This window comes from Pseudorca crassidens, chromosome 3, assembly GCF_039906515.1.
Source record: "Pseudorca crassidens isolate mPseCra1 chromosome 3, mPseCra1.hap1, whole genome shotgun sequence".
NCBI lineage: Eukaryota > Metazoa > Chordata > Mammalia > Artiodactyla > Delphinidae > Pseudorca > Pseudorca crassidens.
In genome coordinates, this window is record NC_090298.1 from 42,331,800 (window position 1) to 42,403,888 (window position 72,089).

The 72,089-nt window shown below is 43.3% G+C and overlaps 1 protein-coding gene and 1 long non-coding RNA gene across 2 annotated transcripts; both read right to left on the reverse strand.

Moving 5' to 3' along the window:
• Window positions 1-4,190: 4,190 nt before the first annotated feature.
• Window positions 4,191-33,274, reverse strand: LOC137220679 (uncharacterized). The gene is made up of 3 exons (XR_010941741.1): window positions 33,036-33,274; window positions 6,948-9,285; window positions 4,191-5,237 (listed from the first exon to the last, which is right to left on the reverse strand). It is a non-coding gene; the product is annotated as an uncharacterized lncRNA (long non-coding RNA).
• A 19,307-nt stretch (window positions 33,275-52,581) lies between these two features.
• LOC137221288 (chondroitin sulfate proteoglycan 4-like) lies at window positions 52,582-70,834 on the reverse strand. The gene is made up of 3 exons (XM_067730676.1): window positions 70,412-70,834; window positions 58,872-59,035; window positions 52,582-58,303 (listed from the first exon to the last, which is right to left on the reverse strand). Exon 3 carries the CDS (start codon window positions 56,565-56,567, stop codon window positions 54,690-54,692), a length of 1,878 nt encoding a protein of 625 aa, XP_067586777.1. The 5' UTR covers window positions 56,568-58,303; window positions 58,872-59,035; window positions 70,412-70,834; the 3' UTR covers window positions 52,582-54,689.
• Window positions 70,835-72,089: the final 1,255 nt, after the last annotated feature.

Consider the following 72,089-nt stretch of genomic DNA (forward strand, 5'->3'; position numbering starts at 1 on the left):
GTGAGAATGTAAAATGTGGCAGCCACTTTGGAAAACAGTCTGGCAGTTTCCCAGAAGGTTAAACATAGAATTACCATATTACCCAGCAATTCCACTTCTAGGTATATATCCAAGAGAAATGAAAACATATAGCCACACAAAAACGGGTTCATGAATATTCATAGTATCATTTTTCACAATAGCCAAAAAACATGGAAATGACCTAAATGTCCATTAGCTGATGCATGGATAAATAAATGTGGTATATCCATACAGTGAAACATTATACAGCCACAAAAAGGAACTGATACTTGCTACAACATGATGACCCTTGCAAATATTATGCTAAGTGAAAGAAGCCAGTCTCAAAAGACCAAGTATTATATGATTCTATCTATATGAACTGTCCAGAATAGGCAAATCTATAGAAACAGAAAGTATATTAGTAGTTGCGTAGGACTGAGAGACTTGGGGTTAAATGAAGAGTGACTGCCAGTGGGTACAGGGCTTTTCTTTTTTTTTAGTTTTTATTTATTTATTTATTTTTGGCTGCTTTGGGTCTTCGTTGCTGCACACGGGCTTCCTCTAGTTGCAGCGAGTGGGGGCTGTTCTTTGTTGCGGTACGCGGGCTTCTCATTGCAGTGGCTTCTCTTGTTGCAGAGCACGGGCTCTAGGTGCGTGGGCTCCAGTAGTTGTGGCACACAGGCTCAGTAGTTGTGGCTCACGGGCTCTACAGCGCAGGCTCAGCAGTTGTGGCGCACAGGCTTAATTGCTCCGCGGCACGTGGGATCTTCCTGAACCAGGGCTCTAACCCATGTCCCCTGCATTGGCAGGCAGATTCTTAACCACTGCACCACCAGGGAAGCCCCCAGGGCTTCTTTTTGAGGTGATGAAAATATTCTAAAATTGAGCATAGTGATGGCTGTACAGCTCTGTGAATATACTATTGAACTATATGCTTTGAATGAATTGTATGGTATGTAAATAATATCTCAATAAAGCTGTAATTTTTTTTAAAGTGCTGATGTAGTCTTTGCTATGCAAAAATACAAGCAATGCTGAGATGAAATGCAGAGGAGTCTTTTTAAAATATTACAAAACGCATTAAATCTTGGACTTGCTAAAAGTTGTGGTGAACAAGTTATTGTTTCTGGGACCTAACATGACCGGCAGACTAACTGTAATTAAGAGTAAAGGGATTTTCAACTAGAAGGTGGTTTGGGAAAAGCCTAGTTTCTCAACATGATGCCAAAATGGCCAAGGCTCCCACCAGCACAAGGCCTCCTGGCTCCCACCTGCAGACCTGAGCTGCTGCCGATAAAGGGTCCTGCAAGGAGTGGTCCCTAGAGGCAAGTAATCCAGAGGGTAACTGTGTGCCTAAGGCTCATGCAAAAACCAGGAGCCCCAGGGTCCCTAGTCCTGGAGCACACAATACTAGGAGAATGTGAACTATAATTTTAGCCTAGGTTTCCTCCAAAGCAAAGGCTCCTCTGTGAGATAGACAGGGATAATAAATAGGACTGGAAGTGTCCATACCAATGTTTTTATGCTCAATCTTCTGGACACTCTGAGAAGCCTCACAGAATGCATTTTACAACTGTTTACCCATGGGATGAAAGGGGGAAGTATTTATTTGTCAGCTCCACTTTGCCACTGGCCAAGGGCTGTTTTGTGGGGAGTTAACTCTCCCTGCTTCCGGGGTGTGCAACCAAAAGTTCCCACAGGCATGCTGTGAAGACAGAGGGACCCAGGGTAGAAGGCACAAGGCACAACATACACTCATTTATAGCTGTGAACACACCTGGAACTGGTAGCCTCGGCCATAGTTAGAGGAGGAAGCCAATTTCGGAGAATTTGAAACAATGCTTAAGAGGTGTCTGATGCAACTATCAACTAAGTTCTGTGAGGTCTCAGAATCAGGTACAGAATTTTCAGGGTCCAATGAAACATGAAAATGTGGGGTGTTTGTTCCAAAATTATGAGAATTTCCAGGTGGTGACAGCAGAGCATACGCCAAGCCCAGGGTCCTTCTGAGAGTGGACCCTGTGTGACTGCACTGGCTGTACATGGCCATGAAGCTGGCCTCGTGTGGACTCTGAAGTAGCAAATTACCCTCACCCTCACTCCTACACACACACACACACACACACACACACACACACACACACACACACCACGTACTCCTGACTACATCTCCATAAGACACATTGACATTGAGGGGCTGAGTTCCCTCTTCTTTGCCTCTCCTTCAGCTCTGACCACACATCCATAGGCAAGGCAGGGGGGGTTCCTGACCCTGCTGGTGTGTGCTAAGGTTTTTCCAGGCCAAGGTCAAGTCTGGAAAAAGGAGAGAATTTTTCATAAAGCTGCTTATTTTTTCCATAAGTTTCTTTATTATAAGATTCCTTCCTTACCTTAGAAATCATGGTGATCATAAGCAGTACTTTTTTTTTTTCTGCCAAGGAAGGATATTAATTTTTTTTTCAGTGTCGGTCCTTTGCCAATTTTGGACTTGAAAATTACTGGCTCATGAATGTCTGAAGATACTGGGTTGGGAGGAAGAAGAGGAGGTAGGTGTTCAAAATCAAGAGGCTGGTTGATGTAGGGATCGGAGGCCACTTGGATAGGCAGAGAACAGTGCAGGGTATTTTATCAGCAGCTCAGCACCCCCTACAAGATAGAGAACCATCGATACCTCCAAGCTCAAGTCTGCCCCTTGTGAGTGTTCCTGGCGTGCTCTTTCCTTCATCCATTTTCTTGCCAAGGTTCTGTGTAAGGGTGAAGGGGAAAGCCCTGCCTGTAGGTAGAGTATGAGCATGTGGGAAGCTCCTCTTCTTAAAAATATGAGCCTCTGGTTTACTCAAGTGACTTAATGTGTTAATTCTTTTAAAATGCATTAAAACCCTAGGTAAGAAAATTCCTCTGTAGCACTTTGTATAGTGCCTGATGCATTGAAAATACTGTACACATATGATGATGATGATATTAACATCAAGTGATTATATCACTAAATCCTAACAAAACCCAAAGAGACAGGTGCTAATATTATCCCCATTTTTTGGCTGAGGAAACTAAAGTTCAGAGAGACTGAATAAGTTACTCAAAGTTACACTGCTTGGGAGCAGAGGGCCAGGATCCAAAACAGACCCAGAGTCTATTGTTTAACCACACTGCCATGTCACTAGGTCTGTGAGAATATACAAGGTCGGGCTGAGAAGTGTGGAGGTCGATGGGCCAGTGAGCTTCCTGGTTCTTGCTGCACCACTGGGTAGGCAGCATTTACCTAAGAGTGCTTCAAGTAAAAACACAAAGCCCTTTCCTAACCTCTGTCTCCCTTTGTCCTCTTTCTGTACCCTCTTTTCTCCTGGCATTCCTTGTGTGATTCTGGAGGAGCCAATAGAGGAAACAGACCAAAGAGCTCCTTTCAGGACAAAATCTTGCATCTTCAATATCTAGAAGCAGTATCAACTATCTAGCATCTCACATACAGTAGGTGAATAATAAATGTTTGCAGATCACTACGAGAAGGCAGCCTCTTCCAGGTCCCCATGAAACAGCTAGTGGTGTTCCTGAGCAGGCTAGCAAAGTCTCCAGCGTTCAGCATGCCACACAGTGGGCTCCATGCCCACTTTTATTCCCACATCTCTCCCTACGCAGGTCCAAACCAAACCTCATTATTAATTACAACACCTCTGAAAGATGCAGGAGGTGTATAGTGTAGCCCCATCCCCCAATGCAGGGAATGTCATCTGATATATTCCATTACGTCCCATTACCTACCACCCACTCTCCAGATGTGTCCACTTCAGCCTCAGAAATCTGAAGAACAGCTTCTGTGTCATCTCGATTTTACCTAATTAATGCACGACTCTAAGGAAGCACCCCCAAGTGTCTGAGTAGGATCTCTGAAAGGTTAGAATCTGCCAAAGCCTCCAGATATGGAAAAACATTAGACCCTCCACTCCGAGCCCACCCCAAAGTATACCTTCTCTTAGGCAAAATCAGCTACTCTTCTGATAGTACCCCTTAGTATCCACTTATTAAATCACCGGTCATTTGTTAAGAAGCACTGAATTCATTATGAATTCAGAATTGAGACTATGCAGTTACAGCTCTACATATGGGAGAAACCATTTCGGACTGATTTTCAATTTCCAACACTAAACAAGCCTTTGCCAAAATGTTTTATTTCATGTTTTATTTGAGCCAGCACCAAATGATAGGCATTGTTGCTTTTTAAATTGAACGCATATGCGAACCGGTAGACTATCCCAGATCCTCTGGAAGAAATCTGCCCAAGCTGCATATGAATTACATGATTAATGAGTGATTCTTGGCATCTGGGTCTCACACTGATGTTCTTGCTGTAGCAGGCACACTCATAAACAATGTGAATTATCATTTTAAAGCACTTGTGTGTGTCTCATTCCAATATGGACACCAAATTTATTGGCCTGGAGTTGCAGATTTAACAGGAAAAAGAGGAAGGAAATCAGACTTTTTTGTTTGGCCAGGCTGGTAGTCCTAGCTCCAGAGATTTTATGGCTGAAGCAAGGAAGAAGCCAACATGGTCACAGAGACAAGTATGTCTGGCTCTTCTGCAAAGAACAGGTATTCTCCTTGCCCAGTCAAGGGAGAGCAAAGGCCCACTTACCAGATGCAAAGATGCTCCTCAGCCTTCTCTCTCTGTGTATAAGCTCAAGCACCGCCATTCTGCTTCTTCTGAGTGCCCAACTGCTTAGCACAGGCCTAAGAACAATTCTGAGTTGCACAGTGATCAAGCCAACATTGGGTTAAGACTCTCATTCCTCCTCCTTTCCAAAGGGATCAAATACAAAAAAAACACTTGAGGGGGGTACATAAAATTGAGGAATCCAGAAATGCAGGAGGGAATCACTTTTGGAACAGGAGTAGAGAAGTCTTCTTCAGCAACAGTTGTCCATGGCCAGGGATGGTGGCAACAGTTGTCTGTGGCATTACATCCGAGGATCTAAGACAAGGGTAGTTGTCTCTAGGCCCACATAGGCTATGCTTCCATTTATTCTGTAGACTGTGAAATCTGTTTCCACAAAGAACAGTTAAAATTGGGTTGGGAGAGAAAAGCAACCTAGAAGAGCAGAAAGGGAGAAGGTGAAAAAAAACCCTTTTCCATGTGGAACACATCAGGGGCATCAGAATTTTGGGGACACTTTGACCTCATCTTTACCTTTGTAAATATCTTACTCCCCTTTTTTTCTTTTTCTCCTGATGTGCTCCACCTGTTAACACAAGGCAAATATTTTTCCTTAGGCAAGGAATATAAAGAAATGAGTCTGTTCAAGCTTTGTTTGATTTTTAATACATTCTCTAAAAAATGTTCATGTTTACCATTAGCCAATAACAATTTCAAACATACTACGGAATGTTCACCCTTCCATTCTGTTTTTCGAATACAATTTTTTGCCTAGACGTGGTAATGGGTTTATTAATCCTTCACTGGGTATACAAGAAAACTCTACATCATGGCTTTAACGAGAGTTTCTCAACCTTAGCATTATTGACATTTTGGGCCAGGTAATTCTTTGCCATGGGGGCTGTCTTGTACAGATATTTAGCAGCATCCTTGACCTGTCCTCATTAGATGCCAGCAGCACCAGCTGTGAAATCCAAAAATGTCTCCTGACGTTGCCAAATGCCCCTTAGGGGGAAGTTCTTCCCCCCACGCTAGAAACACTGGCTTTAAGAAAATCATTAAAATATGAAAAGGAGATATTAAAGTAGATGCCAATTTGAAAGATTAAATAATTTCCCAAGTATTTCAATATTTGAAGAGTAGATCCTACACGTTGCCTATGTAATTGCCATTTCCCAGCCTTCCCTAATTACATGGTGGGCTGATTCATTGATCTCTGACCTGGCAGAATCCTCTCCCAGCCCCAGAAGAGATGTCAGTCACGTGAATCCCATTTCCCTTTGCCAATGGTTGGTCAAAGGATGGGAATCATGTTGCTCAGTTCTAGACAATGAGATGAAAAAGTGGGGGAAATATTTGGGAAGGCCTCAAGACTTTAAAAAATATTAATAAATAATAATAAATAAGATCCTGTCTAAGAAAAAGCCTCTCCTTTTCCCCCACTAGGATTTCTGCCTTTGAGTGGGACTGTATTTCTTGGAGCTTCTGCAGTCATCTCACAATCACAAGGAGCTAAACAAAAGGATGAAATGCCAATAGCTTGAGGGAGGTAGGGCAGAAAGAACAAAACGGCTTCAGTTCTCAACAACATCTTTGAACTGTTGAACCAGCCTTGGAATGTCCACCTCAGGCTGCTTGTTTGTAGAAATAATTGAACACTTTTATTACTTAGCTAAACCGATGATTGGCAAACTATAGTCTGTGGGTCACATTCAGGAAATAAGAATTGTTTTTACATTTTTAAAAGGTTGTTAAAAAATTTTTAAAAAGTAACCATATGTGTCCCACAAAACCTAAAATATTTTTACTATATGGTCCTGCACAGAGCAAGTTTGCCAATCTGCAACCTAAACCCCACTCGTGGCAGATGTCTTGTGATTTGCTACCCAAAGCATGCCTAACTAATAGAAGTACTGATGTCACCATTTTACAATTACAGAAACTGAAGCTGAGTCGGCCAATGGTAGGCTCAACTAGACAAGTCAAATACAAATTTGCCATTATTTCAGTTCATTGTAAAGTGAAGCCAAATTGAGGTATCACAATAGCATTAAACCTATTCTTTAGGGCTTCAAATAATATTTGTACTATAGGCTTGACGTTACAAATCAGAATAGACACAGCCTCTTGATGAAACTCAATGTATTCAATGAATACTTGCAAAGGGGGCCAGACTATCGTACTATCTGGAGCACCAAGGCATTTCTTGCATTAAGAAATCAAAGCTAGAGACTCCAAGGGGGAAAAGTCGTTACAGAAGAACACCAGAAACAAACTCACTGATATGACACATTACCTCTCCTACTTGCAGAAGCAGCTCTTGTACTTCCTCGTTGAATCACTCCGAGTGAATCCTCAGTGAAAAACAGTCAAAGCCTTCCTCCACTAACTCTAGCTCCCATGTTAATCTGCAGTCGGGCCAGCATGTTCTGTCACACCTTGGTAAAGGGTTTAAATAGTGGCAAAATCTTACGTACACTCAGAGCATCAGGTCCAGAAGAGGGTACACAAAGCTCATTGTGGACAGCCCACAACATGAGTGTTGTATAAAAGTTACAGTAAACACCTGCCAACACCTAACCATGGAGCTACAACAGAACACCAAGGGGTGGCAGGGCTGGGCTTTTCTCAGTTGATCCAACCAGCATTTCTTTGTCTTTGTATCCCAGTATCTGACACACAGCAGGTGGTCAGTAAGGAACAAGCACCCTCAGTCTACACGCAGTACTGGTTGTGCTTCAATGTTGGGTTGGTTTGCGGCAGAACTTGACCATGTCAGGATCCAGATTCACACACGTCTCCCAAGGAGCACATTTTTCCACTGGCTCAATGACTGGAGATTTTTTCCATGTGCTCACATTGTTGGGCCCTGAAAAGACTGACCGGAGGACTGTTGGAGCTTTTTAGAAGAACCATCACTTTGACAGTGGGAACAGCTATGCTCCTTTCCGGCTTAGGACCTGGGGGTGTGGGTTCAAATGGTATGATTATCAGAAGAAGGCTGCCCTCCCTGGGCTGGGTGGGTGCCCAGGGCTGGCTTTGGTGGCATCCAGTGGCCAAATGACTCTGGTGGGAGAGGCCTTGACATCCAGAGTGGGCTCTTCACCGCTGTGTCGTCCCCAGGGATCTGCTTCCTGCCATCTGGTCTGGGTCAGCTTCCCCAGAGTTCCCGTCTGTGCTGTAGGTCCTGAGGACACCACAAGCTTTTCCTGAGAGACACCTGAAGTCACACGTTTATCTGCAGTGACTAGTAAAGAAACATCAGGGGTAAAGGTCTGCAAAAGAAAGGGGTCAGGCGGCACTATGGTGAAGGGGAGACAACCTGTCACTGGCTGTATGTGGGCTGCCCTGAGCAGGAACGTGAAGGAGTCATTCAGCCTATCCGTGCCGGTTAGACTGGTGTGTGGCTCGAGCAACAACAGTCCTTGGTCAACATCCTTCTGAGTGAACAGTCGTGTCTTCCATTGCGGTGCCCCGGGCCACTCTTCGTACAAGTCTGCCATGGACGGGGAGTTCTGTCACTTCAGATTTGGGATCACTGTTAGTCCTGTTAGCAAGATCAGTAGCATCAAGGTCCTTTCTTCTCAGCTGATGGGCCACTCTGTTGGCAATTGTCAGATCTGACATAACCCGCAGTAAAGGCTGCACCCTGCTGCGCAGTGTTTGTCCTGATGTAAACAGCGAGAACCGTAGCTGGTCCTCTGAGGCAGTGAGGTATGTCATGTGGTAAGAGAGCTTTCCTGAATTCAGATCCTCCTGTCCAAAGCTGATGACCACCTGGTTTTCGACGAGCAGATACCCATGTTGGAGGGGCCGTGTTATCTTGTACGTGATTTGGGGGCTCCTCCCATTGGTCACTGCTGACAGGTGAGCACTGGTGATGGGAACGGTTGTCTGGCCTTGTGGGAGAAGTAGGTCAGTGAGGTTCACGAGGGTGATGGAGATGGGGATGACATCCAGGTGGAAGAGCTTGTAGAGTGGGCGGTGTTGGGAATCGGTCACACTGAAGTAAAACTCCGGAGAATGGGCTTCCATCTCGTATGAACCACACCTGAGAGTTATCAGTGTGGGCTTGTGTGAAATGCTGAACAGGTATGTGTGGACGGTGAGCCATTGCCAAAAAGCCATTATTAGGTTTACGGATGATCATATATCTGATCTCCTCTGGAGGACTGTCTGGATCTTCCACTTTTAGGTTTTCAGGTCCTAAAACCAACCTATTGCCCTGCAGAACTTTCAACCAAAGCCCTTTGTCCTTAATTCTTGTGCCTTGTCATTTATAGGAGTGATGGTGATATGAAACATCTCTTCAAGAAAGTCAGCCTCTGGCTTAGTGGTGGACTTGCTCTTTTGGTTGGGCCAAACGGCGAAGGTAAAATTGTCAGCTAGTGATTCAGAGTCATCGTGAAGGTATGTGATTCCAAGTTTATTAATTACATACTGAGAGAAACTGGGTTTGCTTTTGGTAATATTCCTCTCTCCAACCATAATAGTTCCATGGTGAGGAAGAGATGTAACTTGGAACCAAGTTTCATATGAAGAACACTGAGGTTTGGGCAATTTAAGTAAGAGGTTGGAAGCATCTGACTTAGATTGGCCGATGAGAACTTTGTCTCCTTCCTTGACAACAGCTCCTGTTAAAAACAAACGTAAAGACCAAAGTGACATCTCATTAGAATTTTCAAATGACAGCTGTAAGACTTTTTCTCCCTCAGATTTGCCTGTCCTAGTGGATAATTCACAACACCTTGGTATCTGAATTAGCACTGCTACCCAAAGCATACGAAAAAAGTAAATTTTAAATACACACGCCCACACTGTTAAGTCAACATTTCACGTAAGAGAGTTTTAAAACCTTGAGATTCACTTATAACGTGTTCATCTCCTAACTTACCTACTACCGCACTTTCTCTTGCCATGGAAACAGGTGCAGCTTTCAATACCCCTTTCCTTTTAAGAACTTGCCCTATTTGTTATTTTCATTTTCCATCAACAGTTTTCAGTCGTGGGCATGGTGAAGTCCCCATTTGGAGGTACAAATAAGAATTTTGTAAGGCTAATTTGCCATCCTTCCCCACTACAACTATTGAGGCATATGAGAGGAGAGAGCAGAGGCCCAGAGAAAGAGCACACATAAAGAAATAACAAATTTTTATAGCCATATAAGTTTTATTTCAAAGGTGGATACATTGGCATTGACAATTAAAAAGGAAAAGATGTATTTCCAAATTGTCCCTACTTTAATAATTAGAGATAAGGTACTGACTATATCATGGTGGAATTACCTGTATTTGGGAGCAGACGACTCTGCCGACCAGGTTCATTAATTTCATATGAAATAGTTATAGGAAACTCCTCAGGGCCTAGAGCTGCGGGTGGGGAGGACACTGTGAACATGAAAGAGTCTTCTGCAGTCCAGCCTGTATTCTCCCGGTCTACATGCTGGTATAATACCAGCTGCTCACTGACCTGGCCAGATAGTAAGAAAAATCAGCCCCTGGTTTGAGGGATAATACGAGAATTAACGTATATCCTAATTGGAGGAGATACATGCCTTTTCAGGGTTTACTCTACCCCTCCTCAAACTACTGCACATTTCCATGCAAACTCAGGAACATTAAAAGTGTGCTAACTTATTGGTCAAACCTAAGTGATTCTATTACCAAAATGATCTACTTATCAGAGAAAGAAAAGTACATTGGTTCTGAGATGACTAATGCCTAAGGTATATATATTATAAAAAGTTTATAATGAACCTTCACTTCCATGTCAGCATCATAACTACCAGCTCCCAACCAATCTTGCTTCACATGTACTCCTACCCACGTTTCTGCCCGCGAGATTATTTTGAAGCAAATCACAGACATCATGTCATTTCATCTGTAAATGCTCTAGGATTAGTAAAAGATGACTTTCTTCAAATATTCAGTTAGTGTAGTGTTCAAATATCTCTGGTGGTCTAGTACATGTCTTTTTTTTTTTTTTTTTTTTAACATAGTTGCTTTGAGTCAGGATCCTAAATCCACACCTCACATTTGTTTGGTACTTCTCATTGGTTTCTTTTCATCTATAGGTTCCCTTTCTCTAATTTTTTTTCTTGTAATTTATTTGCTGAAGAACTTGGGTTGTTTGTCTTTTGAGTTTCCTACATTCTGGATTTTGCTGATTGCATCCATATGGTGTTGTTTGGCATGTTCCTCTGGTCCCTATATTTCCTATATACTACCGGTTAAATCTAGAGGCTTAATAAGAATCAGGTTCCATTTTTTGGTAAGAATGTTTTACACGTTGTATTGTATGTTTCCTCTTGCATTGCATCGCAAGGCAAAATACTGCTGGGCTGCTGCTTTTTAGGATGTGTTAAGATTGATAAGTGGCTTCAAGTGCTGCCAAATTGATCCAACTATCTTAAAGTTCCCCGTAAGCCTATCAACTAACAGTTTTACATACTCATTGATACAATTGCCTAAACTCATTATTTTTGCAGTGGCAAAACACTGATATTATTTATCTTATCATTCCTTCTTCATTCTTATCTGTAATTCTTCTATTTATAAAGAACTTTCTCTTATCAGCTATTTGGTTGCACAGTACATGCAGGAAAGACAGGATTAAGTGTTTGATTCTTTCCCTTTATATATCATTTTTCAGAAGATGAGTCCCCTGGCTCCAACCTCCAAACATTGTTCTCGTTGCTTAAGAATCATCAACTCATGAATTTTAATATATGATGTATTTCATTCCATTGCAAGTATTATTTTCATTGATTTTCAAACTGCCCCACCTGGCTTAAGATATTTTTCAAGATGTAATCCAAGTCCCTAATGCCTGTGGCCTATCAGTGTCCTTTTTATCTCATCAGATGGAGATGGGTTCTACCCAGTGTTGTGTTGTCCAGATACCATGTGGGCAGCCCTTCCCTCAACAGCAGTGATTGAATGTTCTAAAACTGCAACCACAGAAGGGAAGGCTAGAGAGAAAATATTCGACCCTTAATTCCTATAGGTCACATCTTTTTCTGACCTGCTATCTGTTATAATATCTGAACTTACAGGTAGGTTCTGCCGAAATACTTGAGTGTCCACGTCAAACGTGCCGAGGATAAATTATCACATAATTTAGAGAGAAGTTGAGTTTGTTTCATCAGCCAGTATCGGAAATATGGCCCTTCATATCCACAGGTTCCATATCCACAGAGTCAACCAACCACGGATCAAAAATATTTGGAAAAATTCCATAAAGTTCCAAAAAGCAAAACTGGAATTTGCCACATGCTGGCAAGGACTTACATACCGTTTATATTGTATTAGGTGTTGTAAGTAATCTAGAAATGATTTAAAGTATACAGAAGGATGTGTGTAGGTTATATGCAAATACTATTCCAGTTTACATATGGGACTTCAGCATCCTCGGATATTGGTACCCATGGCGGTGGGGGAGGAGGGGGCGGTTGTCCTGGAGCCAATCCCCTGCAGATATGTAGCGATGACTGTACTGTATTAATTAACAGAGGTTTGGTGATGCATTGCTCTGACTCTCTGCTTGTTACAGTGGATGTACCTAGAACCAGAAAGGCTTTTGACTAGTGAGTTTCACGGAAGAAAAGATCTGAAAAGATCTATGTTCCCAGAGTGGCCAAAACTGTTGTTGAGGAGATTTTTTGTTTCTTATCCTATTCAAGGATAAAGCAAGGAAGTGCTGTCACTTGAGGATTTTAAGTGGAGAGAAGAATATATCATCTCTCAATATTTCCTAATAGAAAAAGCAAGGTTACTCGTGAGAAATTGGAGTTTCTCCAAAGATAGTAATTTCCGGTACTAACTAGTAACTTAATTCCCCAGAAGCTCCTGGGGAATAAGGTCAGTTTTATTTAGTAGATCTACCATTTCTATTCCTAGCTTAAGATTTATGACAAAAGATCAATCATAAATATATTCCTCCTCCTAGAAGCGGGTGACTGTGCCATGGATTTCAGACCAGAGGATGGTTCCTTAAAGGTTCCCATTATGCTTAGGAGTCATAATATATGGTAAAAGAGATCCAGTTTCTTAATATTAAAAGTAACAACATCTATTAACCAGGAGGGAAGGTTTTCTTGGATGCAGGTCATTCGTGCTCATTGCTCCTTTGGTGTTAAGTGAAAATCAGCTTCCCTAAAAAAATATAACAAGTTATTAGAATAATCTAACGTCTTCTGATATCTACTGTAAGGAGAATGATTGTCCCAGGGAAAGAATGGTTCTCATAGATGGGAAGAGTGGTGATGAAGGTCAGAAATCTTCTGAAGGAAGTAACTGGGGAAGAGTCTTAAACATAGTTTTGTATTTCAGGAGCCTAGTGGAGGAGAGGTCTGTTTTAGGTTCTGTTTTTGAAAAGTCATTTTAAGAGTGAGGAATTGTGGAAAACAAAGTGACTTATTTCACATGGGAGAGTGTGAGAGAGAAATGAATTAGATTCACCTTGAGTGTCTGAGATTTAAGACCAGATAGCAGGTAATTGAAAGTGCTGAGCTAGAAGTCAAAGGGAGTAAGGGCGCCTTTGGAATGTCAACTTGCCAGTCATCATGCCCTGAAAGAGGTTTGAGGTGAGTAGAGTCTCTAATGTTTAGAAAACAGATTTAACTTCACCAGCTTTAAGAGTCAGGTTTTATGGTGTGTGTGTGTGTGTGTGTGTGTGTGTGTGTGTGTGTGTGTGTGTGTGTGTGTGTGTGTGTGTGTGTGTGTGTGTGTGTGTGTGTGTCTACTGGGAGAGGGCCAGGAAAGGGAAAATAATAAGACCAAGACTTTATGAGAAAAAAGTATAGGGTCAACCTGAGGAGAGAAGGTTCTCAGAGAAGATTAGGAATTATTTGTTACCTTAAATAGAAAGCAGCCTTAGGAACAACTTCCAACAGCTCTGCGTATTTCCACTGTGTTAAATATAGACAGATAAGCCACTTAGCAGAATACCTGGGCTCTGGGATTAAGGAGAGGGGAGAGGGGTGTTTTTATTTCCTATGGATTTAGATTAGCTCAGATATTTTCTCTTTTACAGAGTCTTTCTGGAATGTCATTAGCAATTCAATGGTGCAGAATTCCAATGTAGAAGGAAAAACAGAAAACTAGAAAAATCACCACTTGGCAACCAAGTAGTAATAAATGCCTCAGGCAAGAATCCTAAAATGGCTGCTAAAACTAGCGAGCTAAATTGTGATGAGAAACAGGACGTTTAGATAGTTCTAAAGTGTCTCCTCACAGATACTTATAGAATTCAAAGGGGAAAATACAACCTTCACGGTGGAGAAACCTAAAGGACAGCACTTGACCAACTGATGAAAGAAATCACCGTCAGTGACAGGGCAAAGAGAGCACCAGTGCCTCCTGACAGGAAGCTCTGGGAAGAACCCAGCCTCTCTCAGGGCTTTCCCGCCCCAAATGCATAACCTGAATTATGAGGAAACATCAGATAAAACCAAACTGAGAGGGCTTCCCTGGTGGCGCAGTGGTTGAGAGTCTGCCTGCCGATGCAGGGGACACGGGTTCGTGCCCCGGTCCGGGAGGATCCCACATGCCACGGAGCGGCTGGGCCTGTGAGCCATGGCCACTGAGCCTGCGCGTCCGGAAAAAAAAAAAAAAAAACAAACTGAGAGACTTCCTACAAATAACTGGCCTGTTCTCTTCAGTAAATGGTAAGGTCAGAAAAGTCAACACGACTGCGGAATGGATCCAGATTAAAGGAGACAAAAGACTCTTGAGAACTAAATGCTCTGTTTTATGCTATGGGTTTTTCCTTTGCTATAGAGGACATTCACTGAAACAACTTGTGAAATTTGACTAAGGTCTATAGATTATAAAATAGCACTGTATCAGTGTTAATTTCATGCTGCTGAAAATTATACTGTGGATATATAGCAGAATGGCCCCTTGTTTTTAGGAACGATACAGAGCTAAATATGAATGTACTAAATATAGAGGTAAATAAATATAAATATATTACTAAATACAGTAGTAAGGGGGCATCATGTTTGCAACTGGCTCTCAAAATTTCAAGTTGTGTGTGTGTGTGTAGGGAGAATGATAAAGCTAAGTTAGATAAAAGGCAGTAAATGCTAAAATTTGGTGAATATGGATGAATAGTATAAGATAATTTTTTGTATTCTTTTGCGACTGTTCTGAGTCTGAAATTATTTCAAAATAAAAAGTTAAAATAATAATTTTAAAAAGTAAATCCCATGGTGCTTTACTATACCAACTTCAAGAATAGACCAATAGTCCCTTTTCTTTGATGACTCAGTACATGCAGAATGGGAGAAGGAAATGCCTTGGGCACTATGAAATCAAGAAGTGGTTATTGCCTATCCCAACATGGTCCACCCTTCACCACCTCCAGCTTGGTCCATTTCTCTAGGGCTTTAATGAGGCTGTATTCCTACCTGACTTATGAATGGGTGGATATGTGGTTCCAAGTCCTAGACCTTCTCTGAGTAGTGCTTTTACTAGAAGGGATAATATGATAACATCCCTTGGATCGTCCCTTGATTCCTATAGAACCACAAAGAAAAACATTTGTCTGAGGCTAAAGAGATGGCCAGGGACCCTATTGACTTTTGTGTGACGGGTCAAAGTTTACAGCTGAGAGGCTACTGAGATGCTCAGAGAAGTTGGGATTCCAGGTAATTCCGATGCTGAAAGCTCAGCCTCTCTGCACTGGTGCCGAAATGAATCTCAGAGACAAGAGTTTTGGGTGAAGCAGAAAAGAATAGCTTTACTGCTTTGCCAGGCAAAGGGGGCCCCAGAGGGCTCCTGCCCTCGAAAACTATGTGTCCTAACCGGGGAGGATTTGATGAAGAGTTTTATAGCAATAGTTCAAGGGTGGGGTTGCTGACAGGATTAGGGTGTGTGCAGGGCCTGTGATGCCTTAATCTTGTCTCCGGTGGTCTCTTCTCCTAATCTGGATGCGCTTCTCTGGTCCCTTTAATCTCGCCTCAGGTGGTTTCTTGGCTGCTTCTCCCCTGATTAGCAACTGTTCAAATCTGTCCTTTGGAACTCAGGGAAGGTCATGGAGGCTGGAGTCTTGCCTACAAGAAACAGGGGACAAAAAAGGCTTCCGTGCCCAGGGGCCCCAAGGGTCCTTCTCGGTTTCAATTCCTCTCCCTCCACTCAATGGCAGGGTTAGTTGGGAGCAGAGATGGGACCAGAACCCAGATCTTCAGGCTTGTAGATAAGAGCTCTTTCTTTAGCGCACATTACTGGGGCCATTTTGGCTCCAACTGCTTGAATTACTACCGTTCTTCCTCCAAGAAGGAAAAGGACATTCATTAATATAAAAATCTAAGTGTAGGAGTGTAGTAGAATTTGAACCTTGGATTGATCAGACGTAACGTCAAATACAAATGCTACCAACTGTCAGCTTTGTGGCTTTTATGCAAGTCATTTAATCTCACTGAGCCTCCATTTATGCACTAAAATATAGAATAATATCTCACTTGTAGATATGCATTTGACCTAATTGGTCTGTTGCCATATCAATGTTCAAAATGGCAGGCCTTGGGCATTTCTAGGTCTTTCAAGAAAGGATCTAAGTCCTCACTAAACAATTCCTTACAGTTGGAAAGCTATACTCATTTTTATAGTGAATCATGGCATGAGAATATTAAGCAATCAGAAAGTTCTAAAATATGCCTAATAAAATAAATATTTTCCCATAAAACAAAGGAATTTGTAGGCTGGAATCCTGGCACATAGTTCAGAAGCTTACTTACAGTTGCTTTGTAAATGATTTAGTTCACCATTCTACATTTGGCATTTCAATAAATATTTGTTTAATGAATAAATAAACTACTTGAAAAGTACTTTACAAAATTTAATTATAAAGTATACATTTACATCCTGAAGCAGTAGAAATAAGGCAATCCAAGACATTTCTTACCCATTTGTTTAACAAAAACACACTGACAATACCTAACTTTAATTGTGCTCTGCTAGGCACATTATGTAACTCGTTTTATTTAATTTTGTTTTAGGCAAGAATTGTTGTGTCCATTGACATATTTTTTAAAAACCTGAGGCTCAGAAAATTTAAATAATTCACTCTAGCCAATAGGTGCAAGAACCCAGTTTTTAGTCTAGTCCTGTGTGACTCCAGAGTTCAGTCTCAGTGAGACTGTGGTCAACCAGAAATTCACAAGACATGCTCTCCAACCCCACGGAGTCTAGTAATGGGGAAAGTCAGTTGGTAGGTATGACTAGGGCAGACAAAAGCTATTGTAGTCTGGCCTGTCTAGGACACAGTCACTATTGGCCAGAGCGTTTAAGGATTCAAAGAAATAGCTCCACATATAGTATCTATTACAAATGGCAAGTAAGGGAAGGTTGTATTCCAGTTCTTCACAACTGCCATTGTAGATCAGGTAGACGTTCTCATAGGACATTGAGGGAAAGAGGGTAGGAATGAGGGGAAAGGAGTTTCCACCTGGCTCCAGGCTAAGGACAATTCCTGTCTAAAAGTACATGTGGTCAGAACTGAGTGTTGGAGAATAAAATTGTCAAGCTTGGCCAAAACGCAGGGCTAGAAAGCTCTGGATTATATCTTCATTCCAGGGGTCTTTCTAAATATAGCCCCCCATAATCCTGATAAGAAAACCAGAACATGAGTCCTTTACACTGATCTATCCCAGAGCAGGGCCTAAAAGTCAATCACAGTTTTGAAATTCCCACTGGAGAAGAGAGTAACCAAATTATCCTAGGGTCAACTGGGTGAAAAGGGAGGGAGAAGGAGGGACACGCAGTCCACTCGCTTGATTCTCCACAACGTGATGGCTTTGCCAAAGGGCCAAGTCTCTAGCAGGACAATAATTGGCCAGAAGGAGCAAGGGAAAGAGAGCTGGCCAAAAAATCTCTATCTTGGGCAGATAATCATGGGGAAAGGAGACTACAGAAAGCCAAACAGTTCAAAAAGATAAAGTCTCTGAGGTTCCGTGTAGGTTAACCGAAAAGTCCTAAAGGCTAAGATTTGGAAAACAACAAGCTCCTGTGCTCCTGAACGATGAGCTCAGAGAAATGACTCCTTTCTATGTGCCCTTTCTTGTTTCCACCAGGACTGGGACCACCATGGTTGCAGAGAGCAGCCGGGCCTGGAGAGTTCAAGGTTCCCAGAAGAGGTTAGAAGTCCGGGGCAGTCCAGCGTGCCACGGGTTAGAGGGTGCCCAGGTATCAGGCTAAACAAAATGGGACTGGGGTAAGTCCCAGGAATAATTCCCCTTAGTGAAAATGGATAGGAGAGGCATTTTAGGAAACTTAAGTTCCTAAATGATGATATCCGGAAATCTCCAGCTAGAAATGGGCAATTGAAAACCAGGTCCAAATAATTATCCATGCCCCTCCATACTGGGTCAGTCTCTGCATAAAAATATTAGAACAAAAAGCTTTTCAAGGAGCCTAGCAATATATCCATCTACAGCCCTACCTGGCAGAGAGGTCCAAATTCACATTTATATGAAAGTAGATATAGATTCTCATAGGCCTTATACCATTACAAGCATGGAGCTCTTTAAAAACTACCAAGTGAGATCATGTAAGAGGTGATTCATTATAAAAGAGTATGGGACACCATGCTTTTGTTATATATAAATGTAGTAGGCTAAAAATGTCCACCAAAGATATCAGGTCTGAATCCCTTGAACCTGTGAATGTTACCTTACATGCCAAAGACTTTGCAGATGTGATTAAGTTAAGATTGGTTCCTAAGATTGGAAGAGTGTCCTGGATTATCCAGGGGGGCCCTGACTGCAATCACATACATCCTTACAAGAGGGAGGCAGAGAGATACACGATACAGACAGAAAAGGAGAAGGCGACGTGACCATGGAGGCAGACATTGGCATGATGGGGCCACACACCAGGAGATGCTGGCAGCTACCAAAAGCTGGAAGAGGGAAGAAGGAGTTCTCCCCTAGAGCCTCCAGAGGGAGCATGGCCCTGCTGACACCTTGATTTCAGCCCAGTGAAATGGAGTTCCAACTTCTGGCCTCCAGAACTATGAGATAGTACATTTCTGCTATTTTAAGCCACCAAGTTTGTGGTCATTTATTACAGCAGCCTTAGGAAATTACTACAAGGAGCAAGGATAAACCACACTCACTGAAATGGGATTTGGTTCTATCTGCTTTTTCAAAGAAAGAGCCAACAGTTTAAGAGAAAGAAACATCGTTGGGTATTCAAAGCCATTGGACTAGGACACATCAGCCAATTTTGTTTGAACAATGAATAGGTGACTAAGTGACAGTGCAATACACTAATTTCTACACATGGAAAAATATGCTAGCACATAATTCAGTGAACCGTAAGGGCCAAAACAAAACTGCCAAAACAAAAACCTAGTGGAAAATGTTCAAAATGACTACTGAGTCTAGTTGCCATTGAGCTTGTCACTGAAGAGACCCCAAGAAAGCAGGGACGTGGGGCAGGAGTGATCACTAACACAAAGAAACTTATCCTTCTCTGTTCAGAAAAGTAAAGGGCCAAAGTTTAATGATCCCATTGCACTCTCCATTAAGTTGTAATAAATCAGCTTCTGTCCTATGGGAAATGTGTTTGCAATTTCTTAAAATGTACGTGTTGTCTTCAGAATCTAGAAGAGGGGGTAATTAGACAAAATTCATAACCCAGAATCGATTATATTATTTTCTAAATGTGACCCTGGAAACCTATATCTGTGTTGCAGCAGCAGGCAGAGACGAAGATGGATGGTCTACCCACAACAGCACAATGGCTAAAATGCAATTACTGGCTTTATGGAAAAGCAAAATGGCCAGGCGTCATAAACCTCAAAACCAGAACACTTTGCTTTTTAATGATTCTATATTATCTAAACAAGTGCTGGAATAAAAATCACTCAATTAGCCTTGTGCTCTACAAGGAAGAGATTAGTGCTTCAGAGAATTCAATGTATGTGCTTTGTTCATACATTCTTTGAAATGAACAATAATTTCTCTACGTTTGTAAGAAGATTTCATTTTAAAATTTGATGATTCACCTTCTCTGTGTATTTGTATGTTTAATTCTTCAGGATGTAAGATTTTCAGCACAAGTTTTTGTGGTTTAGCTTTTTCCCTTTTAGGCAGATGTAATATTATGGTGAAAAACAAGATGTTACATGTTTATCTTGGTAGGTTGATATGGTATGGTTTGAAAATCATGAACTTATTCCAGGATAAGAAAGTATTTTGAGCTGTAACATAACAAATGTTTTCCCCACAATTACTTTGCTAAAGGATGATATTAAGCATAATGGAGAACATCTAGTTTTCTTTCACAAGCTATATCCAGAGCCACTGATTAAAATGGTCATTTTTGACAGAAACAGACTCATAGGCATAGAGAAAAGACTTGTGGTTGCCAAGGGGAAGTGGGGGAGGGAGAAGGATGGACTGGGAGTTTGGGGTTGGTAGATGCAAACTATTACATTTAGAACAGATAAACAACAAGATTCTAATGTATAGCACAGGGAACTATACTGAATATTCTGTGATAAATCATAATGGAAAAGAATATAAAAAAGAATGTATATATGTGTACAACTGAGTCACTTTGCTGTACAGCAGAGATTGGTGCAACACTGTAAATCAACTATACTTCAATAAGAAAAATAATTATGATTAAATATGAAAACAGCTAGAGCGAAAAAAACAAAAAAATGGTCATTTTTGTTTATCCATCAAAACAAAAAAGGGTATAGGTTTTATGCGCAAATGATATGGTGTTCTTGCCTCCCCCAGCTGAGGGTGGTAGAGAGCTGGAAAGAATTTAGTCCTTTAAGGTAAAGGTATGAAAGAGGACTCAACCATCAGGTGCCTAAAGCACTCTCCCCGCTGGACCCTTAGCACGTTATGGGCTGGAACTGACTCTTGAAATTAGAAAAACTGATCTAGAAAGCTAAAAAGCAATTGAAGCCATCTGATTACATGAGCATGGCTGAACAGCTCTGAGCTCCTTTTACAATGAAAATTGTTTCCTCTGTTAATATCTCTTCTCACCAACTAGACTAAAGAGGACTAGTCAAAGCACATAATATGTGTTCAATAAATGTCCTTGTTAAGTAATTTCAGAAAAAATGTCTTCATCATCTTCACTGCCTCCAAAACCTGCCCCACCCTTTCTTTTACTTCCCAAAATGTTCTGGAGCTGCTGGGGAGGAATCTGAGCCATCATAAAATGGCTGAGAGTTTGACCAACGTCCTGTTTGACACAGGCCATAAAACTGCAGATTTTAGGAAAAGATTCACATTCCATTTGCATGTGAAGAAGGAGACAGGACCTGAAAAGAGGAAAGTCAGGGAGATAATAATTTTCTTCTTCTTCCCAAGTCACAAATTAAAATGTGCCTTCTGAACACACAAGCTAAACGGAATTGGAACGCCTTCAGGTGAACATCAATGGTACTGAATTTATTGATGATGCTCTAGTCTTTTTCAATATGAATTTTCTGCTTTACTGTTTTCTAATTTTATTTTTACAATAAATGCGTGATATTTTGGTGCTCAAAAAACCACACACACTAAAAGAGCCAGAGTTAGCATTTGCGTTTATATCCTTGCAGAGTTTCCTCTGCACATTCTCCTCTCCCCACATTACTGATGTTCCTCATGACTACTGAAGTGGAAGGGAAGACAGGGTATTTCAATGAAATTTATTCATAGAAGTTTAGAAATTTAGCCAAACATATCCTGCAAAAGCACCTCAACTTTGTACAGCAGCTCTCAGCTGCTCTGCTGCGGAGTCCTGCCACGGGGTCTTCCTTGCCCTGACCCTCTGGGGTGGGATATTTGGAGCTGCCCCAGTCCCAGGCCTCATTGTGTCTCCAGCCTGTGCTTGGCCCCAGGATGAAGTACTGCTGAATCCAGGCATGAGGCCACCTGACATTTTCCTCAGCCACCTCCTCTTGTCATCACTCAAGGAAATGTATTCCAGAACACCAGGGACTCTCCAACAAAGGGAAACAGTAAGCAGGTTACAGGGTGAAGTAAATGTCATTTTCTTCTAATGACCTCATTTCCATACATTAAATTACTGCAGCACATTAGGGTAAACACAGCAGCCAATTCCAGTGTCCCAGAAAATTGCCAGCCCCGTGAAACTAGTCCTTTGGCTACTATGAGAGGAAAAGAATCTCTAACATTTTCAAGGGCAAAAAGATAATCACAACAGCCTTAGCTACTATTTATTTAACATCTGCTGCATGTGGGGCTGTGTGCTAAACATTTTGTATCCACTTTCTATGTTAATTCATTATGGCCAAGAGGAAAGTAGTCAAGACCCTGAGTTCACATTCTGACTCTGCCACTTCTCAGCTGTGTAGCGGCAGGTGAGTTGCTTAACTTCCCTGTGCTTTAGGATCCAGGCCTGTAAAGTGACATAATGAGTAGTATAGAACAAAGCTTAGAATGGCGCCTGGGACATGCGGAATGTTCAAAATGATTTCAATTGTCATTACTACTATTTTCCCCCTTTTACAGATGAGGAAACTGAGGATTAAAAGATATGTCATTTGCCATAACTCACAGAGTTAATCCAGATCTTCTGACCTTAGAGGCCAAGGCACTGTCCTCAGTCATCAATGGTCAGCAGTGGATCAATGAGCAGCAACAGTGCGCCCAATTCCTAAATTATATTCTCTCTCCACACTCACACACCAAAGGCAGAGAGCGTGGGCTGCCGTGCTGAATTCCTACAGACTCGAAATATATCTTAGACGCTGCTTTGGGGAGACAGGAATTGTCACATCCGGGAATGCACTTGCATAAACGGCCTGATATACAGTCTGATGCCTCGTATACCACAAAAGGGGCTCTCCTCTGTCCCCTGAGTCAAAGCACTGGCCAGGCCGCTGGCACGGCATGCTTTGGAGAGGAAAGGGCTGTGTGTGTGGTGAGAAGGGCTGCTTTCCCGGTCCACTCGAGAAGGAGAACACACTCCTCTCTCACCATGCCTGGCTTGTGACATTGCCCAGGCTGTGCCTCCACACTGGAGCCTCCCCCTGCCTCCACGAGGACCGACAGTGGGTTCTAATGCCCCTCGTCCCAGACACCCCTCTGCAGGCCCTTTACAGCCCTGAGCCCCAAGGCAACACATCCCCCACAGACTACCACCTGCCATTGATGATATCTTTTCTTGACACTCGCCTCTTGGTTCGTCAAGTAGAAGGAATAATGAGAGGAAAAATAAAACCTTAAAATAATTGGATTCCAATCAGTCAAGACTTTGCCTGCCCTATGACCTCATAACTAGCTAGGGGCTTTAATTCCTGCTGACAAATGTGTTGTCTGTGGGGGAGGTTTGTTTTACAGGAAAACGTACTCTCAGTGTATCATCAACTATTTTGTGATTACCAGGCTAGCCCACCGTGGTGGACTGTTCTATTGTGTCAGTGTCTCCTCCCTATGAGATGGTTCTCCTTCCCTACACCACTGACACCAGGCTTGCTCACGTGACATTCTTTAGTCAGTGAGACGTGAGCACAGTGATACGTGGCACTTCCGAGCATAGACGTGTGGGGTTGTCGCATGCATCCACCATCACTTCTTTTCCCCCTGCTGCAAATACAGCAATGCCCAAGAGAGGGGTTGCTCCTTCAACGTGGACCCTGGAATAAGGGACAGATGGAACCCACAGGCCATGTACAACATACGTGAGAAATAAGCTTTTGCTATTGTAAGCCATTGAGACTGGGGAGTTGTTCGGTACTGCAGCATAACCTAGTGGATCTTGGCTACCATATCCACTAAAGCCTATTTAGACCATATTAATCTAAAATATTATATATTTGCAATGAAAAGTAGTGGAAACTAATGCTCGAAATGATCATCATCAAAAAATACATATTTTTTTAAAGAACTAGGGCTAGACGTAAGACATCTTAATATGACTGACATCATTCTTGCTAGTATTCAAAATGTAAGCTGAACCTGGGCAGGTTTTGATGCCTTTGGGCACATTAAGATCCCACACACAATGCAGTTTTCACTCTAATCCCTTTTTTCCTCCTCCAGAGTTCATGTGTGAACTAGAGAATTTATACTTCCTCTTTTCAGTGTCACTTTCAGAACTTCTGCTGACCTCACGATCTGTTCCCTTAGATGCACCCCAGACAAAGGCGATAGCAGAGCAAAAGCTAAATTCAAGTCTGCCACGTCACCCTGGAGAGAAATGGCTCAACGGTTAAAGGGCAGACATGTGGTTTACTCTGGCTATTTCCTCTAAACTTGACTTTGGATTTTTTATTCCTTAGTCATGTAAAGCTATAGACAGATCAGCTATCAGATCCCTGTACACACAGTTTAAGAATGGAAAAAGAAAGCTGAATGGCAAGCAAGAAAAGTTATATGCAGGAAGATGGTTTGGAAACATAGACATTTAGAAAATGAAATCACATAGACGCAAACACGACAAGTCAGTCAGATTCCTAGGATGCAAAAGTAAAAAAAAAATAAAAAGACTTGAAGGCTTATGCATATAAAGAGGGCATGTGGATGGTCGTAGTGGTAAAGCACCAGTGAAGTTGGAAACAGATGGCTCTGGGTGCAGCTTAAATACACACCCTCTCCTTACATACACACATATTTATATAAACACAACAGTACATGAAATTATGTATATAATTTTACATATTAAGCATAAATGGACAGACATATCCTGTAGGATTTACTCCTGCAACTCTGCTTTGGGTTTCCTTTTAAATTCATCTTTAGTGATAAAAGGATCCCTTCTTATTTCTTAGACACAGCGTTTGAATTTGCTTGGTGCTTTCTGACAATTGTGTTCCATCCTGTGCTCACTACAAAGTGCCCGGTTTTAAAACCAGCACAACGGGAATGAGTAACTGCCTGGGCAAATGGGCACGTCTGCTTGGCTTCACAGGATGAGGACAAGCGAGGGGTCCGCCCTGTAGAGACGCCCAGCCCTGCCCAGCTGCACGGACAGATGTCAGGACTCACCAGATGCTGCGTAAACATAGAAACATCCTCTGTGCTGTTGTCAGAATTGACTCGCACCAACCTCCCGAGTCTAGGGGAACTTACAACTGTAAAGGTTATAGTTCTGTTTCCTGCACTGTCCATGTCATTGGTCACAGCTCTCAGGTCACGAGCTGAAAGGGGCTTTATGGGACCTAAGTGAAGACTGAAACATGCATGTAAGTATAAAGCATATGAAGGCTATGGTTAATGAAATGATCTTTACAGACCCCTGAAAACTGGAAAACACGTAGTTATGGACGGGGGGCTGGCTAGCTCGAACTTGAAATTGGGCTGTGAGGGGCCAACAGATCCATGCGGCTGCTGTTTGTGGATGTGCTTTGCTACGGGGGCCAGAGATGAAGGAGGAAAATCCCATGAAAAGAGCCCCTCAGCCCCCGCAGTCCTGCATGTCTAACTGATCTCGAGAGAAAGAAGGCAATGCCAGGCGAGTGACACCCAGCTCGGCTCTGAGCACAGGAAGGGGGCGCCGGCTAAACTTGGGAGGACAGACGCGTCCTGGCCTGACAGCGGCTGCAGGTGCTCGACGGAGTGTCCATCTGTGGATGCCTGGGGGAGAGGTTGGCTCTGAAACAAATGGTGGCGGTCTCCAGAGGAGCCCCCAGATGTGCAGGTTGCATGGACAACGTGGGGAGGGAAGGGCCTGTGTGGATGTTAAGAGAAGAAGAACCAGTGAGTGGTCAGTGTGCTAATGTGATCTCATTGATAACTAAGGGCCAGAGTGACTTGGGGACATTCAGGTTAGCGCAGTGCTTCTCAAATACTCTGTAGTGAAGGATCAGTGTTTCCCACCAAATCCATTGTGGACCAATAATTTTATAAAATACAATAAAATGTCACAACAATGTCAAATTGCTATAAAATTTTCTGAACACCTCCTTTCATTTCCCATTCTTATCAGTTCACAGACTAGAGGTCCATGGACCACAATTTGAGGAATATAGGGCTAGAGTTTCTATCGCTTTACTTTGCATGGGTTTAGGGAATATCCCCAACCTGATACGGTGGCAGATCTGAGAGAGATTTACAGTCATCCTGGCCCAATCTCACCTTCTCTTTTCTGTTTTAGCTCTTGCTAAAGGGCTTTAGCATTAGGTCTTGCACAGGAGCCTTGCAATAGCTCTTGGAGTCGGCACTTTATAAATTGTCTATGAAGTTGAGCCAATCACCCAATAACTAAGCCTCCTAAATGACATTCATTTTGCTTTCCTGACGGAACCATTATAGCCTGGGAGAGTGAGGGCCACCGACTACAGTATTTAAACCACATTAGGTGCTTAAAGGCAGGACCTTGACGACAGCTAATACACGAGGAAGCCAGCTTTCAGTAAGATTTTCAAACATGCAAAGATTGTTCTGAGCCTTTAATTTAGAGGTTCCCTTTAAAATACCTGACAACAAAACCAAAAATAACAAGTGGGACTACATCTACTCAGCAAAGGAAACCATCAACAAAATGAAAAGGCAACCTATGGAATGGGAGAAAATATTTGCAAACCACATATCTGATAAAGGGTTAATATCCAAAATATACAAGGATCTCATACAACTTAGTAGCAAAAAAACCCCAAATAACCCAATTTTAAAATGGACAAATGACTTAAATAGACATTCTTTTCCAAAGAAGACTTACAAATAGGCAACAGGCACATGAAAAGGTGCTCATCAACGCTAATCATCAGGGAAATGCAAGTCAGAACCACAGTGAGATATCACCTTACACCTGTTAAGATGTCCATTATCAAAAAGACATGAAAGAACAAATGCTAGTTTGGGATGTGGAGAAAAGGGAACCCTTGCGCACTGTTGGTGGGAATGTAAATTAGTGCAGCCTTATAGAAAATAGTATGGAGGTTTCTCAAGAAATTAAAAGTAGAACTACCATATGATCCAGAAATCCCACTTCTGGGTATATATTCAAAGGAAACAAAATGATGATCTCAAAGAGAAATCTGTACTCCCATGTTTATTGCAGCATCACTCAAAATAGTCAAGGTATGGAAACAACCTAAATGTCAACCAGTGGATGAATGGATCGAGAAAATGTTGTAAAATGTGATACACACACACATACACGATGGAATATTATTCAGCCTTAAAAAAGAAGGAAATCTTGTCATTTGCAACAACATGGATGAAGCTAGAGGGCACCAGGCTGAGTGAAACAAGGCAGACAAAGACAAATACTGCATGGTATTACTTACATGTGGAATCTTTAAAAACAAAAGTCAAACTCATGAAAACAGAGATTAGAAAGTGGTTGCCATAGGGCTGGGGGTGAAGGAAATGATGAGAGTTTGCTAAAAGGGTATAAACTTTCAGTTATAAGATAAATAAGGTCTGAGGATCTAATGTATAACATGGTGATTATAGTTAACATTGTATTGTATAATTGAAATTTGCGAAGAGAGTAGAACTGAAAAGATAAAGGTAAATATGTGAAGTGATGAATGTATTCATTAACTGGATGAGGGGGAATCTTTTCATAATGTATACATAAATCAAATCATCAGGTTGTATATTTCAGATATCTTACAATTTTATTTGTCAATTATACCTCTATAAAGCTGAAAAACAAATGACAAAATAAAATAAAATAAGATAAAATAAAATACCAGAGCTCCTGAGATAGGCACTAGGTCCTGGGGCTCCTGAGGCGTAGGCAGGAGTACCTGGACATATCAGCCTCAGGATCACAGTTCTGCCCCAGATTCAGGACTGCCTTGGTACAACCTTGGCTGTCACACACACACACAGATGCTTTAACTCCCTCCCACATTTCTCTTAGTTCTTGCTGCTGAAAGTTTTGCGGTCACTGCCACCTTCTAGCTTCTGGAGCTGGGGACCCAGGATGTGAGGTCACCCCGGGGAGGCCAAGAGGAATTATTCTGTATGCTTAGTCAACATTACAGAAAGTCATAACTGAGGCCCACTCTCTGCTGCCTGCCAAGGTGGCCCCCATCCTGTCAAGTGGATTATACCTCTTTTGTGTGCAGTTTCTGGGCTCCCCAGCCTCCAACTTCTCATCTTCAGTTTTGCGTTGGAACTTTTCCCCACCGTGCCTTCTTAATTATTTCCTGCTTATAAAGGACTCTTAACTTTTCATTTATTCCTTCACCTCAAGGATTACCTTTGGCAGGTGTGTCGGGGGGTAGGTGGGAGGGACTCTTTAAAAGAATCATTTCATTATCTTATTTAGCCTTTTGGGGTAGAGGCCACCAGAGATGTTCCAGGCCAAGAGTACTTTTCTCTCAGCCAGGCTATATTAATCCCTCATTCCTTTGTCGAGCTTCCTAACCCAGTAGAGTGTCTAGTTGCTAGTCGGCAGTAACCTGGAGCATGTTCAGTCAGAAAGGCTAGCTGGCCCCATGTTGCCACTGCTCCATGAGCATCTCTTGCCGCGCAGCCCAGTTCACCAAGAGCCATCATTTCCCCCCACGCCACCCCATCTCCTTTCATCCAAGCATTGATATTTTCATCCATGTGCTTCAAGCACTTAATTTGGGAAAGGATTCACGAAGGTCCCACCTAAATCTATATTCCACAGAAGAACTGTCCTACAAGGAGTGTGGTAATAAAAGGACTCTAAGCATATCTGTTTGGCAAGCTCTCACTCCATATGTAACTCTTGGAGATTTGAAGAGCAAATCAGCACATTAAAGACTCTAAGTCTTGGAGTAAAGACATCTTTTTCACCCTTCTTTTAGGTACACCTATTGTGTTTATTTCATGAAAAACCACCACTACCATAACAGCAAGAGTTTCATGGTCACCAGGCTAGGGGGTCTTGTGCATCTCTTCAACAGACATTATCAAGTGCCTCGTATGTGACAAGCCCTAGAATAAGGAGTAGAGATATACCAGGAAATAGCACAAACACAGTCCTGTCTTTTCTTTCAGATGTCATGGTAATCCTAAGAAGTAAGTATTTGTTTCCTCATCACTAAGAAGGGATGATAAGGCTCGGAGACATTAAGCAACTTGCCTAATGGTCAAACGTAGGTCTCACTGACTCTGAAATGAGTATTATTAAAAAGTTGACACTATATTGCCTACACTATATTACTGTGAGCTCAGTGCTGAAATGATATCTGAGTTAGGAAATGTGAGGAATCATGCAAGTAATCTGATAGATTCTGCTCTCCACCTTCCAGACACAGCCTGCCTCTTCCCTGGGCTTCACATCTGCATTTATGCTGTCTTCTCTGGTATGCTCACCCCTCTTTGTTGTCACCCACCATAATGCTACTCACTCTGCAGGGGCAGCCTAAGACCCATCTGGCCAACAAGATCTCCCTCAGCATTGCAGTCTATGGGAAATTTTCCTCCCCCGAACGCAAGTAGCTCACCCAGTCTGCGCCCTCACTGGACGCTTAGCATAATATATTTTGCATGATTAGTGTACTCTCGAGTATAAGTCTCTTATTTCCCTACTTAGTAAGCCTTTAATTTTTTCCTTCAAGATTGACAATCTTTTCTTATAGCTCTCGGTTACCTCCTGCTAAGCCTTACAATATTCAATCCAGTGTTTCAACACCATCTGACTAAAAGGTTTCATAAATCTCTGCTCTAAACCCTTTAGCAACACGCTGTGACTTCCTTCTGCTTTCTTCTCTCCCTCAATTCCCACCATGGAGGATAGATGGCCCGTTGGTGAGACATGATTCCCTCTATATCATAACCAAACCCCAAGGGGACTGAAGTCACACAGTTTGCTATGAATACCCTTCGCTAATCGGTTACTTAACTCTAGGTCTGTGTAAGCTTATATTCTAGACTAGTTTGACAAAGCTCTCAAGGTCAACCCCTCCTCAACACTCTATATAAAAGAACCAAGTACAACTTGGATACACAGAAAGACTAGGACCTAAGGCCATAGTTTGTTCCAAAATGCCATCACTAAAGATAAACACATTCAATGGTGGCATTCAAGGTGAAAAAAATTGGTTACAAAATTCCTTTCTGGGGAATAAATTTTCCTGAAAGAAATAGAATATATATATAAACACACACACGCATACACACAAATATATATGCACATATATATGTATGTATGTGTTTTTATACAAAATAACAAAATGAAAATACACATCGAGTGAATTTCTTAGTTCACACGCACAGAAAGTTTGTTTAGAACTATAGTTCTTCCTGCTTTAAAATAACTGAGTTAAAGAGTGACTCTCAAATTTGGCAGGGCATACAAGCTATGACGAACCTTAAAACATTCACCCACTAAGTATCCTTATCACTACCTTGTCTAACGCTACAAATTCTTACAAGTCTAGAGCCAGGGCCACTTTTTAGGGCAGTATATGCAAAGGAGGCAGTAGCATGGCCACGAGCTGCTAGGCTGGTGGGGAAAGCCCAATGGGCATGGGATCACTGAAGGTGAAAAAAAAGCTGGCTAATTCTGGGTTGCAGTATTTCCATAGTCCAAGAAAGTAAAACACACAAAATTTCCGTATAATCATTGTTGTTTATTAAATTGCTATGTATCTTTTCCTGGTTGTGTATATCAGTCCATCAATAACATTAAGAAGGAGACAAACTAAATAGCCACCATGATGGTCTCATTCTCAGGGAACTGATGTTCTAAAATGGAGACAGCCCTGGAACACAGGCACGTACAGAAAGGACAGGAGTTGTGATCTGAGCACAGGGTTTGGGGTTGGCATCGGCACTCGGTCTTGGGGCTTAGGATTCTTATTAGTTACATGACTTTGAAACTGTCCAAGCCTCAGTGTTTTTTATGTGCCAAATACAGATGATCAAAACTTGGTTTTCAACACATGATTTTGTTTAAATCCTTCTAACAACTCAGTTCAGTAGATAAAAAATATAAAACACTATAAAAACATAAATATCAATAGTATTTGAATATCTATTCTAGAATAGGAATAGATTTTCTCCTATTATAGTTCTATCAAATCCATAGCTCTATAAAAAGAAATAGATTTTCCCTGATATTTCAGAACATATAGGTCAACTCAAGTCTGACAAGAGCAGCAACACTGGACAGCTGACAGCTGGAGTCACCCCAGAGGTGGGACACAGAGTGCCTCCCATCCCCCCACCAAGGGGCTGGCTCATAGATGAGGGCGGCAGAGGTCACTCAGGGTCTGCTCCCAGCAGGACCTGACATGGGGGGTCCTGAGGGAAGAAGGCTGGGGCATCTGTCATCATCATCCCTGCAGCTTCACACAGCATCAGGGACCAACATCCTGGGGAGGCTGCTGGGCCAGACTGAGCAAGGCTCAACTGTGTCCTGGAGACAGGATGAGGAGATGTGGTCTTCAGAAGCATGTCCACACCTACGAATTCTGATACAGAACAGAGGGGGCCACTGCTACTTGGGGGTGTTAGGGTAGGAAGAATGCCAAGAACAACTGGACCAAGTGACCCATAGTGTCCGTCCCATCTCTAAAATCTGTGGCTCTATTGTTCTCATTCCACACCCATCCAACCTCAGATCAAATGTAAGAACCACCTGATGGAAACATACAATAAAAATCCATTTTCCTTCCTCCTGGCCAGGAGCTGGAGTTGGAAATAAGTCACAGTCTGGGGATAAAAGGCGACACAGAAACCAAGAATAACAGACCTAACCAGCTAGAGGGAGCTGGAAAATGAAACAGCTCACTTTGGAATCTGAGGATAACGTGCAAGTTCTAGGGGAGCATTCTTGGATACAGGATGCAGGGAGGCCAGGGCAGGGCAGATGCAGAGCATGCTGGGAAGGGAAATGAGATGGTGGCTCAGGGCTGAGTCCAAATATTAAATACAGGGCTAAGAAAACTATATGTTTTGCATAGTTCCACAAAGGTGACAACACATTTTTCTTGCTAAACTAATATTCAGTAAAGCAGGTGCCAGAAACTCAAAACTTTCTAAGCTGTAGCAGCTGTAACTCCCCTTTAATCTAATAAAACTGTCTTCAATTACTAAACCAGAGTTTAGCCAGAATAGATGAAAGGTATTTAATCTTTTGCAGCAACCAGATTTACTCTGATTTTAGACCCTCTTTTTAATAGATTGCTATAGTTTTCAGAATTTTAGTGTGCAGTAGTTTGCTTATTTTTTAAAAACTAAATGGTACCCTAATTGCCTTGAAAAACCCGATGGAAGCATCACACTTATTCTCAGAGAAAAATTATGGAACATAAAAGGCTTCAGAAGAAAAGAATCTGGGCTAACATATCTTCAACTGGATTTTGATAAGGTTTCTTTTTGTGAGCTCAAATGCTTAAAGCACCTAAAAATTTCAAAATTTCTCCTTAAAATTCTTGTTTTTTTTTTTTAAGTTACAAACAGTAACCTTTTTCTCTAGGGTTACAATAGAGGTATGTAAGCTTTATCTATTTCCTGGTTGCATAGCCAAGTTATATCATCTCTTTAAGCCACAAATTCTGACAACTTGCTGTGAATATATCACCTATTTCGCATAGATGTAAGGATTAAAAGACTAGTACAATGCTAGACCCATGGATCTCGGTCCTGGCTGTACTTCAGAACCACCTGGGACTTAAAAAAGATAATGATGGCCAGGACCCATTCCAAAGACTCCCATTCAATTGGTGTATGGTGAGGTTGAGACACTGCTATTTTTTAAATCTTCCCAGAGCTTGAGAACAACTGGCTAGAGTAACCATGGAGTGGCCATAATTAATAAAATGATTAGTGTCTTTTTCCATCTATATTTGACTGAAAATGCATATCAATTAAACAAGTTACAATGCACAGGGTTTTTTTTTTAAACTGAAATATAAAATTTTATTATTTCCTGTGCCATCTACCTCAGTGCTTTTTTTGTGAAATAACAAGTTTTAATTTTTTCCTCCTTTTTCATTACCCCTGCCATTGGGTAAATCTTTTTCTATTCCTGCAGTGAGGGTACTGAGCCAGAGATGCTACCTTAGATCTTTCCATTCTTGGCAAAAAGCAGTCCAAAGGCTTCAGGGCCCCGAAGCAGGAACTCAGTGAAATCCTGATGGTCCCCCTGATACAAAGCGTTTTTATATTCAAAAACGAAAACCCCAAGATCTAGATGGTCAGGACAGAGCCTGGCTCTCCTGCTTCTTTAAGGACCCTAAGGAGAGAGCAGGAAGAAAGTGCACCTGGAAATAAAGATTCCTCCCCCCATTGCCCTTCACCAACACGCCCTCTTCTGAGGAACAGGAGATAGGAGAGAGAGGGGTGGGGAAGACCCAGCCCTGCTTTTGCTAAATTCCTGCAAAGAGACAGTTCTTTCTGGAACTTTGTCACTGTTGTTGATATCACTCTATAGTAAAAGATGACACTTTATACCATTCAGGTAGAACTTTCTAAATAAATTGAAAAACACTTAAACCCAAACACTCAATGAAGTTAAAATCTTACCTGGAGAGTTGCTCAGTCCTCTGTTTACTTTTAAGCTAATGATCAGAGCTCGAGCTGTGATACTAAACATTTGTTGTGGTGTAAAGTTCAAACCATCAGTAACCTGAAAATTAAAGCGTCCTGACATTGCTCCTTTAAAAGAAGAAATTACATTCTGGTCAATTTGGTTGTTTTGCAAAAGCCACCCACTTCCACGTTCTCTCCCACCTGATCCCCCTGCAAAGTGACCCCTATCAATTTGAGAGAATGTTAACAGTCACTGAGCTCACCAAATTAAATATTGCCAAAACACAAAGTTAAAAGAACATCGATAAAGGTCTAAAATGCATATTCCTGCCTCACCCCCTCCTGAGAGTAATAAAAGAAAGCAAAGATGTTACCTCCAAGAAATTTTTTTAAAAAGTTAAAACATGTTCATCACCTGCATTTTATTATTTTGGCATCAATTTATACCAATAAAAGTAATACATGCATGCAATGTACACACACACACACACACAGCCCTTAGCAATTTCTGAACTACTGATAACACTTGATAATAAGAAAAATGAAAACTAGAGGGAAGTAAATAACACTTAGCCCCTCCCCCCAAATAATTTCCCATTATTCATCTATTTCAAACTAGCTGTTTTCCGCTAAGAGGGGAAAGAGAAAAGTGGAGAAAGACTCAGCCCCATTTTTGTTAAATTCCTGCAAGACGAGAATTCTACTCCCACACTTCTGTCAAGGGATCAATTAGTGATATCAGAAAAGTTATAAATTAACTTATGTGCGAAACAGAAGTTGAGTCGGACCCCCTATTGATCCCGTTCCCGGGAGTGCTTTACCAATCTGACTCCCAAAGCACCAGGCAGGATCACCACGCAGACAGCCTGATGATCACAATCCCCTCACCCTTTGAAATTGTTCATCCAGCATAAATCTGCAGGCCCACAGGTCTCTGCATCCTGTAATGGGTAGAAATGTCCTCTTTGTTGCCCTCAGGGACATGTGGCAGGGAACAAAGGAGGCATGGTTCACTCTGCAATTACCTACTACTCCCGTAATAACATGATTTAATAAAGGGCTGCTTGATGGCTTAACGGTCTCTCAGGTCTCTGTTATCTAAGCAAACCCAGGGAGTTCTGATTCCTCACCAAAAAAAGGTTACAGCCTTTAAAATTTTTTTTCCAAAACACTCAAGAGTCATATTTTTAAAACAGCAAAAAAAAAAAACCCACAAAAAAAAACAGAGAAAGAGAATTCTGGGTCTGCCTAATTCAGGGCAGAGGCCCGCAACGAAATGTTATTTTTCTTTGTCTGCTCGTTTTGACTAGAAATAGCACTTTGAAAATTGTATTTAATTAAATGTGAAATTAGGGAGAGAATACTTTCGGCCATTAGGCACTTTGAACATTTCATGAATCTGGAAACAAAATAGAAATGGAATCGGAAGGAATTATATCAAAACAAATACTAAAATAGTGTACTGGGTATGCCCTAACTATCATACTAATTATGACCAAAGAGGGGGGAGGAGAGAAACATGAAAGCAGCTGTGACCTGTGGATTTTCTATTGTACAACCTCAGATCTTCCTGACTTGGCTGTACTTTCAGAAGGGCAACCTGAAATCACTTAGCTCCACCACTTCTCGGCTCTATCGACCTACTTAGGTTGTTATGTGGAATAATGAATTAGATTAATGGCAGAGCACTTTGCAAATATAAATGCTAAGAGAGACTAATTAAACCTAAGCCTTTGTTTGGGGCTGCTGATGGACAGATGTAGCAGGGAGAACCAGCTGGTTTCAGCAAGAGACTCATCCGCAGCTGGGCTCCAGCCACTTTGAAGGCTATTATTGCCTCCAAGTCCATTTACAAAATGTAATGATTCACTCTCAAAGAGCTTGACTATAATCCTCCTTCCTGCTTTTTAAGGAGAAATTATTTTCTCTACTTGCCAAAAGCAAATATTGACCTGGTAGTTTAACAAATAAATCAATCCAGAGAGCTAATTTATATTTTAATCCTTCACTGCAAAGAGTAACTTCAGTTCTTCAACCTACCCTAGCCTTCAATGGGTGGCAGCTAGTGGAGAAAGCCCAGCTTTACGGTCAGACCAACTTATATCTTTCTGAGCCTCAGTTTCTTCATCTCTAAAACAGGATCATCACTTCCGCTCACACAGAGAACTTCTGCAGGTTAAATGAAATGGATCATGTGATTGCACCCAATAAAAACATACATATGTGGAAAAGATCATTCAGTCTAGAAATAATGCTTTGGTACATATGTGGGTGGATTTAGGATCTTGTTGCAATAAAACTAATCCCCAACAGGTCCCCAGGCTACAGGTCTTGGTACCACTAGATGACAGCAGTCACACAGTAAATGATTTTCAGATTATCTGGGGATTCTTTGTCCTTAACTGCAAAGATAATCAGGAAATTACTGCATTTGAATTTAGAAGATTTTAATCTTTATTTTCTTTACTGTATTTTCAAAGAAGATAATTAAAAATGGCTGGAAAGATATGGCTTTTAGCTTTCCCGTCATGCGCCCCCAGCTCACGCTCCCCCCCATTTCCTCCTGCAGGCTGAGAATGGGTGGCTTCCTCTCTGCGACCACTGACAAGGGTAGCCTGAAAACGAAGGCAAGTTAGATCACCCCTTCTGCAGATTTACAGTGGCTATTTGGCCTACTGATTTACTGATGACCAGAAAGAAGAAAACAAAGTCTTTTAATGTCAGGGTCTCTTAAATTTACAGTTATATTTACTCATTCATTCGTGTGTTCATTCATTTAACAAATACATTTGTTGTGTTCACTAATGTATTCCTCGCATTTGGAACATTACCTGGCACATAATAGGTATTCAATATGATTTCATTCTTTCCATAAGTTTGTATTAAGCACCTACTATGTTCCAGTCACTGTGCTGAGGATATAAGCGCAAACAAAAGAAAGAGCCTATTCTTCTAGCCCTTATACTCTAGTGGGGAAGACAGACAACAAACAAATGAACAAATCAATCTATACTGCAATGTCAGGTAGCCAGGGTAAGGGATAGTGGGTGACGGAAGAGACGCTATTTTACTGTGTGGTCAGGAAAAGGCTCTCTGAGAAGCATATATATGAGCGCAGGCCTTACACGACAGTGTGAGTAAGCCACGTGTGAGTTACAGGTACCCTCTAATGTTTGCCATTATGGACCTCACCAAACTGTGTCACTTTTTAAAAAATTATAGAGTTTGCAAAGTTTTTAGATGGCTTGTGGTTTTCCTTCAGCAGCTATTAGGTTTGACTACATGTTAACCTCTGATTGAAACACATTTTAGTTTCACGTTGTTTTTCTCAGTGACATACCAGTGTGTACAAACACTAGCTGACCCTCACTGATTTGAGCCTGGGTGAAGTTCTGCATGCTTAGGCCAGGAAAGGACTTGAGAGCCAAATGCCCATTGCTGGGTGGAGAGACCAAGTAGGCAAGGTCCTGCGGGGAGGAGTCCCCATCTTCTGCACAGAGCTCACCGCTGGTAATCTCAGTGACAGAATTCACCCACACCTTAAAAAGAAGAGAATCACAGATCTTGAAAGGACCAATTCCAACCATATAACCCTAGTAAACTGAACAGCTATGAGACCCTGGCCCCTTGCACAAAGATTTAAAAACTGAAGCCATTCACCGAGTTTTTAAAGCATGAAGATTCTTAATTCAAAACAGACAGATAATTAAATGCCAGATGAAATGCAGAGCATGTTGTAGTGTTTAGATTTATAAGGTTTATGAGGTTTCAATAAAAAATAGGATTCATCGTTATTTATTCAAAATTAATTATTTAAACTGCATATGCATTTATATAAAGTATAAAAGCAATAAAAGCTGATGGTTACTAAGTACCTTCTGTGTGGCTGGCATGTGCTAACACTCTGTGTGGAATCTCAATCACAGAACCTACCTCAAGGGTCGACTTAAGGATTTCTATTCATTAAGAAGCGAATGATTTCATCAGCTTTTAAATATTTGAGGGCAAAGCACACACTGCACATTCTTTATTATTCTCCTTTATCCTACCTGTCTTGCAGGAAAACAAATATCTGGTCCCTACGGCCTTATAATGTTTGCTGTGCTGGTAGCTCATTGCAATTCTTTCTGAGTAACAGTCTCTATTTTTCCAGTTACATTTAAAATATTTACATTTAAAATATTCCCATTATTCAACAATGCATCATTTTTTGAGCATCTACTACATTCCAGGCAATGTTCTGGGGTTTGCAATACATCACTAAAACAGAGTCTTGTCCTTGTGGAGCATACATTCCAGCAGGAGAGCAGAAGGGAATACAGGGAAACAAAGAAGAGAAATAATGAAGAAATGAATTACATAGTCTGTTAGAGGGTCACAGGCACTGTGAAAAAAACTTTAAATGAAGCAAAATGAGGCGCTCAGGAGTGGGAGAGTGTTAGATAGGAGGCTATTCGGAGGAAACGTGGAAGGAGGCGAGCGGGGAGCCCCGTGGGCGTGTGGGGAAGAACATGAGGCAGAGAGAACAGCCCTATGGTGGGAGCAGCCCTCAGCTGTCTGAGGAGGAGCAAAGAGGTCAGGGTGGTGGGACCAGAACAAGCAAGATGAAGGGTAGGAGGCGGCGGGTCAAACACAGCCTGGAAGGTCAAATCCCACAGGCCCTTGAAGGCCACCAGAAGAGCATGGGCTTCACTTGAGTGCAACAGGGGATCATCGTGGGGCTTTAGGTGAGGTGTAACTTGGTCTGGCTTAGGTCTTAACAGATCCCTGTGGCTTCTGTGTCAAGGACAGACTCTGGAAGGCCAAGGGTAAAAGGAGGACGACAGTTAGGAGGCGACTGCAATGATCCTGGAGAGAGATGAAAGAAGAGATGGGGGGAGTTGGAGAGGAGGTAAGAAGCAGGGAAATTCTGGGTGTGTGTTGGCCACAGAGCCAACAGTTTCTGACGAGCTAGGTGTGGTGAGGGGCAGAGGAAGGAAAGGCGGTGAGAAGAACCTGGTTTGGGTCTCAGCAGCTAGAAGGATGGAGTCACCGTCAGCCGAAACGAGGGCAGCTGCGGGGGAAGTGTATCTGGCAGTAAGAGCAGGAGTTCGGTTTTGAACATGCTCAGTCTAAAGTGCTGAGACGTCACACCAGGTCTGATGGAATTAAGCTGTTTCGAGTTTCTCTAATCCTGCAGTCACGTGATATTTCACCAAAACTAAAGATGGCGGCTTTATCACTAACTAGATTTTCTCATTTCTCTCTGTATTTATAAACGTCCTCCCCCCAGAAATTCTGTGCCCATTCCCAAGCTCATGTGTCATTCTTTGCTCTCTGACTAGACACTGATCATCTTCTACGCTTGTTACCAACTTGCTTAAAAATTCAATCCTAAGCAATTTACTAGGTAATCGCTCTGGTCTAAGGGGCTGTTCTTCTCGGTAGAAAAGGCAGTTTATAAAATAACTTACCTGTAACTAAATGGAATTTGAGAAAGGGAGATTAGAAAGTACATAGGATCCCTACATTTACCTACCAGACATGATATGCCACTTCACCTACGAAGCCCTGGGCACATTTCTCAATTTCTCTGTGCCTCAATTTCCTCAATAGTGAACTAGGAATAATAGGATTATTATGTATAATGAGTAAGTGAAGATCTGCAAGTGCTTCGGAAAAGCTTTATCTGGCACATAGTAAGCATTCAATAAATATTACCTTTATGTTGCCCATCTTCTTCATCAGGTTTGGCTCTGAGGATAGATGTGATTCCTTCACATTACTTAAAAGTCATTTGGAGTTTAATGACTACCACTTTCTTTTTTTTAATATTTATTTATTTGGCTGTGTTGGGTCTTAGTTGCGGCGCACGGGCTTCTCTCTAGCTGCGGTGTGCAGGCTCTCTAGTTGTGGCACGCGGCCTTAGTTGTCCCGCGGCGTGTGGGATCTTAGTTCCCTGACCAGGGATCAAACCCATGTCCCCTGCATTGGAAGGCAGATTCTTAACCACTGGACCACCAGGGAAGACCCTGATTACCACTTTTAAGGTTATTCTTTTTTTTAACTTTTTTTTAATTGGAATATAGTTGATTTACAATATTAACTTAATTTCAGATGTACAGCAAAGTGATTCAGTTATATATATATTTTTTCAGATTATTTTCCATTATAGGTTATTACAAGATACAGAATATAGTTCCCTGTGCTACACAGTAAATCCTTGTTGCTTATCTATTTTACATGTAGTAGTGTGTGTCTGTTAATCACATACTCCTAATTTATCCCTTTCCCATCACTTTCCCCTTGGTAACCATAAATTGGCTATTCTATAATATGTCCTGTGCATTTTGTTTAATCCCACAGCATTCCTCCATAATTTGAGGTAAACAGTTTATCCATTTAATGATTCTGTTGTCAACGGATGCTCCTATATCTTGGCATCTGGAATATGCCCACTGAGGATTTTTCAGCCCTAAACTCTAAGGACATCAATTTTTTAATAGCTACCAGAAATGTTAATCAACCTAATGTTCAAATTATAAAGTTTTGGTCTTCAGTTAATCCATGGAAAGCCTACAGTTTCTATAAAATACACAAGTTGGACTGCTTAACAAAATTCCAAGTCCAATCATTCTAGTTTTTCACTTTTCACATTTTTAAATCCATCTGTGTATTTTATTCTCATTTTTTCAGGAACTTGAACTGATTTGGAAATGTACTGCCATTTCTCTTCCCATGACTCGTAGATACTCATTTTTTCCGACACCATGCATCCGAAAGCTGGATGAAGCATGTTTTCCACTGTAGTTACTCTTCTGCGAAACACTGCTTTTGCTCCTCTTGCCTCTGGAATACACCATCTTCCAAAACAAATGTAAAACCTGCCACTGAAAACAAGAGCTAGTAACCTCAGGTCTCCACTTCCACTCAAACCAAATTTAGTTCAATTAAAAGTCCCATGGCTTTCGGTGAGGCCTGATTTAATGCCTAGTCCTTGGTAATGGAAACTTCAAATGGGTGGGGACAAGAAAAACAAAGACTCCAAACTTGAATTCAGATTTCAACGTGACCCAAAGCCCAAGAAATAATGGTTTAAGGAGTTAATATCTGAAAAAATTAACACTTGAACCTGGAATGATATATTTTTTAATTTGCCTTTAACTTAAACAGGAGGTTAGTGAGATTTAGAAAAATTATGATCCAATATATCCAAACTATGCTCTTAATATTTAAAAACCCAGACCTTTGTTTTGAGTTTCATATGAGAGATGTGAAATAGTTATGAACTGACTATCCCACTATTTGACCCCTTCAGGCCTTCAGGCCTCCAAGTCACCGGCTCAGACTTTGCTGCCTTCATTCTTCCGCTGTCCCTAGCTCTCAAAGCTCTTTTCAGTGATGGCAAGTGCTTATCGGAAACAAGCAAACAGTTCTATTTCTGGTATGAACAGCAACAATAATAAAACAAAATGTACAGTATCACTGAAAGCAAAAGTTGAAAAATAGAAAAATGAAGCCCCCTTGTGGACACCAATACATTTTATCGGGTATGCACGAAAATCACTGGTCATGCTTGAGTACGAAAGAGAGTATGTTCAGGAGAACATATTTCTGAGAGTAAAATGCAAAGGATTTACCTGATGTGGTCTAACTCCAATTCCTAACTCCAGTTGGTCATGACAGGAATGATCTCCTGTACCACTGAATGGCCATGATCAGCCAGCCACAAGTCCTGTGACTTAAGGCAATTTGTTAAAATACTTTCAATACACTTGAAATGATGGGACTGATGGGTTAACGTTAGATTTCTGCCTCTGAATTCCCATCCAGAGTCTGAGATGCTATTAGCAGCTCTGACCCTATCCTCCCACTTCCTTCTCGCAGGTAGACTGCAGATGACCCTTCATGCCCTCTCCTCTAAGGTCCAATGACAAGTAAGGAGAGTGAGCAGTCATGTGGGATAGTCTGAAGGTCTTGAGAAAATGTTGTTTGAAAGTCAAAGCCTGGTGGCGCAGGGGTTGAGAATCCGCCTACCGATGCAGGGAACACGGGTTCGATCCCTGGTCCGGGAAGGTCCCACATGCCACAGAGCAACTAAGCCCGTGCACCACAACTACTGAGCCTGTCCTCTAGAGACCGTGAGCCACAGCTACTGAGCCCACGTGCCGCAACTACTGAAGCCCATGTGCCTAGAACCCGTGCTCCACAAGGAGAGAAGCCACTGCAATGAGAAGCCCGCGCACTGCAACGAAGAGTAGACCCTGCTAGCCGCAACTAGAGAAAGCCCGCGTGCACCAACGAAGACACAACACAGCCAAAAATAAATAAATAAAAATCAATAAATTTATTAAAAAAAAAAAAAAGAAAGTCAAAGACACCAGAGAATCTGAAGACTATGATGGTTAATTTTATGTGTCACCTTGACTGGGCCACAGGGTACCCAGCTCTTTGGTCAAATATTATTCTGGGTGTTTCTATGAGAATGTTTTTGGATGAGATTAACATTTAAATGGGTTGAGTAACACAGATTGTCCTCCCTCAGGTGGGTGGGCCTCACCAATCAGCTGAAAGCCTGAATGGAACAAAAGGACTGATCCTTCCCTAGGGTCAGGGCAGTAAAGAGAATCCTTTCCTGCCTGACTGCCTTTGAATTGGGACACTGGCTCTTCCTGGCAGCCTTTATATGGGAACTACACCATCGGCTCTCCTACGTCTCCAGCTTGCCCACTCACCCTACAGATCTTGGGACTTGCCAGCCTTCATGATCACATAAGCGAATTCCTTATAGTAAACAAACAAACAAATAAATAAACACACACACACACACCCTATTGGTTCTGTTTCTCTGGAGAACCCTACATAATACAGAGGACTTATTAATTCATATTTAGGATTGTTTTTGCCCCAGACTCTGCCACTGTCTAACTTGGTTATTTTGGGCAAGTCACTTAACTTCTGAAGCTTTCTCTCTTCTTTAAAATGGAAATAACAGCAATACTTGCTTTATCTACCTCACCAGGTCCTTGGGCTTCTTAACTATAACAATGAAAGAAGAGATAGTAGAGCATCATGGTTACGAGCAGAAACTTGCATTCCAGCTCTGCCACTTACTGTCTACCAGCAGCTCTTCCAGTACTGACCTTGGGCAGATGTCTGAGCCTCTCTGTGCCTCAGATTCCTCATCCTTAAAATAGAAATGATATTCCATAGAGTTGTTGAAGATTAAATGAGTAAATAAATATAAAATGCTTAGAACAATGCCAGAAACAGAGTAAGTGCTAGGTAAGAATTAGCTACCATTAAGATTATGTAAATGATAGTTGTTATTACTGTTTGCTATGCTCTGAAATCTAGAAGAAGAAAAATCACTGTCTGAAATAATCCCCTACATTTGAAACTTCTGCCTGGAAAGAAGTATCTAGTAACTGTAGCTTTGGAGAAATTATCTGTTTGTTGGAAAATGTACTCTGCTATTTTCATGAAATGCATACTCTTTATACATTAGTTTTCAGAAGGTTAACAAGCCTAATGTGTGGCAGTTCTTTTGTATAAACAGTTATCCATTTGTGAGAATAACTTGCATTATGTTCAACACACACAGTTTTTCCAGGAAGTTTTCTGTGTTCATTTGCCATTGTTATTACACATTCTCATGGATATGATAGAGATATCATACTCCAATAAAAAAAATTAGGGGCAAATAAAGTAAAGAATATCTTAGATGTCATAAACTGCCAATACAGGCTCTTGAAATCAGCAAAACCAATTCCTGACTGTCTCTTGGCTCTTTTTCATCAGGTCTAAATTACGCTGAGATTGGTAATAGACACTGTAGTTATATCATAAAATTTTAGTGCATAAGATTTCCTTCTTCTAAAATCCTTAAACCAATTCCATTCACATTATGCTATATATAACAGGAAAGCAATGTTGTAATTATATACCCTGGTCTACATCCCTTTTTCTTCGAATATTTAAAATTTTATAATTTATGTTCTTCCTTTTCTGTATTTGCCCTCCTCAACATGACTTTGGGCCATAAGAGCAGTACCTAAAGCGAATCAGCGAGGTTTGCAGACAATATACCTGGTCCGTCCTTTCCTGCTGGACAGAGCAAGGCAGATGGGCAGGGAATGGGCAGGCAGGGCTACCCTGGCCAGCAGCCCTATGATGATGGGTACTCACAGGGAGACTTCAAAGCTGAGGACGGCAATCTGCGCGCCTCCCCTAAACACAGAGACCTCTGGCATGTGGTAAAGTACCCTGATGAAGGGGTATAGAGGGGAGGCGGTTGTTACAGCCTGCATTAACTCTGTTATAACCTTCCAGTACACGTTTCTAGGTGCCCTGCTAAATAGTTTCCGAAAATGAACTCCTAGGACTTTACTCAACCTGTAAAAGCTCAGGTGTTCCTAGAAACAGGAAGAGTCATTTTAAAAAGTGATTTATCCATATAAAAACATCTAGCTTTGCTAGATCAGTGGCATACAATGTTCTCTGATTAACACCCAAAGTAAGGAATACTTTTTACAAAACAACCTATTACTCATACGCATATATGGATATGTGTGTGTGTTTCAGATGACGCAAAAGTTTCACATAACAATTCTGCCCTCACTACACACAGTGCATTCTGATGCTACCTGTTCTATTCTGTTTTATTCTATCTAATTTGTTTTTAAAATGTTGGTTCTGATCCACTCAGTTAATTTCACAGTCTATTAATAGTTTGCAACCTGGAGTTTTAAAACACTTCCAGATCATTCTCATTGTGGATAGCAGAGTGGACTCTGCTCAGACTACCTGGGCTTAAAACTCACTCTCTTACTAATTGTATGACCTTGACCAAGGGACTTAGCCTTTCTGTGCCCCACGTCTACTATAGTCCTCATTCTATGTCAAGGGTTGTGAGAGAATTGAATGAGAAGTCACATGTGATGCTTTTTGAAGTGAGCCTGGCTCACAGCAGAGGCTCGATAAATGCTGGTCCACTTCCCCTTCCTCACCTCTAGAAGCCCAGTGGAATGAAACGGTCTAGTGTAGGGGGTCCTTATGCCCAGAAACCAGCTCTCACCATGGAACCTAATGTCTGACCACTCTCCTCCCTCCATCTGCTCTGGCCACTCTGAGCTTCTCATGTCCTCAAATACGCCAAACCTGCTACAGACTCCCTGGATTATCCCTTTGCTGGGAATGCTCTTGCCTCAGACATTCATATGGTTCCTCACTCCCCCACACGAGCAACCCTACACCGGCCCTCATTCAGAAAAAGAGGTAACAAAGCAGGCTTAAGACTGCCTTTCCTTAGAAAGTCCTGCATGCAAGTTGGCACTTGGCTGGCATCAAGCATCTGGGAACTCGATGGTTAAACAGTTTTCTGTACTGATATAAAACTTTCCCTAAATAATAAGAATGGCTCACTGTATCTAAACAGCACAAACAATGTGGTTGGTGCAGGACTCCTGCTTTCCTTCTAGGAATCCGGGACTTTGGGTCATACTAGGCAGAGGGCGCCTACCTGACCAGCCCCCAGTAAACATATTGGGTGCTCAGGATCTAATGATCTTCCCTGGTAGACAACACTTCCCACGCATTGTCACAACTTGCTGCTGGTGGAATTCAGTGCATCCTGTGTGACGTCACTGGAAGAGGACTCTTATAGCCTGACCGACTTTCCTCTGGACTTCACCCCACATGCCTTTTCCCTGTGCAGATTTTGCTTCTTATCTCTCACTGTAATAAATCTTAGCCATGAGTTTGACTATATGCTGAGTTCTATGAGTCCTTGCTAACGAGCAAACCTGGAGAGGGCTTGGGGACCCCTGACACACAGGGCTCCATGCAAACATCCCTTCCATGAAGAGATCCTCTCTCACTCCAATCTCTCTGCAAGGTCAGCATTCTCTAACCCCATCACTCTCTGTCCCCTTAAATACTCTGCAGAAAAATACAGCAGATCATCACTCTATTTATCACATACTTTTATTGTCTTCTCCACTCGACATAAGCTCCACAGGGCACTTAGACATTCAAAATTTATTGCCCCTACTACAGGCCTGGCACTGTGCCAGGCACTGAGGGCAGCATAGGAAAAGGACAGCAAAGTCCCTTCCCAATGGAGCTTACGTTTATGGGAGGTGACAAACAATAGATTGTTTATTTGTTTACTACAAAGGAGAATAAAACAGGGTCAAGGGACAGAGGATGGCCTGGTGCTCTTTCTGCTGGTGTGGCCAGGGAAGCATCTAACAGAGCAGCACGTCTAGAAGCGTGGGGAGCCAGAGTCCAGCCAGGATTCCCAGAGGGGGTAACATGCCTTTGCTTAAGGAGCCCTAGTACTACGTTCTGTACCGGATGGCTGGAATCAGTGAAATCTAGAAAGCCTCTATTCACAACAGTCATAATTCAAAAAAAGAAAAACTCATTTTGGCAAATGAGCCTAAGTCTTTCTTGATGTAGAAAGATTTTCATTGATAGAGCACCATGACCATTACCTACAACTGAAGAAACAAATTCTTGAGATCTCTTCCATTTTAAAACAATCAAGCAAATCCTACCAAAACTGTTTCTACATGTTTACATGACTAGTTAATATATCCTACCGTAGTACCTAGTCACCTCCAGATTTTAGACACACGGACTTTAAAACCAAAACTATTCATATGTTTCTCAGTCAAAGAGAAAAGGTTCCCCCAGTGTATACCAGAGTACGTCCATCCAATAGAAAAAGGCTCAACACTCCCTCCATCCGTCTAAGCGCAGCTTCACCCAGAGAGTGTCAAGCAAGGTTTACAGTCATAAAAACCACAGGGTATTAGAACTGGGAAGGACTGACAGATGACCAAGGAAAACACACACACATACAGACACATACGCACACACACACACATATACATACACACTCACACACCCTACCCTGCAACCTGCTTATGGTTTTGCTATTGAGGAAGGTGAGACCCAGAGAAATTTTGCTTAAATTGGGCAGTTTACAAGCCTTAAACTCTGGTCTCCTAACTTTAATCCAGAACTTTCAAAACAGAAATGAATTTCTTACTCGATAAATAAACGAATAAGCTCAGAAAGGGCCAGTGTCAAATGACCACATCCCTCAAAAGTTGTACCCTTCCTGGCCTGGATCCAGGCTATCTAGGGAAGAAGATAGGAAAAAAGGAAATGGCTCCTACTCCGGGCTATTCTTCCTTTTTCTCTTGAGAGAAACACTCTGGTATCAGGGATGGGGGAAGAGGTCGGGGCAGACTGCCTGAGCAAGTTCAAGGTTCCTGGTAGACTGTATTTCCCTAATTTTAAGGGAAGACGGAAACAGAGTCTAGGTTACACTTTTTTCTCCTTACAATTCAATGTTCTGAACATCTTAAATTGACACGTACATTTAAATACAATAAAGCTATTATTAAGTTGATGGTGCATCTTTCAATCCATGGTACCTCCAAGCCCACAGTGGGGCTTCAATTCCTTTCCATAAAGAAGCCTGAGAGTTCACTACCTAATTCTTTGTTCTTCCTCTCCCTCTGCCAACTCCAGCTCTTCTCCCATATCTTTCTAGATCCTAGGTCCCTCCCCTGGATCTCTCTCATCCTGCAGTTCTGCATCATGCAGCAAAATGCCCAAATCCTCTGCCGAGGCTCCTGGGCAAACACACAGATGTCAGTACGACTGCTGCAGACCTATTCCCTTAAGTCCACTTTAGTAGAAACAAAGGGCACGACAGCTCTGGAGACTTTTTCTTCCTAATAAGACAGCCCTGATCACACAGAGGCACTGAGAGAGCTTGAGTCAGTCACAGGTAATGGGGGAAGTGGCAGAGCACAGTGGCAAGAGGGTCAGACTTGGGCACACTCGGCTTCACATCCACACCTTCCCTTGTGACAGCCTGGGGCCTCAGTGCTCCCATCTATAACGAGGTTAATAATCACAGCAGTTCCTTTGTAGGGCTGTGAAAACGACACCAATATGGAAGATGTCCAGTACTCTACTCAGTAAAAAATGTAAACTTTTATAACTGTGTTTAATAATAACTGACACCTACAATTCATCACACTGGCCTGCAGCCTACTTCTTAGATCGCTTTGCTGAGAGTGAGTCAATAGGTATTAATACAAGAATAAGTGTGAGGAGAGGGAGAAAGGCAGCTGAAAACAGCAGGGGGCAGCCCACGAGGTTGACCAGCTGGAACACACCATCCCCAGGCTACCTGGGTAATGACTGTGAAGTAAACTAAAAGATAAAGAGACAAGTTCCAAAGGTCCAAACACCACTAATTTTTCCCTGAAAATGTAGAGGCTGCATAACAAACCGAGCTGTAATATAACTAAAAGCACTAAAAAGCCTATTCCGAGATCTAATTATTTTGAGCAAATAAAAACAGATTTTAAAAACTCCAGTGATTGGGACTTCCCTGGTGGCGCAGTGGTTAAGAATCCACCTGCCAATGCAGGGGACACAGGTTTGATCCCTGGTCCAGGAAGATCCCACATGCTGCGGAGCAACTAAGCCTGTGAGCCACAACTACTGAGCCCTCAAGCCACGACTACTGAGCTCACGTGCCACAACTGCTGAAGCCCGCGCACCCTAGAGCCCGTGCTCCGCAACAAGAGAAGTCACGGCAATGAGAAGCCCGCGCATCGCAACAAAGAGTAGCCTCCGCTCTCTGCAACTAGAGAAAGCCCGCACTCAGCAATGAAGACCCAACGCAACCAAAAAAAAATTTTTTTTAATTAAAAAAAAAAAACTCCAGTGATTTTTAACAATGTAAAATTTTCTAGTTTGATTAGCCCCTGGTGGGTTCCTGAGTATGCCTGCACAATAATTTAGTTGGTGCTGGGGTGTTTTATAATTAAGGTCAAAGGCTTACAGTTCCTCTTCTTTGTTGTTCTCCTTGCTTTCTTCCTGTCCCTCCCTGTCACCTACCTGGCCACCACTCTCACCAAAGACTCTTTTTCTCTTTGTGTCGACCACCAGCCAGACATCACGGGTGTGCTGCACCATCTTGTAGCTTGGTGGTCTAGATCCTTTGCCACTTAGAAAACAGCATTTAAGATTACTGGGTTCGAACAGCACAAGCCGTAACCAACAGAATGTCTTGGTAATAACTAGCATTTATTTAAAACCAGGAGGAATATGCCAAGTATACATACGTAGTCATATATCTTATTATTTAATAGTAGAAATACCACAAAAGAAAATCAAATTGGTAGTTCTATGTTATTATGATAAATCCAGAAGCATGGAGCACTTACCTGGAGGATTTTATTGGTTGTTATTACTGGAGCCTCATCGTTTACTGATTCGACAGTCACAGAAAGAGTTTGAGGCAAACTCTGTTTTCCAAGCTCTGAGCTATTTGCAAAGATGGTGAAATTGTCAAGAAGGTCCTCACTATCATCATGAACATAGGAAATCAATTCATTTTCTACCTGTAACCAACAACAAAATATCACCAAACTACTGAAATATAATTTAAAAATATGAAAAAATGCTTTAAAAGAAATCCTGATTTTTTTATATCTAAAACACAGAAGCATGTGTTCATCCCATGAAGTATGATTCTGACAATCAGAGTGCAAATTATGATGGATGGTATAATTTTTATGAAGCAGTGTTGCATCCCAGAAATAAGTTTCATGAGGGGCAGAGTGATCAAGCAATGTGGGGTAGCAAAGAGAATGCTGGACTGGTTATCAGAAGACCTGAGGTCAAAGGCTATTTCTAACCCTAAAATGTGTTTTAAGTGACATACTCCACCCTTTCTTCCAATGGAGCAATACCCATTAAAATTCAGACTCTACTTATTTAGAGTGACTAATTTTTGAAGTTGTGGATTGTTTTATTGGACAATTCAGAATGTCGGATTTACGCTCTGAAGTTTTCACCCACTGATTGGATTTCTGCTCTTTGGAGACATATGGACCAGGGCAACTATTAAGTTTCCCCAAACTTCTCTTTTCTGAGCTAAGCATGCATCATTCCCTTAACTGCTCTTTGTATGCAAGGTTACACCTGCTACCTCCTAACCCTGCCCCTCCTCCTTCAAAATACAATCATTTCTGGTGTATCTCTTAACAGATGCTACCCATAACTAGCTATCATACATCTCCTGAGGACAGAGTATAATGAAATATATTGGAACTGAATTATTCTGTCAAGCCAGATTTCTCTCACTGTAATAACCAAAATGCAAATGTTAATTTTTTATCCCTGATAGATTTCATCTTTCTAATTTCCATTCTGAAATTCCTCTTGGATTTGTGATAGCCACTGATTTGATCAGAACGCCTTCCATGTCTTTAAGGCTCTGATGGAAATACAGAAGAGCTCAGCATTGAAATCAGAGACAAGAAGAATTTTAAAGCTAGAGGGAACTTGGCTTCAGTGAATATGTGACCCAAAAATACAACAGAAGAGAACTTCTAAAGCCCGACAGGAGTAGCTGAACTTCTCAGAAAGTCTCTGGGGTTGTGTTTGTTTTGATAAAATAGAGCCAACATTTTTAACAGTTCAACTTTGCCCAGTCCTATGGCGCACTTCCTTTGAGCAAAGACTTTTGATCTCTCAGAGGTGTTTCTGACAAGAGTTGAAAAGTTCATGAACAGTCTCAGGGGAATGTTGTGGTCACTTGAACACAGGTGCATGAGAATTTCTTTGGAGTTCCGTGGGAAGAGGAATTCCAGACCGTAGGCCTGACCACATGTTCCTGGAACATTCTGCTTTAAGCTATTGGAAAACAAATGTGGAAGATGGCACTCATCAGAGGACAGGAGAAATTCTAACCTAATATGCTTTAGGAAGATAGCATTTAAATAGCAGTCACCTTTTCCTATCTCTCCTGGAGAAACACATCATTTCCTCAATGAAGTGGTACCCCCCCCCCACGTTACTATTTAAACTATCAGTTAGTAGGTATTAATCTAAAGGCAAAGAGGTTTGGTGGGAATTTGTCTATTCCTCGTTCTAATACTAGAAAAACATCTGCTGATTTGAAATTAAAGTAGATAACAAACTTGTAGAAAATCTTAGAAGATTAAAAAGTGTTTGGGCTTCCCTGGTGGCGCAGCGGTTGGGAGTCCGCCTGCCGATGCAGGGGACGCGGGTTCATGCCCCGGTCCGGTAAGATCCCACATGCCGCGGAGCGGCTGGGCCCGTGAGCATGGCCGCTGAGCCTGCGCGTCCGGAGCCTGTGCTCCACAACGGGAGAGTCCACAACAGTGAGAGGCCCGCGTACCGCAAAAAAAAAAAAAAAAAAAAAAAGTGTTTGGCCCCCTGTCATCAGTCATGTTCAGGGTATATTACGTCCCCTCTCTGTTTACATCCTCTCGCTCCCATTACTCAGGGTCAAAGGTGAAGTCGAAAGCCCTCCCATGCTGGACCTCCCTAACCTCACCTCCTGCCCACCGCGTGTGCAGCTCTAGTCACACTATTCCCCTCACAGTGCTGTTTGTTTGCTCGTCCCTCTGCCTGAATGCTCTTCCTCTATACCCACCGAGCTCACTATCCATCACCTCCTCCAGGTCTCTGCTCAATGCTGCCTTCTCAGCGGGGTCCCCCCGACCACCTTATTTGAACCTGAACATTAACACACACACACACACACACACACACACACACACACACCACTCAAGTCCCCAGCATATTCTATCTCCCTTTCCTGGTTTATTTTTCTCCATAGCACTAACCTGGGTTCAACTATCTTATTTATATAAATTCACTTATTTATTTTATTTATTCTCTCTCTCTGCCTCCTTGTTTCCCCCACTAGGAGAAAGGATCCATAAGGACAGGGATTATTGCTGGGTTAGTTCACTGCTTTATCCGCAGTACTTAGAACTAGGATACCTGACACATAATGGACACTCAAAAACTACTGCTGAATGAATGAAGGGCAAAAATGGCCAAGCGCTCTCCTTCTCTGAGTCACTCAAAGTTACAGCCATGAGTTGTTAGGTTATCACCGTAAGTGAAAATGATCATGTCTCAAAACCTAGAGACCTCAGAAGTCCTAAAGGAAGAGAAAGTGGAAAGGGCTCATCTGAAGAGCAGGAACACACAGCCTTGACTGTGAACAAGGTTACACGATAACATGGATACTACAGGGAACACACACGCTTGACACAGATTTCAACCAACCATGCTTAAATATACACTTCTTACAAAGCACAGACAACAATGAATTGGCTAAGACAGAACCAAAAGTTAGTGCTCAGTCTCTCACCCAGAGTGCACGAAGTGAACAGAATTAAATTCAGCTCACACGAGAGCAAGTGGTTATCTCGGACAGTTTGTCCAGCCTTTGAGAGGGAAGCTATGATTAAGAGACGGCTGCACGTAGTCACTAACGAATCACCTTCCCTGGGTCCCCAGTTGAGAAGCACCGAGTTCTACGGTCTTTTCCACCCTCAGCAATCTCCGCTTCTCCCCATGGCTCCCTAACACCAGCTGGTTAAGTCTAACCCTGTTGACGTGTAACTCAAGGCTCTGTGCAGTCTGGCCCCAAGCACCCTCTGGCACTCCTCTGCCCGTGCTAGAGCCTTGTGGACCATTCCGCAGCCCCCAGGAACCATGCCCTTCAGTGCCTCCACGCCCTTGGCCCTGCAGTCTGCTTTGCTTGCGTTGCTTTGTTTTCCGTCTCCACCTCCGTTATGTCCTTGCTCTGTCTCTCTCTCCTCAAAGTCTAGCTTAAACTTTATTCCCTCTGTGAAGGCTTCAGTTAGAGTCAAATGTGACCATTCTGCACTCCTGCAGTACCACTGTGAAAGTGCTACATGAAAGATAAGAAGCGTGTGCCTTATATTAAAGTTCATGTGCCTGATTCCCCCACAGCATTTCTTGAGGGCAAGGAATATGTCTACTTATCATGGTAACCTCACACAGGAACTTGAACAGAGTAGGTTTTTAGTAAATGGATTCAAGTCACTTGATGAGGTGAAATCCTCAGAAGCAAAATGAAGCAGCACACATGGGTTCTTAGCGAACTGGACAAGGACACCCAAAGATGCTAGGTAGCTGTTCATGGTTCCCAACCTGAAGAGTGTGTATTCCTAGGAACTTATAAAGGAAATAATGGGGATCTGCAAGCTACTTTGCAATATTTAAAAAGAAAGGATGGAAATCATTCTTTTATTCATGATAAGAAAGCAAAGTATCACAATAATACTATTCTAACCCAAAGCAAAGAAACCTGATAGCAGCCCAGAGTTAAGTCTGGTTATTTTATGCTTATCGGACACCAGATTGTCAGTTGTGTCCAGCTGCTTGATTGCAGGGACTGCGCCATTTCAGCCACTGACAGCACTATGCTTAGCATAGGGCACAGCACAGAGTAAGCACTGATTGATAAGGGAATGAATGAATGAAAACATCCACTAATGATTAAAGCATGCCTGTATTAGATCGCTGGGTGTTATACCTTGAGAGGGGATGGTGTGGAGCTCCTCTAGAACTGGGCAGCCAGGATGGTGCAGGGGCTAGAAACCTACAGCATATAAGCAAAAGCTAAAGAAACTAGAGTTCTTTAACCTAAAGAAGATAAAATTCAAGGGACTTTGATAATTTTTCCTTTCAATATTTAAAGAGCTTTTATGAAAGGAGGTATAATTTGTTCTGTGAGCTACCAGAGCCAGGACCCAGGAGCAGAAGTTTCTAAGTGGCAGCTCAGCATAAAGAAACTTCTAACAACTGGAGTGTCTTTAAACTGGAAGGGCCCATCTCAGGAAGCAGTGAGTTCTCCATCACTGAGGATCTTTAAGCAATGACTAGATGACCTCTCTATGGGGTTACTGTGGAAGGGCTTCTCCATCTGTTGGGAGGTTGGACCAGATACCTTCTAAGGTCCCATCACTCCCGAAAGTCCATGATCTAAATGATAAATAGTCAAGTTTTTTCTCTTATCTAACATACCCAAAACCAAACGTATCCGCTGAGAGCTATTACCTGTTTCCTGGTAAATTTCATTAGCTTTACTCTTGGAAAATGAGAATTTTCAACATAACCGTGTTTTGGTGGTTTGAGTAGAACGAATTCACAGTCAAGTCCCTCAAAATGTTTGCTTGGAATTTTGAAGTAGTCTTCTGGAAGTGCTTTGGAACCACCTTCCTGGACTGTGACATTTTGTACCGCCAGAGGAATCCACTTAGGGACAATATCCACCAAGATTTCAAGTCTACTCACAGCTTGGAAGCCATTCATCACATCCAGTAAAAAACAGTCCTCTTGTTGGTCAGGAGTTGTCTGTACATAATGGATATAACCATCATCAATGTCCTGTTGTGTAAAAATCAAAGGTGACTTTTCATCTGTACCAAGCTGCCCTCCTCTGATAAAGATCTTTGGAGGTATCCATGCACTGGCGGAGTTCTAACAATGAACACTGCCTCTGACGGAATATCATCTTCATGCCCAGCCTGAGTGCACATTCACAACACACAGACAAAAAGAAAAACATTAACACATGAAAGAGTCAAGACCCCTGATGAACCAAATTGTTTTGTATTAACGTCCACAAATGGCTTAGGTTACAATCCAGGCAGATACACAGTTTAAGCCCCGGTCTGTTCTGGTGACCATGCTAATATTTTGAATTTCAGCCCTGGTCACAAAGGAAAAGCAACATTTGAACAGCTACTAATGTACTAACAAGGCATCATTCACAGTGGCAAGAGACCTAGGACTCAGAAAGTTGTGCTGAAAGAAATAAAATGGTATAAGGAGAAGGAATAAAAGATGGTAGAAGAAATAGCAGCTTACTCACTGAAATTGCAAGACTTTAGAGGAAAGCTTATTTTTAAACTAGTTCAGTATTTTCAATATACATTTAATTTTACGGATTCAGCAAAATCCATCTCAAAACTGTCATTGTTACTGATTTATAGTCACTGAACTATATACACCCCCTTGTGGTGAAACTTTAACTCTCCAAGATCCTGAAAAAGAATTGAGGAAAGCTGGTAGGCCACGTATTCTTAGTCAAAACTCATTATTTAGTAAACTGCTTCTGATTTGAATTCATTTCTACTTGATGTTATCGGCTGTATAGCAAGCAGGAAAACTCGTTTGCAGTCCTGAGGGTAGATTCAGAATAGCCTGCATTTGTGGCCAATTATCATAAATCACAGTTTCCATACCCTGCACAGATTACTCTCTCCTGACTCTCAGCAGCAGGGCCGTGCTACTGGAAGCTTCCAAGTTGGAGCCTCAGGAAACCAGGCAGCTTCTGGTATGAGGTCTCACCCCTGGCCTTCCACTGGTCTAGGCCAATCTGATCCATCAATTTCAAGAAATTACACAAGGCCACATTCACAGCTAAGGAAATAAACTGTGTAATATAGTATCCTCTTCTATTTTAGGGATCCTTTTTATGTCTGTTAAATTACCCTACTCGTTTATACCCGGCTTCACCGCATTACAAATGTAACTCAGACCAAATGAAATACTGGCAGTGTTGCCGTGACAAATGAAAAAAGCAATGACCTCTTCATTTACTATAATATATACATTCCGTCCTCCTTCTCAGGTCATCCTACACCAAACATACATGCATACGCGTGTGATCACGTGCACACAGCTTTAAAATGAGGCTTAGGATAATTTATATTCCATTTCTCCCTATAGCACAATTAGCAGTATCAAAATCATGAAACCTTCTAGCTTTTCTTCTCAATGGCATCTACATTTTTTCAAAGTCATTCCAAATACCAGGAGAGAAATCAAGAGCCTTCCTCTACTCAGTTTTACTGGTTTTCCTTCTTCAACCACAAGGGTCTTGCTGTGCAGAATTTGGGTGTGATGTTGGTGGCTTTCCGAGTCCACTTGCACGTACACGCCCACTTCTAAATATGTATCTTTAACTTTCACCGTCAGGTTGAACACATCGAAGCTGCCACTGCCGTCGTGTCTATAAATCACACGTCCTTGCTTCAAGTCATGCAGGGAAAATGAGCCGGGCCCTAAGCTGTTGACCAGCACTCTGCCATGCTTTGGGGGACACAGGATGTGGAATTTGATCTCGTGGTCTGTTCTGACATCTTGGTTTGTGGTGACACTGAGGTTGGCTGTCGTGAGGCTGCTGTCCTTTCCTCTCTGTACCAGCAGTCCTGTGTTGTTGGCTATGCGGACACAGAGATCTGACACACTGACCTCGAGGAGGGACGATGTGTAGTGGACGCCATCTGTCACAAACAGCACAAAGCGGGCCGAGTCTGCGCCCTGATGCCTGAAGAGCACATGCCCTTCCCGCAGGTCTTCTTGCCTGAACTGGTAGAGTTTCTGAGTCAGGTCACTGGCTTGCACCAAGTCCCCATTCGGGATGCCCCACCGGGTGTAGAGCAACTGCCCATCATCAAAATCTGCCTCGGGGTCATGGTAACAGAGATTAGCTAGGGTCAACAAGTGCTGGCCGTTCCACACGACGTGAAAGACCTTATCCACCGCACACACTGGTTTCTCATCGTTCTTTAACTCCACAGAAACGGTGACTTTAATTTCTGTAGACAGATGCTCTGTATCAAAATTCCTGGCCACTCCCTCTTGGCCTGGTCCTGCGGTGGAGGCCATGAGGAGGACCTCGTCACACTGGGTCTCAGAGTCATCGTGCACGTACATGAGCCGCTCACCCGAGATGTCTTGATCAGTGAATGTGGTGATACTGTCATGACTTCCCAGAGAATCTGAAGATCGAGTCAGTTTCAGCTTCCCATGTTGAGGACTCTTGGTGATTTTATACTGGAAAGTCTGACTGTCCGAGGTTTGAGCAAATAACTCCAATTTGGTGATTAATTTCTCTTCTCCTTCTTTTACAAATAATCCTCTGTTCATTACAATAATGCGCCCCTTATCTGCTTTAAAATTTATTCTGAACATATAATCTTTTGATTCCATGTGTTCTGCAACCATGAAGAACCTAATAGTGTCTTGTGAATGTGCCCTGGGCCTTCCCTGTGGTTCATAACTTATGTTAGAGTCTGTAACATTTTGTTGGCTGAAGACTGAGTTTGTTTTTAGAAATTTTGTGCCAAGTAGCAATTTTCCTTTCTTAGGTGGGGTCAGTAACTTAAAATGAAGTTCCCTCTCAGCTACTTCCACACCCTCTGTCACAGCCTGCAAATGATGAGAATTCAATACGTGCCTGTTTATTTTACTGATCTCAAGAGGAACATTTTTCAGAAGGGTAAACTTCAGCCATTGTACCATAACCAGAAACATCAGCTTTTCACTGCTTTTTCCTTCTATGTTAACTTTAAAGTGATCCGTAACATTTTCTAGCTGCAATTCTTTGAATTTACTACAGTACCGGACCTGACCCCAATCAACAGAACGCTGAGAGAAGGTACTAGTTTGTTTCCACTCGCCACTTGACCCCTGCCACTGAACCTGGCCATACCGAGGTGGATGAGTGATAACATAGCGGGTGTCCACCTCAGGGCCTTCACCATTAACCTCCACCAACAAGTTGCTCTGTGTAATCAGAACCGTGCCACCCTGCCGTATGACCACACTGGTTCTACTGGCCACTGCAAAGTCCCAAGGAATAGCCATGACCCGTAACACCACTGTATTGCTAACCAGCTCTCCATCACTTGCTCTCAGAAGGATCCGGGAGTTCCGATGGCCCCTGTGCACATACAAAATGTTGCCATCTCTTAAATCCCCATATGTAAAACCATTAATGGCTCTCCCAGGATCATTGGTGTTTTCTAAAAACCCAGCATCTGAATTGAAGTTGCAAGAACTGAGAAACTAAGACTCAAGGAATCTGTGTCTGGGTCTGACACATGTATGATATTTGGAGTCAGTCGTTTCTTAGAGTTCTCACACACGAGAAGCAAGTTTCCTTCGGGGAGCTTAAGATTTGGGGGATCATTTACTGGAACGGCAATAATGTTAAACACATATGAAACATGTCCTTGAAGATATAATGGCACTTCCTTCTTGCTGTTGGAAGAGACAGAAAATGTGAAATAATCCCTAGGTTCTTCTGAACCGTCACGGACATACCAAACCCTTCCTTGCCCCAAATCTAACAGAGTAAAAGCCTTCTCCATTTCCTGTTTGGGGGAAACATCTAATCGAAGGAACCCACGAATAGGCATCTCCTTTATTTTAAATAGTATCTGAGACTGATGGAAACCCAAATCCTTCAACTCCACATCCACCTTCATATGCCTTTGTTCCAGTAGGGCTTGCCCACCTTCTTGGACTTTCAAGTTATTCAGAACCAAGCAATAGCTACTGGCTTCTTGAAGAATAGGCTTGCCTACCTCAGGGTCGGCCGTGGAAAGGGGAACTTCTGCCTGAAGCAGCTTTTCTGTGGTTGTTACAGAAGGGTTTTTGTTATCACCACTCTTCATTTTACACCCAGCAGATATATCTTTGGAAATAGGGCATCCTTTAATGCTTTCTTTTCTGAGTTGGCTTCCAAGCCTCTTAAGCACCCTTTGAAAGAGATTCCTTGAGCACATTTCCTAGGCACAGAGGCAAGTTCTAACCTTTTAACTTCTTCTCCCTTGAGGCTATCAAGACCTCCCACGAAGAGAGGGCCTTCAGATACAAACGGTTTGCTTTGTAAAGGCAGCCATGTCCTTACTCCCTGTTCATCCACCATCAGGTCCAGATACCTTTCAGTGAATCTTAGTTGAATAACGTGCCACTGGTTGTCACTAACTAAGCAAAAAGAAGAGAGCGGAGTGTTATTCTTATTCCTTCCTACATGAGCCTTCAATAAACCTTTAACTATTTCCAAAGCAACAAAATCTCCTTCTCTACCTGACTGAAATAAAAGCAAGGCTTGTTGAGTTCCAGTCTGCAAAGCAAATTCAAATAGCCCATCCCCTTGCACCCTCCATTCTGGGAAGGAGACATAGGACCTGGAGCTAAAGAAATTGATGGCTTCATCCTCCACTGCAAAAAATTCATCATTGCAGCCTAGTGACACCTCATAAACTTTCTTAAAACCAGGGTAAGATCTAAGGGATGTTAAGGATCTCCCTCTGGTTAAACACCACATCCTCCATACATCCACGGAAATTGGGGATCTCTCCATCTAGGCACGGGACATCAAGTCCACCGTGGCCTGCTACGTAGATTCCACGCTGACAGTGCAAATCGTGCATCCCGCCGGGGATCTGGCCAGTCATCTCATAATGTTTGTCAATAACCAGAGAGATATTATCCTTAAAACAGTACAATTCCACTAAATGCCAAACCAAGTCATCCACACGAAGTCTTTTCTCAGAAAGGAGCCCTTGTTCACCTGTCCCCAAATTAACTCTCACCTGAAAGAGAAAGAATCATAATTAATCAATCTCATCTCATAGTGTTTTATTGAGTAAACAAGGCTATTCACAAAGAGAAAGAGAGAAACTTGGACATGGAAACTCTTCCCACATTTATGGACTACATTACATATTGAGGTTAAAAAATTTCAGAGTTGGGGGCCTCCCTGGTGGCATAGTGGTTGGGAGTCCACCTGCCGATGCAGGGGACATGGGTTCATGCCCCGGTCCGGGAAGATCCCACATGCCGCGGAGTGGCTGGGCCCGTGAGCCATGGCCGCTGAGCCTGCGCGTCCAGAGCCTGTGCTCCGCAACGGGAGAGGCCACAACAGTGAGAGGCCCGCGTACCGCAAAAAAGGAAAAAAAAAAAAAAATTTCAGAGTTGGAACAGTTAAGACACGCTGATAAAATTGGAAAAGATCTCAACACTTACATATAGCACCTGATTTTATTCTAGTGAAATAACAGTAATCAAATGGATAGCTATCTTGTTCTCTTTTCTCTCACTGTTTTTCCCTCCAGTAACTAAAGGCTTATACATGTTTAAAGATTTTGTTTTTAATCTTACCCGTAAGTTTCCTGATAGATGTTCTATCATACAGTAATCATTTTCCCCAGCTGCAAGAAAAAGTAATCCTTGTGGTTTGCTGGTTTGAAACTTTAATTGAAGAGATAGCTCAGAGGAAACTTCTATGATGTTGAGCCCCACATAGCTTTCACCATAAAAAGATGCTGGGGAAAAAAAAAAGTTAGTAAAGTTATTACACAATGACTATTCCATTTATATTGTCATCTCCCTTCAGAAGAGACCCTGCCAAAGATAGCTGCCTTGCACAAGCCCACACCTGCTTCCTGGGGTAGCCCACAGATCTGTTGTGGGGAAATAAAGTCTCAGTGTTCTCCTGCTCCAACTCAGGATACCTCTGATGGGTCAGTCCCTCTTCAGAACTCTCAAGGGGGTTGGCCGAGGCTTCCACTGAAACTGAATTGCAAATCTACTTCTCCACCTACCCAATTCTGCTTCCTTCCCTTCCACAGGGGTTAATCCCAAGTCACTGGCGGTGAACCGGTGTCACGGTGGAAGGGAACACATTAGCCAGTGCTGAAATATCAACCTATGAGAAATATAGGGCAAGTACTAACTATGAGGACGATGGAATTGGGAGTCTATTGCTAAGTCTGAATGAAGCTTTGGAAAAGATAAGGAAAAACTAGGAGAGATTAGTTGACAATTACAAGCCAGGTGTGAAAGCCAAAGGGCTTCCATGGTAGTACATAAAGTCCTTCTTATCTCCTATAGTGGGTGGGCAGGGCAAGGTGAGACTCCCACCCAGGAATTAGTCATCAGAGCATTCAGCATCAAACTAAGTCAAAGTTCCAACCATGTCAGGCTACCTCTGACAAGTCTATGGCCTTGTTTGGTAAAGAATGGAACCTTGACAAATGGAATGGGGACATCTGGATTGGTGCATTCAAATATCCTGGGTCCCTAGACCCTCCTGAACCCTCTGAGCCTGAAGAAGGGACCTACCACCCTGTTAAGGTGATACTCCCCTTGCTTAAAGCGGATGCAGAAACCTCTCCCCACAAGGAACATGTAACCTCTGAAGATACACTCCCATCTTTCTTCCTGACCACTAGGCCAAAAACAAAGCCTAAGTCATGATATAACCTGTGTGGAGACATGCTGGGCTTGATATGGGAGGAAAAGGACGAGACCCTAATGGAGCTGCGGGACCTACCCATAATGTAGTGCCAGTAGCTGGGGGAATGCACATGGGACTGAGGGTACCTGATCAAGGGGGCAGGAACATAAAGTTGAAAAAGGGAGAGTTTATACTAGATTTGGGGGCACTCTCGAGGGATGCAGGATATAACATGCTAGCACAGACTGCTGGAAATGGTGTGAACTCACTGCTAAGGTGGATCCTGGAAGCATAGAAAGTGCAGTGACCCACTCTAAGTGAGACACACATGACAGAATTGCTCTGACGGATGGATGGTGAAAGTAGAGATTCAAGGGATGGTAGGGGTACATCCTGGATCGAGCATGAATAGGACCAGAAGGTGCAACGAGATGGTGGCCTGGAGCGCCATGTCATCCCCATTCTTGCACCAGCACGAATGCATCCTCAGCTCATGCAACTGGCTGCATGGAGAAACCCCTTATTACCAGCTGGTGGAAGGGCAAAACACCTGAGCTTGGTTCGTGGCTGAGTCAGCTTCATCACATGCATGCAAGCTGAAAAGGGACTCCAACTGCACTACAGCTCCTCTTAGTGGTGGCCATGAAAAACAGGGTTGAGGGAAAATTCTCCAAAAGGTAGAACTGTGAGTGGTACACCTAATCGCCCACTTTATATGGAGAGAGAAGAGGCTTGAGGTTAGAATAAATAAAGACGGATAGGTAGTAGCAAACAGCCCGGCCAGATGGTCAGGAGTCTGGAATGAGTAAGATTGAAAGAGCAGGGCCGAGGAGGTCTGGGAGAGACGCGTGAGTGTCAGCAGGAAGCGGGAAGATCTTTATATTGCATGTTAATGCCCACCAGGAAACATCCACCACACAACAGGCACTAAAACAACCAGGCAGAAAAAATGACTTGGCCAGTTGCCATCAGCCAGCCTCTGTCATCGGCCAGCCCTATGCTGACACAATGGGTGCGTGATGAAGTAGCCAGGGTGGTGAGGGAGGAGTCTATGCCTGCACCCAGCAGCCTGGGCCCCCTCTGACCAAGGCTTCCCTAGCGATGCTACTGCTGAATGCCCAGCGTGCCTCTCACAGAGTCCAACACCAAATCCCCAGTAGGTGACCATCCCTTGAAGAGGGGTGGCAAGGTGATGTCAATGAAACCCTTTCTTCTTAGAATAGCCAGTGATTCATTTCAACAAAAACAAACATATACTCCGGGTATATATTTGCTTTTCTTGCTTGCAGGCCGGCACCAGGCACCACTCTGAGAGCTTCTGGAGTGTTGAATTCACTAACACGGGATGCCGAACAGCATCACGTCAATCCAAGGCACACCCTTTACTCCAAAGGAGGTGTGGTGATGGGCCTAAGACCCTGAGACCCGCTGGTCCTATCACATAGTGCACCCCTGAAGCTGCAGGCCTGAGAGACTGTGCTAAAGGTACGGCTGAATCACCAGCTCAGAAGCGATACTCTATCAGGGTGGGGTTCCACCCTCCAGGACATGATCTACACTTTAAGTGAAAGATCTTTACATGGTCTTTAAATTAAAAATCTTTACACACCTCCTGCTATGTCTCCAGAAGTATAAGCTGTGGGTCTGAGAACAAGGGGCAGACCAGGAGTGGCCTTTTTGACCGTCACTCTCAGTGACCCACTTAAGGAATCTGTGTTCCCATCCCCATCAACCATAAATCCACGGTTTCAAAGCTCCTGGCTTCCAAAGGGGAATGCTTCTACCAGGGGACACAACAAGATTCTCTCTATATGATAAGTTACAGCTGCTGCCTGGACATTTCAGTCTCCTTATATCAAGGAACTAGCAGACAGGAAGAGTCATGCCTCATCTGGCAGGTAATTGAGCCTGAGTCATCAGGAGGGGGTAGAACTATTGTTACACAACGGGCTCACAGAAAAGTAGGTTGGGTGTCCATGTGGTCCCGTTGGATGCCTCCTGGTACTTCTTTGGCAGTCAGTACATAAACGCAGTCACCCTGTCCTGAGAAGAGTGTGTTGACAAGAGCTCAGAACCCTCGGGGATGAAGGTCTGAGTCACATCATCAGGTGGCCACTGAGACCAGCAGAAGTACCAGTTGAGGGTAAAAGGAATCACTGGATAAGGAGGAACATGAAGCTTATCACTCAGGTACTGTTCCCAGGATTTACATGAAGTGGATCCAGGTGATGCAAGGGGTGGACTGTGGTGGATTCCGTGATGCACCCACTACCCTTCGAGAACAAAGGACTTTCTTTCTACCCTGGCTGCTGGCAGATAGCCCCAGCATCTTCAGAGCTCCCCACAAATTCAGCTGTGTGCATTGAGACTACATTGCAGGTTGACTCCTCTTCCTAAACCAGTTCCCTTCTCTTCTATTCTCTTCCTTTCCTCAAATCTTGCTCCCAGGAACATTCCCTAATAAAGTTCCTGCGTGTTCATCTCCGTGTTTGATTCTGCTTCCTGAGGATCCCAACCTGCAATGTCTGCTTCTCATTCTTGTTCCTACCACACTGCGCACTCCTTTGCCCTAGCGTTCACCATGGTGTATTAAAATTACTTGTTTATTCATCTAGCTCCTGCACTAGTCCATAAGTTTCCTATGATCAGGGACCATATCTTTTTTACCTTCCTCTCTCCAATACCTAGAACAGTGCCTGGCACACAGGTGGTATGATGGATTTTGTTGGTGTCCCATTTAGATTCCTTTTAACAGGTTGGTGCACGCATCCTCCAGCCGATTAACTGTGTTATCCAGAAAGTTCAGTGAAATTATACCCTCTGTCCCAGGGTACAACCTCCAGCCAATGACTGAAAGAGGTGTATGGAGAAAAGTATGTAGAAAACTGTGTTGCTGTTCATATTTCAGAGCTTTCTCTGGGATCAGGCTGAGATGAGACCACATCCTTGCTTGGTTTCTTTTCCCGCCCTATCCTACTTCCCTCACTTCCTTACAGTTCTCTCCTGGTAGCACTCACTCAGTTATTCACTCACACAAGAATCCCTCCCTAAGCCTCTCTCTGTAGGGAATCCAGTCTAAGCTAGGTAGGTGGCGAGCAAGCATTTACTGAACCAAACTGAACTAACCTAGTAAACCCTCATTTTATAGTTGAGTAAACTCAGGCCTAAAGAAGTTTATGGACTTATGTAAAGTCAGCGGTTAATTAGAAACAGAGCTAAGACAAAAACTAAGCATTCCCAATCACCAAGCCAGTGTTTTTACCAAGATACGAGGTTGATACAGAGATGAACATGATCTCTTACAGACTTTCTCAGATATGTATAAGCCCCCGTTCTCTCGTTAAAAACAGCCATTAATAATCAAATTCAATAAAACTAGAATGTAGGGACATGGTCATACAGTTTAAAGAAGCAGCTACACACCCACTAGCTATCCTAGTTTATCCTCCTGGTCTTCCCATTGCTGAATCCCCCCACTCCAATTTCTGACAGACTTAAAGGGTGTATTGTTAAGTTTTCAAAACCAGGAAATGTTTTCTAAATCATAAAATCTACTGCTGAGAATGACTAAGTAACCTTAATAAACAACATCCCTATATTTTCCCACATTTCACCTCTGGCACTAAATCAATTCCAGTCAGCTGGTGGCTAGAAATTTCCATTGCCTCAGGGGAAAAACAGGGAAGCAGGGTTAAAACTTCTGGTTTGACAGCCTGAAGCCAGTTCGGGTCCTCACAAACCTCCAAACTGAGCCTAATTTTTGTGACCCCTAGTAAATGCCTCAAAATCACAATAAAAGGCAATAGAAGCACAAGTAAAACTGGTTCCTAGAAAAAGAAAGGCGATCTCGAGCTGCAGTGAAGGAAAAGGTGTGTTTGGGCATTTTATAGGAAGGCAGAAAATCACGCTGAACAAAAATCAGAGCAACTTCCTGGTTTTGTGTGCTTAGATAAAAGGTGAAAGGTTTGAATAGAAACCAAAGATTGGCAGTGAGGTGGGTAAGATACTTTGCATGAAAGTTAAGAACTATGTCTCTGTAATTTCTTCCAGGTTGGTAATTATATGATTCATTCTATCTTAGAATTGGTTCCCATTCCTTCCTCCAAACTATGTTTCTGGTTTTCTTGTTTGATTTTGGTTTTGTGTTTAAGTTTTTTTGGCACCTACTATGTGCCAGGTACTATCACGGGTTGGATTGGAGAATTAATAAGACAAAGGGGCTTGCAATCTATCCAAGGAGAGAGCTGCTCAGAAAGAAGAGGGTATCCGAGCGATAGTAGAAAGTTGGTACAACAGAAGCTTGATGTGGGTCCAGTGGCGGTATGAGAGAAGGAGCGATCTAACTATTAAGCGTCTCTCCCTGGCAGATTTCAGTGTTCCATGCCATGCGCATATTCTGTCTACATATACTGTTTGTTTGGTCCTGGAGATTCAATGGTGACTGAGAAAGACTGTAAGTAAAGCAATTACAGTTGCCTGATTATTAACTGGGAAATGCAGACCACAACAGAAGCACTGGGCCGTGTCAAGGAGGGTGGAGGGAGGAAAGGCGCTTCAGGCAAGGCATTGGCTGCTAGGAAGAGCTGGTGAGGGCTGGGGCAGGGGAAGAGGAGAGAAAAAAAGGGGGGAGAGAGAGAAGAGAGGTGACTGCAAGGAACCAAAAGCCCAGTCTGGCTGAGCACAGTATAAGGAGGGGGCAGCCAGGGTAGAAGCTGCAGAGGCAAGAGGGGTCAGGGGCAAACACCATTGCATCCATCTGAGGCCTTCCTTGAACTTTCAGTTCCAGGTGAGTGTGTACAGTCACGCACACACACACACACACACACACACACACACACACACACACACATGCCTGCCTGCAAACGCACATACCCAGTGCCTGGTTACTCCTTTCAAGGCTCTTATTATAATCTGATACCTTCTTAATTTGTTTTCTGGGTTATTATTCAGCCCCAATACCACACCACCCAAACAGAACATAAGACTCTGGGGTCTCAACCACTGCTCAGCTGGCAGTGCACCCAGCAGTGCTCGGCACATTAGGCACTCCGTAAATGATGGCTTTGGAAGCCAAGCTAAAGAGTTCAGACTCTTTCGAAAGAGGGCCGTAAAGGGATCAAAGAGGGAAATGAGATGGTCAGCTTGCAATTTAGAAGCTGACTCTGGCTGAAAGGCAGAGAATGGACTCAAGGGGATGGTGGGTGTGGGGAAGCAAACAGGGGGGTAGGTGGGTAGGTTCAAGAGATATTTAAAAAGTGGGACTGTCACAAGAGGGAAGAAGAGGCCAAGGGGGCAATCCAGATTAACTTGCAGATTTCTGGCTGGGTAGCCACGTATGAAGAGGCGGACTCTGGGAGGGGAGCTTTCATTTTGCGTTGTTCTGCTGTGTATATATAACAAGAAATTCTCAATGAACGTTTGGGGAGAAAATGGCTGACGGACCACCTGGATCCCCATGGGCAGGGTCCCACTTACGGGGGTGGGGGGCAGCTTACAAACCGTACTCTGCAGACAGTAAGGAAGCATTATGGTGTTAGCTGGGAAAAGACATATCGGTTCTGTGTTTTAGAAAGATCAGTCTGGTGACCGTGTGAGGGCAAAACATGAGTAGGGTAGAAACTAATTAGGAGAGCATTTCAAAGAAAGATTTCAGAACTGTTTGCTTTCACTGAAAATTAGAATTGCTTTTTCATAATACAGTATTTTTGGTAATTTTATTTCATGCCTTTTTATGTACTGATTTTCTTCCAAATACGTTCTACAGATGATATAGCATAAGTGTAGAAGCTTATTTTTTTTAATTAAAATAAAAAGCAACAAAACAAAACTTCTCTGCTAGAGTACTTGCATTATACAAACTCCTAAGATGACATCCTAAGAGGAGGGCTAACATTATAAAACTGCTCTTACTCATGCTGTATCGTTTGAGCGGAATAACTTCACTTGGAAAGGAAAGCCACATTTCACCCCACAAATCTATTCTTAAGAGTTTCGACAGTGTTTTACTATGGTATCGAGGGCGTGTGCTTTGTCAAACTGAAGTTGAATATTTATTCAAGAGATAACTAACTTTATCCAGAGCACTCTAAGAAGAAAACTTACAACTCTGAAACAAATTAGCACAAACATCTAACATGCCCTGGAGACCTGACCTCCTCTATTCACTGAAAGCAAATCCCAACAGGGAAAGTTTTAAGAGTCTCTCCCACGAGAGTTAGGTCCACTAAAATTTAAGCTGGGAAAGAAAATCAATGAGCGAATAGATATTTGCTCCACGGCTGCAGGATGGGCAGTTGACTGGAAGGGTGGGAGGGGTCCCTGGCATCACGTCTCTATGCTAAATATGTTGCTGACACATTTGGGAGGGTGTGGGAGAAGCCGGTAGTAGGCCCAGGGCCACCGTGACGATGGAAATCTTAGGTTTCCAGGTAGAGCCTGAGCAATCCACAGGCCTGGAATCCTTGCTAATGCAGAACAGGATTCACCGGCCTCTCATTTTTCATTCATTCCCCCAAACATCAGTCTCCATGCCAACTGCTCAGTTTGCAAAGAGAAAACCAGCACTTGCCCTGCCCATACCCCCTCTCAATGGGGCAGTCTCTAGGCCTGCTGCAAATGGTCAGGCAGACTGCGTCCCGCACAACTCCAGGGGGAGCTACTCCTGCAGATGCTGTAGATTGCTGTAGCACCTCCTGGAATGAAGCAGTGAGGCTGTCCTCGTCCCCAGCCACCCCTGGCTGAGCTGACAACTCCCTCCTTAGTGACCGCAGAGCCTGTGTCCTATCATAAATGTTCCACATGTGACATTTACACATTTTTATGTTTGCTACCCCTCTGTCTGGGAGTTTTCCAGGCCCGGCCACAGGCTTTGGAGTGAGTGCTGGAGCCAGGCTCACTGCGCACAGGAACAAAACCTTCCCTAAAGCTCCCAGCCCCTCATTCCTCTCTGATGGCACTGCCATCTTCTGACCATCAGAACTAAATGGCCCTTTATATGATCTCTTTTACTAGGACAGACACTCCCTCTATAAGCTTCCCATCGCTGCTATAACACATTGCCACTAATTTAATGGCTTAAAATGACACACATTTATTGTCTTACATTTCTGGAGCTCACTGAGCTAAAATCAAGGTGTCTGCAGGGCTGCATTCCTTCTGGAAGCTCTAGGGGAGAATCTGTTTCCTTGTCTTTTCCAGCTTCTAGAGACGGCCACATTGCTTGGCTTAGGGCCCCAGCCAGCCATCACATCACTCCGATCTCTGCTTCCATCACATCATCTCTTTTGACCCTCCTGCCTCCCTCTTATAACACCCCTATGATTGCATTTAGGGCCCACTCAGATAATCCAGGATAATCTCCCCACCTCAAAATCCTTAATTTGATCACATCTGCAAAGTCCCTTTCACCATGTAAAGCAACATGTTCCATGTTCTAGGAACTAGGATGTGAACTTCTTTGGGTGGACATTATTCTGCCTACCACAATCCCCAGGGGTGCTCTATCACTCAGTCACTCGTATTTATTGAGCACCTATCATTGTTAGGTACTGGACTCAGTATACAGAATAGAGGTAAATAAAGCAGTAGCATTAGAAAGGACCCCAGAAGCAGAAGGCATGAGTTTTGTTTGTGCTTTGTATGGCCTCTAGAGTTCTATTTTTACATTAATTTTTTTAAATTGTAATAAAAGACATTTTAACTAAAAACCTGGACTTTTTGACTTCCCTGGAAAAATCAGCCACTTGGGCCATCCTGGGACCTATTTATTCCCACAGCACAACAACTGTGAAGGGTGCGGAGGCCCCAGCTCCCAGCTCCCTCACTCCACGTCACCTCCTGCCACACCACCGTTGCTTGGCTCACCATGGCTCTCGGGCCACCGGAAGCCTTTGGGTTTGGGCGCCACAGTTTCAGGCAGAAATGACAAAGTGGCGCGCCAAGGTAGTCACTGCAGAGCCAGAAGGAAATGTAATTACAACTTCATGGGTTATTTTAGTCTAAAACATAAGAACTGAGGCTTTACTCATCTCTGCTTTACAGATTGATTGGCATCGTGCCACAGGTGGCATGTGAGACTGGCAGTGTGTCTTGTCTGCTGGGTACACAAGTCTCCCTAGGGGAGTAGCGCGAGTTCGGCAAGGTGGAAGGATGGACAGTGGTGCCCTCACTCCCTCTCTCTTTCTCCATTCAGTGACACACCACACGCGGGTTTGCCTGCTTAACTGGGTTTACAATTATATTATCTCACTGTAATTAAACAAACCCTCACAAAAAGGATCAATTGATTAAAACAATTCCTACAGACAAGTCATACATTAAAGATATATACAAATAACGCAAGGACCAGTAAATGCAAAGGAACTGGTGGTGGTGGCCCTTCTCCTCTTTCTGTACAAGCTCATTAGCCCTGTTACAAGGTCAAAGCAATAATACACTAACGAGATCTGATAAGAAGGTAGTCAAAAAATGAGAAATCATTGAACTATTGACAACATGGGTCTAGAGCTAAGAGTATATTATACCTTGAGAAAATTGTTAGTGACAGTAGTACTGAGACTTGATTTACAAATAGAGATATACTGGGGGTGCGTGCTACAGATATTATTACTGAGACAATCTGCTTACCAGACAAAGGTGACTTCCTGCTGTGGTGAGACTCCCTGAGGACACATCACCCTGTGTCCTGTAAGGACTGAAAGCAGCATTCACCTAAGTCTTTGACAGTCTTCAAAGCAGCAGCTTGAGTCACCCAAGGAGGTAAGGAAGAAACCTAAATTTAGATTCCACAACTGGCTATTCAAGAAAAGTGCCCCAAAGCAGCTTTTGGTGAGACCTCGGTATCTGACATTTGTCATGCTATTAGCGCCAAGGGTGAAGAACAGTGTATATGTTAAATTATATATGCTATGTGATTCTTTACTCAATAACTCTCCTCTAACCACATTCTGTACCCCTCAATGCATACCCAACCTGCTGCTCTTTGCCTCATGCCCAAGTTAACTGCACAGATGAAGAGGAAAGGAGAGTAATGAGTAGGAAAGGAGGGAAATGAGCATTTATCAAGTAGTTCCCAAGCAGGTCTTACACATATTTTATTCAAGTCTCTCTGAAGAAGTGATTATCATCCCAGTTTTACAAATGCAACATCAAGACCAACAGAAGTAAAGTAATTTCTCCAAAGTCACCCTGAGAAGGCATGGTGGCACCCAGATTAAAGCCCAAGTCCACCTAACTCCAAAGCCATGGGCTTTCCATCACTCTACACTGACCACTTGGATCCCTGGCTCAGGCCCCATCGCCATCCAGTCTGTCCCCCAATGCCACTCACTGCCCTCTCAGATCTCCCCCGCCTGCAACCAGCAGCTTCCCTCTCAAAGCCACCGTCACAGAGTCCCCACGCGTGGGCCCTAGTACCCGATCCACCCTGCACGCCAGGCCAGGAAGGGGCCGGGGAGGGGGCAGAGGAAGAACCAGGAAGAAAGGAGGAAGATAAAGAGGGAGGAGCTCGGAAGGGCCCCCAAACATCAGGATTGGCGCAGAGCTGCTGCTGGAGCTGGAAGGAGGGCCGCGCAAGGGTGAGAGCGAGGCGTCCTCCACCCACCACCGGAATGTTACTCCAAAGCTCCTCGTGAAATCGCCTAAAGTGAAGTAAATAAGCGTTCAGAATTGAATTCGAATGCCACAAAGATTTACAAGGCCTTTGATTGAGAGTCTGTTCTCTGGTCTCGAAAAATCTTTTGTTAAACTGAAGTAAATCTCAGAGAGCGGGGGTTAGGGGGGTACTTCCAAGTGTCGAGCTCAGTTATGTAAAAAGTCTCAATAACTATGCTTTTATTAGTCATCTTTGACTTCTGAAAAGCGCCATGGAAATGTAAAGCACTTCCAGCGAAGTAGGTCCGGAAAATATAAGCGGAAGCGTGGAGGGATCTAGGGAACAACAGGCCAGCCACCCAAGAATTTCGGCGAGGAGTTTAAGGCCCCCGTGACAGTCACGTGCAGCCGAGAAAGGGCCCGAGTAGGAGCTGAAAAGGATGAGAAGGGAGGACAGCAGGAAGCCTTCCTTCTGCCAGTCCGAGGGACACCAAGAGTCCGGCCCTGAAACCCCCAATCCGCGGCGAAGGCCGTGCCGAGGTCGGCGCAGGGCCCGCCCCCGAGGCTCGCGAACTGGTCGGGACCCGAGGGGCCGGGCCTCGCGGGGCGGGAGTCGCAAGTTTTCCGCGGAGGAGCCACAGGCACTGCTCAGAGCCGAGCGGACCCCGACCTCGGCTGCCCGAAGGCCCTGCCTGAGAGTCCAAGTCGCGGTCGCCGCAGGGCTCACCCGGCCGCGGCGTCTCCCGAGGCCCCCGGAGTACAGGGGAATCCACGCCCCCCGAGCCGCCCGCCCTTGCCCCCCCTCTTCTAGCGGGCTCCGCGCATGGCCGGCCGGGGAAGGGACGGGGAGGGGAGGTTGGGGGGCACGTACCTCCGAGCGCCCCGCGCTCCCCGCAGAGCCCCAGGCAGGCGGCGAGCAGGACGAGGCGGCGGGCCTGGAGCCACCCCATCCCGCCGCAGCGACCCCACGCTCGCTCCCGGGCGGCAGCCGAGCTACCTGCGCCGGCTCCTCCCCGTCCACGGCCGGGACCCGGAGCCGACCCAGGGGGCGTCGCCCCCAACCAACGCGGGGGGCTGGGCCAGGGCGGGGAGAGCCGCTTGCAACCCGCAGCTGTTGCGCCCCATCACGCTCTGCCCGGCTCCGGGGTCCGCAGCGCGGCCGAGGAGGGCCCGCTGCGGGGCCCCAGCGCCCAGGCAAGGTCGGTAAGCAGAGAGTACGCGTCCCCCGCCTTGCCGGGCGAGTTCTGCAGTGGAGTTGAGTGTAGAGCGGGCGCTGTTGAGAAATGGAGGCTGGAGGGAGAAGCGTTCCTGGCGGAGGTAGGACCCAACTTAACACAGCTTTAAGGCACCAGAGTGAGCCCCTGTTTATTGCTGAATCCCCAATGCATACCTGGTGCATAGGCACCGGCAGTCGTGTTGGATGAATGAGTAAGACTTAAACACGAACTGGACCTCTGTTTTTTCCTTCTTAAAACATGGAGAGTGCACCAAATCTCTAAGGTCCTTCCAGCTTTACCATTCTCACGTTCAAATTCTAAACAAATGCAAAGTCTCTCCACAAGGAATGTATTAGCACAGAGAATGACCCCACCCAGGGCTGGCTCTGTGTAGCTTGTGCCTGGTGTCGGAAGGCCGGACTGATCCAGGCATGCGGAATTTCTCCTGGCAGCTCAGGTATCCGCATAAATGTAAAAGCACGAGCAGTGCGGCGCAAGCTTGCCCAGAGAGGCCGCAGACTGTCACCAGTGTCCCCAGGGAGCCACTACTCAGATGTCATCCCTGGTTAAGAACATAAGCTTGGTACCTTGAGAGACGTGAAGGCAAATGCCAGCTCAGATATTAATAAGTGACCTTGGTATGTGACCCTGGGCAAATCTCTTAATTGTCCCACCTTCAGTCTCCTCATCTGTAAAATGAAGATAATGATGCTGATCTCATAGGTGGGTTGTGAGGTTTATCCAGCCCATGAGGATTGAGTGTTAAGCAGGGTGTCTGGCTCATGGTTAAGAACTCACTGGGCAGTCTTGTTATACCTGGGAGCCCAGCTAGGCCCACAGGGCTTCTCTGGCCAGTCTCTGAACAACTCTGGCTAGACACACTCCTGAGAATGAGCCATCTTTTATCTTTCCTTCAGGATGGAGGACTGTCTCATTTTCCTTCCATGGCCTTAGCCATATGTACTGCTGAAGACCACATACATTACCCATATTTGTAATCGTCAGCATCCCCCCACTGCCCATAGTCGTGCTGTTCTTGAGGCTGAAGGACCCTGGACCAGGTGGTGGGAGTGACAGTTCTGCCTCTAGATGTGTGGCGGCTTCTGTTTCCTCTCCTATAAAATGCAAGGGTTGGATGAAATGATCTGTAAATTCTCTCCAGGTTCAAAATTTTATGATTCTGATTTGTCATCATTGGCATCAAGACAGCTCTGCCATTTAAATAGAGCCCTTTAATTAGTGCACAGAGAAGCATGAAATGTTTGCGTTTCTGTACTTAAATCAGTGATTGCCAATAAACTTGGAGCTTTTAATTTAGAGAAATCATTCAAA

What these genes read in the sequence shown, in the direction of transcription:
- LOC137221288 (XM_067730676.1), bottom strand. Translation starts at nt 56,567, where the DNA reads ATGGCTATTCCTTGGGACTTTGCAGTGGCCAGTAGAACCAGTGTGGTC.